General features: G+C 37.9%; 2 protein-coding genes and 2 pseudogenes across 2 annotated transcripts; all 4 read left to right on the top strand.

Annotated features, from left to right (window-relative positions):
- The first annotated feature begins 28,415 nt into the window (after window positions 1-28,415).
- On the top strand, window positions 28,416-38,125 carry LOC127104211 (UDP-glucose:glycoprotein glucosyltransferase-like; annotated as a pseudogene).
- Window positions 38,126-39,550: 1,425 nt separating this feature from the next.
- LOC127104210 (uncharacterized) lies at window positions 39,551-47,038 on the top strand. The gene is made up of 3 exons (XM_051041409.1): window positions 39,551-40,498; window positions 40,604-41,931; window positions 46,564-47,038. Exons 1-3 carry the CDS (start codon window positions 39,551-39,553, stop codon window positions 47,036-47,038), a joined length of 2,751 nt encoding a protein of 916 aa, XP_050897366.1.
- Window positions 47,039-53,557: 6,519 nt separating this feature from the next.
- LOC127104209 (uncharacterized) lies at window positions 53,558-54,013 on the top strand. The gene has a single exon (XM_051041408.1). The coding sequence runs from the start codon at window positions 53,558-53,560 to the stop codon at window positions 54,011-54,013; it is 456 nt and encodes a 151-aa protein (XP_050897365.1).
- Window positions 54,014-54,239: 226 nt separating this feature from the next.
- LOC127104208 (UDP-glucose:glycoprotein glucosyltransferase-like) lies at window positions 54,240-56,503 on the top strand (annotated as a pseudogene).
- The last annotated feature ends 15,586 nt before the right edge of the window (window positions 56,504-72,089 follow it).

Genomic DNA, 72,089 nt, shown 5'->3' with positions numbered 1-72,089 from the left:
TGATGAAATTGCATGAGGGATCTCAAGGTCAAAATTGGGGTCTTATAGAAGTGAAATAGATCAAGGAAAGGGATGGACTCTTGGAGTTTCAATCTAAAACAGATGGAGAATCGAAACTCGATTTTCTAAGAAAATACTCAAGTTTATCCTTCAATGGTGAGGGTTTGGGGTTGCAAGTTCAAAGCTTGGGCATGAGGTCCTTAATTCTAAGCAATGGAGGTCTTATTTATAGGACATGAGATTGATTTCCACACACTTTCAATTTTGGAAAAATTTGAAAAATCTCCTTGCATGCTTGCATGGGCGTGTGCTATGCCCATCAAGTGATGTGATCTGATCCAAAAATGAGTGTGTAGCATGATGAATTCATGTTCGAAGGCCATGCAATTATGTATGAAAAGTGTAAGTGGAAAACATCCAAATGGTCCTTCAACTTACACCCATGTACAAGTCCTTCATACTTTGACCAAATAAGGTTATTTTGGACTTTTTGGAAAGGTGAGAGCAAGGGGAACAACTTTCATGTTGAACTCTTTTTCATTTGAAGCTTTGATCATGATAAGTTTTGAGGTGGGAGTTTGGTAAATCAAACATATTTGAAAATTTTCTAAGTCCCAAGTCAAATGTTCACTTCTTCCACCTTGAATAACTTCTTCTATAGACTTCAAATTAGAAAAGTTCCTTCATCAAAGTTGTATCCCTTTCAAAACTCTTCAATTTGGTCACAAATTTTACCATATTTTGATTTGACATGAAGGAGGTATGGATTTCAGAAGTTGAGGAAAATCACTTGTTTAATGGTATTGGCCTAAAATGACCTATAATGTTTCCCTTTAGCACATGCATTTGCAAGTTGAATTGGAACTTCCTACAAACATAAAAGTTGAAGTAGACATCTTTAATTTGATCATGAAATTTTAATGGATTTCATCTCATAAATATTGATCAAGTTAATTGTCTTGGGAAGTTGACCTCCAAACTAGGGTTCACATAGAATGACCTATAATCTTTCACCATAAAAATGACTTTCCAAGAAACATTAGATCTTGAATTAAACATGAAAGTTGTTTGGAATGTCATTTCGAGTAATGCCTCTCTTGGAATCATTTTCGTATGACAAAAATTGTAGGAGATAGGGTCTAGGGAACCCCAGTTTTGACCAGTTCACTTTCTCTGGTCAACCACCACGAACTATCTTGCTAGCTTGACATTCTATTGACTTTTGGGAGTCATGTCGGATCATATATGAGTAGGATGATGAAATGTGAAGTATACCTTGAAATATTTGATCAGTTGTTGAAGAAACTTGTTGAAGAAGTCACACAAGTTACCTAAATGAATTAGGGTTTCCAAGGTAGACAAACTCCAAACTCTTGATGATTTCTTGATCAAAATAACATGTTAAGATCATGGGAAACGATATATGATGATTAGAACCAATGTAAACTATTTATTGATTTTGCTCCTTGTATTGAGGGTCTCAAACCCTAGAAATGAGCTTGATAGAGCATAGGTGAGCATGCAAACTACCTACAAAAGCAACAAACTATATATTTACATATTTTTGGTTTTTTGGTTAGTAAACAAATAAAATGAAGTATGATACAATCACATGTGCTTGGTGACCTCTCCCAATGAAAACCCAGTGAATGAGGGGTAAGGAGGATGCCAAGGTGTGATCCCAATGCTAATGCATATGATGAGATAGCATGAGGGATCTTAGGGTCAAAATTGGGGTCTTACAGCTGCCCCTATTTAAGGACATTATAGCTAAGGAGATGAAGGTTAAAATCTTCGTATCGACTCAGTAGAATGAGCTTAAATAACAACATAAAGAAATAAATTTTGGTCCCTAAGAGACCTCATGATGCATATGATATGAATGTTAAAACTACTCTCTATGGGAAAATATGGCCACAAAGGAAAAGAATCCGGGGAGACTGGAAGTCCGCAAGAGTATAATGCATTCCATAAGGAAAACTCACTGGGGAGATAGAGACCCTAGGGGATAAAAGGTTGTGCATAGGCCAGGCTACGACTTAAAACTGATCGGGGACGCGAGGGATTCCATGAAAATGAATCAATGGAAAGACTCAGCCGAGGATAAAACGAAACCTATAGGGGAAACAGGTGTATCAGAACAAAGTTGAAATGCCTGAACCAAGCAGGGGATGGAGACATCACTAGGGAAATACACACTCAAACTTAATTGGGGAAGAGAAGATCTTCGACACAGGAGTAACAAAAGTATATTATCTATTACCGGCTACTGGGGTAAGGAGATAACATAGTCTGTCAGAGAGGACATCGGTTACCGGTTAAGGTAAACATATCAAGGATGACTCACTGAGGGTATCATGAGGTGTATTCATTATCAGTTACTGGGTAAGAATAACCTGATGGGGAAAAGCCAAATAGGATTTACAACTAACGGTTACTGGGCAGAAGACCGAAAAGAGAGAATACCCGTCACTGGTTAAAGTGAACATATCAAGGATAAACTCAAAGGGAAGAATGTCCATCATTAGTTAAGATGAACATATCAAGGATAGACTGTTGGGGAAAAGTAGGAAATACTCCTATTAGTTACTGGATAGAATACCAAAAAGAGAGTATCCGTCATTGGTTAGGATGAACATATCAAGGATAGACTCGGAGGGGAGAAATAGGAATTATATCTATCAATTACTGGATAGAAAACCAAAAGAGAGAATACCCATCACCGGTTAAGATGAACATATCAAGGATAGACTCCACAGGGGGAAGCAGGATTTACAACCATCGGTTATTGGGCAGAAGACCGCAAAGAGGAGGAAACCCGTCACCGGTTAGGATGAACATATCAAGGATTAACCCTCTGGGGAATGAAATAGGGATTACAACTACCTTTTTACTGGGTAGAATACCACAACGAGAATATCCGTCACCGGTTAAGATGAACATATCAAGGATAGACTCAAAAGGAAAGAATATCCATCATCAGCTAAGATGAACATATCAAGGATAGACTACCTGAGGAAACGTAAAACGAATCCGCTAGAAAAAACAAGAGGAAGTAGATTATTGTTACCGGGTATTGGGCAAGAGTAAAGTACTCGCAAATCGGGAAGAATATTACCAGTTACTGGGTAACAGACTCTCGGGGGATCAAAGTATATATTTAGGCAAGATCTAGAAAGAAATGCTCAATCAAAGACTCAACCCAATGAGGATATAACTCAGGGGGAGTGGTTCCATCTAGATAATCAACTGGGGAGGAAGCTGGAATGACAATCATCCACGAGGAAATAACTCGGTGGGGAATGAGAAAGGTTAAATTCTTTTTGCTTAAGGAGCTGACGCTCTACAATTGAAGGAGGACAGACACACCAAATCTGCATGGGGGAAAGGATACCACCATAGTAGAGGATCAGAAAAATAATGAATCACAAAGTGCAATAATAATTCAATAAATAAATCTATCAATGTATATCTATATGTATATATGATGATTATGCTGACAAAACAATCACGAAGGATACAAATGTCAATGGTTTGAATCATTGTTACAACACTTGGTTAATCTCAATAGGATGGAGGCATCTACTGGAGAAAGAGATGTTAAGGATGAACATGAATCATCCATCTCAAAGGCTCGACCCTGGATGGGGAAAGAGGACAAATTTGCTGAGGATCTACATCATCAACTCTGCGGGGAGTTTTAGGTCAACACCATATCAAATGGGAGACAACCTTGCAGAGGACCAGAAATACTACTCGAGAATCAGTACTGGCAGGGATCAGAAATGAACTCCGCTGGCGACTTGAGGGGAGTAATAATCTGTTGAATCTGTGTAAACCACTGAGAAAAATGTGCAAAATGCGCCTACAACTCAAAAATAGGAAGACAATTACAAACTCAGTTGGGGAAACCAACAAAACTCGGCTGGAGATGTTAAGTTGCTATTCAGAAAAGATGACCAAACCAGCTGCTTGGGAAGACCATCAATGCTTCGCATTTTAGGACTTACCTGTTCTTAGACTGCTGTTGATATTCCTTAATGAAATTGATTGCTCTTAAAAAGTAATTGCTTTTATTATTTAAGAAAAACATGATTTTGGTTTTTTTTAATTCAATTTCAAAATGATCATCATGAAATTTAATTCTATTTGGCTGGAAAATAAATAAGAATAGGAACAATTGAATAAAAAGTTCAACTTTATTTAATAGAATGGTAGTTTGTAAATGACAAGACTCCATAGATCTTTACAAAAGTTGAAAAATGGTAATTTAAATGGAAAAGGGCTACATTGAATATAATGATCACTAATCCTTCTATCAACTTTGATATCCACTGTGCTCCTGGCTTCGGTTGAAGATGATGAATCAGAACCAAATGACGTGCTCAAGAATGTCTTCAAGACTGAAGATCAACAGGATGCAGTTACTTGCCATAATCCCTAATTTTTTCATAAATTGCCTCAAGGTGGGGTACTCAATTTATCTGGATAAATATTTCTGTTTTATGTCTTTAACTTTTGCCTTGATCGCCCTTTTAGGTTTTCAATCCATCGAGACACTCATTTTTGCTTAAGCCGCCCTTTCGGGTTTTCAACTTAGCGAGTTGTTCTTTTATTTTTTAGGCAAAGTATTTCTTGACTGCATCAACGTTCACAGGACGAGTGAACTCTTCACCATCCATAGTTGTAAGAATCAAAGCACCGCCTGAAAAGGCACTCTTGACAACATATGGGCCTTCATAATTAGGAGTCCATTTTCCCCTAGAATCTGGCTTGAAAGATAGAATCTTCTTGAGCACAAGGTCACCTTCTCGGAAACACGAGGTTTAACCTTCTTATCAAATGCTTTCTTCATTCTCTGCTGATATAACTGACCATGACACATGGAAGTCAACCTTTTCTCTTCAATCAAATTCAGCTAGTCGTACCTGGTCTGACACCATTCAGTTTCAGTCAACTTGGCTTCCATCAAGACACGCAATGATGGGATCTCAACCTCTACCGGGAGCATAACTTCCATTCCATAAATGAGTGAGAAAGGGGTTGCCCCTGTTGAAGTGATGATGGATGTATGGTACCCATGCAAAGAAAATGGGAGCATCTCATGCTAATCTTTGTAGGTCACAACCATCTTCTGAATGATCTTCTTGGTGTTTGCAGCTTCAACAACCCCATTCATCTTGGGTATGTAGGGAGAAGAGTTATGATGTGCAATCTTGATTTCTTTGCAAAGAGCTTCCACCATATTACTATTCAAGTTTGATCCATTATCAGTAATGATCTTACTTGGTGCCGTACCTAAAAAAAATAAGAATACGACCTAGCGAAGCGTAATCGCACGTTGGCAATTATGGACTGAATAAAGTCACCACCGAACTTTATTTATTCTTAAAAGGAAAGGGGAAATATCGATAAAACCCAAGAAAGAACGACAATGATTATGGTCGTCGCAACCAAATCAGGGTTCGTGAGTCGATTACGTAAGGGGAAGGTATTAGCACCCCTCACGTCCATTGTACTCAACGGGAACCGTTAGGTTAGTTGTGTGCGTTAGTGTTAGTTTAAAATGTTTAGGCTTCAAGTTATTAGGTGGGAAAGAAAGAATATAAAAGAGAAGAAAGTTTTTGTTTTTTTTTTATGAAGGGGATTAAACCTAAGTTTTTTATTAATGGGCCTGACAAGATTTATAAATCCTACTCCTACATATCTCAATAGAGAACTCAAGGCTTATGTAGTTCTGGATAGAAAATGTTTGTTTGTTGGTCAATTTTAGCGAAAGCTACTTTATGTCAATCATCGAAAACATTGTTGGAATACCAAAAACAAGTGGAGAAGAGGACGTTCACATCACGACCGAATGGATTTACAAATCAACATTCATGGGCAACGTCGCAAGCTTACTCACACGTTCAAGTGGATGGAACATTGCTTTGTATCATCTTGAAACAAAATACCTTTTGTTTGAGGAAGGGCTTAAGGGTCAATCAAACGGCGGCGAGAAAAAAGTTTGATTGGTTTGGATGTGTTTTGAGTAATGGCGAGAACTTGGATGGGCGAGATATCCATCTCGAATCCTAGTCTCAGGAGTGCATGGTTTCCACCATGTTCCATTTCCATATTATTTACAAAAATGTTTAATAAGAATTAAGTGTTTTTGAGTTTGATTGAGAAAGGGTTTGAAGAAACTGCAATGACAATTTTGGATGATGGCGAGAACTAAGATATGCGAGATATCCATCTCGAATCCTAGTCTCAGGAGTGTGTGGTATACACCACGTTCCATTTCCATCTTTATTGAAAAGTGTTAAATAGAAATTAAGTATTTTTTGAGCTTTATTGTGAAAATAGCTTGACGTTGGATCAAACACTTGATGAGCGATTGAAAAATATTTTAATGACAAGGTTTGAAAGAAAGGGAATGGATTGAAATGGATGGATTTGTTTATTGAGAAAATACTCGACGTTAGATCGATTCATTATTTTTGATCTTTTTGAAAAGAAATTGATTTTATTCTTGTGTTAGTAACTAGCTAAACAGTCAAATAAAGAAATAAAACAGTAAAATTATTACACATCATGGGAGTGGCGGTACATTTTGTCGAATGGGGATTCAAAATAATGAAACAAATAAATCGGGCTCAATCAAAAAACAAGCAATGCATGAGTGTAGGTGCAAGAGAACGGTCTCATTGTAAGAAGGCCCAAGATTAAGCCATGTGAAGAAAGCAACAAACACAAAGTTATATTTACAAGATAATCAAAAATTAAATCAAAAGGAGTAAAATCGAAACGTGCACGGATTAAAATCGGGATGCGAGGATGCGAGTCAAAGTCACATAATGCAAAGACCTGCAAGGCGAATGAAGATTCAGGAACAAACAAAATCTAGGTAATGTGCTCAAAGCCGGTTTGCACATATTGACAATAATTGAAATGTCATATGCGATTAATCAAAATGCGGCGAAATACTATCAATAAAAATAATCACGGATAAATAACACAGGAATTTCCCATATCCATAGATTAAAAATCAATGTTTAAATAATAAAATAAATTAAGGACAAACATTAAAATCAATAAGTGTCGGAGAAGTGAGAATAAAAATATAAAAAGAATTAAAAATAAAATAACATTAAAAAAATGAAATGGTAAAAATAATGAAATAAATAGAAAGTTAGTTGAAACTTAGAAAAAGAAGAAAATAAAACAAGCTAGAAAAATGGAAATGGCACACAGCAGGATCAAACTCAGGACCGTTGGAAGGCAAACCCTCAGTATTACCACTCGACCAGTCTCATTCGCTTGTTATATTATCGCGTCCAGTAGTATATGTCTTATAAAGTGACGCTGAGATAAAACAAAATAAATTTTACAGCAAACAGTAGAAGTAACAATATGTGATTTTTAATTTGAAGCCAATACACACCAGTCTAAGCCACATTCAAACAAATAGAATAAAAGGCAATACACACCAGTCTAAGCCACATTCAAACAAATAGAATAAAAGGCAATACACACCAGTCTAAGCCACATTCAAACAAATAGAATAAAATGCAAAGTTCATGAAAGAAACAAACAGTACTTAACCATGGAACCAAACTACACATAACATGAAAGAAATAACAACAAAGAGAAATATAAAAGATCAAGCAATGCAACACCAAACCGAACCAAACATTTCAGAAGTTACCAATGTCGTGTTGTGATGTCGCAAATGAATTGATATTGATAGGGCCACAATGGTATTGCCGGAGAAAGATGAAAGGCGACAATTGGATTTCAAAATTTGAGCGCCAGTTACAATTGGACTTAACAGATAAGGCCAATAACAATTGGACTTAAAACATATGCTGGTTACAACCAGACTTTAAAGGATACCAGTTACAACTGGATTTCAAAATTTGAGCGCTAGTTACAACTGGACTTAACAGATAAAGCCAATAACAATTGGACTTAAAACAAATGTTGGATACAATCAGACTTTAAAGGATACCAGTTACAACTGGATTTCAAAATTTGAGCGCCAATTACAACTGGACTTAACAGACAAAGCCAATAACATCTAGAGTTAAAACAAATGTTGGTTACAACTAGACTTTAAAGGGTACCAGTTACAACTGGATTTTGAAACCAAGATTCTAGTTACAACTGGACTTGAGAGGTAATGTTGGTGATAACTAGCCTTTTAAAAAGATACCAGTTACCACTGGGTTTTAGAAACAGGATGCCAGTTACAACTGGACTTGATAGAAAATGTTGGTGACGACCAAATTCAGGGAGATACTAGTTACAACTGGATTTTACCAAAGATGCTGGTGACAACAAGACTTAACAAGCGATGCCAGTAACAACTGGACTTAGAGGTTAAGGGATAAACTCAGGAACGAGACCTGATACTATTCAAATGAGCACGAAGTATACTTCGGGCTATGCATGATTTTGATTTTGCTTATATGCATGATATATGAATGATCATGATATGCAAACACAGACAACATGCAAACTAGAAATTTAGAGAAGGATATAATGGAGATACTGAATCCTCAACACCAATCAAATTAACCAAAGGAGTGATGATAAATGCATCAAAGGGAGCCCTATCAAGCCGAACAGCTACAACTGGCCTAGTAATCCTTTCAGATAAAGATGATTTGTGCTCTCTGGAGATATATGTTTATTATCCAAGAGAAATCTTGCAACTTGAGACTTGTGGGGAAAGACGAAAGATTTCCTTTTAATATTTCCACATGTCAAAGCAAAATTTGTGTTTCTCAATATGTTGAAAAAAAATCTTTTAAGTTCAAAATTCCATCATTAACGAAAAAATGGCATTTTGCATAATAAAGGAAATTAGAGAAAAACAGCAAATGGTAGAAATTGCTAGGAAAACTTGTATTTATTCAAGAATGGTAGCACACAAATGGTGTAGCTTCATGGAACGTTACAAATTATAAAATGGCAATGGGAAAAGGTTTGCATTGAATCACAATGACTACTACTATCCCTAATAACAATGACTCCACAAAACCTTGTTTCTGAAGGGAGGAGTTGGATTGATCTTCCACCTTTAGCTCTTATGTGTTGATCAGTGACAACTGATGCAGTCTATGCCTTTTGTCCCTAATTTTTTTCTAGATCTCCCTTTCGGATTTTCAATCCACCGAGATACTCTTTTTTGCCTAAGTCGCCCTTTCAGGTTTTCAACTTAGCGAGCTACCATTTTTAATTATCCCTAACTTTTGCCTGGACTGCCCTTTCGGGTTTTCAATCCACAGGATTTTGTTAGGCATAGTATCTTTTGAATGCATCAGAGTTCACAGGGTGAATGAGCTCTTCGCCGTCCATAGTTGTGAGAAATAGAGTACCTCCAAAGTATGCTCTTTTTACAACGTATGGGCCTTCATAGTTGGGAGTCCACTTCCCACGTGAATCTTTGTATACTGGCAAGATCTTCTTGAGCACGAGATCCCCTTCCTTGAACTCTCGAGGGCGGACCTTCTTGTCAAACGCTTTCTTGATTCATTGCTGGTACAATTGTCCATGGCACAGAGCAGTCATACACTTCTCATCAATGAGGTTAAGTTGATCATAGTTGTTCTGGATCCATTCAGCTTTGTCTAGCTTAGCCTCCATCAATATTCTCATTGAAGGTATATCTACTTCGACTGAGAGAACTACTTCCATCCCATAGACTAAGGAGAATGGGGTTGCCTCTGTTGAAGTGCGGATTGAGGTCTGGGATCCATGCAAAACAAAGGGTAGCATCTCGTGCCAATCCTTATAAGTTTTTACCATCTTTTGTAGGATCTTCTTGATATTTTTGTTGGCGGCTTCAACAACACCATTCATATTTGGACGACACGAAGAAGAATTATGGTGGTCAATCTTGAAACTCACACATAATTCTGTCATTGTCTTGTTGTTCAAGTTTGAACCGTTGTCGGTAATGATCTTGCTTGGGATTCCATAGCGGTAGATAATCTCCTTCTTGATAAATCGAGCAACCACATGTCTCGTCACATTGGTCTAGGAAGCATCCTCCACCCATTTAGTAAAGTAATCAATGGCAATCGGGATGAAGCGGTGACCATTGGAAGCTTTAGGCTCTATAGAGCCAATCATGGCGATGCCCCACATTGAGAAGGACCAAGGCGATGTCAAAACATTCAGCAGTCTTGGCGGTACATGCATTTTATCAGCATAAATTTGGCATTTATGACATTTTCTAGCATAGCTGAAACAATCGGACTCCATGGTCAACCAGTAATAACCAGCTCTTAAAATCTTCTTGGCCATGGCATGTCCATTATCATGGGTCCCAAAGGATCCCTCATGAATCTCCTTGATCAACATGTCTGCTTCGTGTCTATCCATGCATCTGAGCAGAACCATGTCATGGTTTCTCTTATAAAGCACATCATTGCTCAAAAAGAATTTGGACGATAATCTCCTCAGAGTTTTCTTATCCAACAATGTAGCATCTTCTGGATACTCTTGACTTATAAGATAACGCTTGATGTCATGAAACCATGGTTTACCATCTGTTTCTTCTTTAATCCATTAATAGTAGGCAAGCTCATCTCTTCGCTCGATTTGAATAAATGGAGCTTCATTACGGAATCTGACTTGGTACATTGATGCTAATGTTGCCAAAGAGTCAGCCACTTTATTCTCTACTCTTGGGATGTGATGGAAAGTGATATCATTAAAGTATTATATCATCTTTACAACATAAGCACGATACAGGATCAGCTTCGCATCACGAGTTTCCCATTCTCCTTTAACCTGATAGATCACCAAGGCTGAATCTCCATACACCTCAAGGATCTTGATTCGGAGATCAATTGCGGCTTCAAGACCAAGGATACAAGCTTCATATTATGCGACATTATTCGTACAATCAAAGCATAACCTTGCTGTGAAAGGGGTAAAGCCACCATTTGGATTCATCAAAACAGCTCCCACACCATGACCACTGTAATTGGAGGAATCATCGAATGAGAGCTTCCATTAAGATCCTGGTTCTGGTCCTTCATCTAGGCCTGGGATTTCACAATCCTTTATCACCATGATATCCTCATCCGGGAAATCAAACTTCAACGGCTGATAGTCTTCAACTGGTTGATGAGGAAGATGTTCTGCTAACACACTTCCCTTGATTTCCTTCTGGGTCACATACTGGATGTCGTACTCTGACAAAAGCATATGCCAACGGGCAAGTCTTCGAATCAAGGAAAGTTTCTCAAAGATATACTTTATTGGATCCATCTTCGGGATCAACAAAGTAGTATGGCAAATCATGTACTCCCTTAAACGATGAGCGGCCCATGCTAGCGCGCAATAAGTCTTCTCCAAAAGAGAATATCGACTTTCACAATCAGTAAAGTTTTTACTCAGATAGTAAATAGCATGTTCTTTCCGACCAGTTTCATCATGTTGCCCCATCACGCAACCCATTGACCCTTCAAGAACAGTCAGATACATGATTAATGGCTTTCCTGGGACATGTGGAATCAAAGTAGGAGGCTCTTGCAAGTATTGACGAATATTCTCAAAAGCAATTTGACAATCAGAATTCCATTCGATAGCTTGATCCTTTCGAAGAAATTTGAAGATAGGCTCACACATGGCCGTCATATGTGAGATAAACCTTGAGATGTAATTCAAACGTCCAAGGAAACCTCTAACTTCTCGCTCAGTGCGTGGAGCAGGCATTTCTTGTATAGCTCGGACTTTGTCGGGGTCCACCTCAATTCCTCGTTGACTAACGATGAAACCAAGCAACTTCCCTGAACGGACACCAAATGTGCATTTTGCAGGGTTTAATCGTAATCTAAACATTTTGAGGCGTTCAAACAGCTTCTTCAGATGGTTCATATGATCTTCTTCATTCTGAGTTTTAGCGATCATGTCGTCAACATATACCTCTATCTCCTTGTGCATCATATCATGGAAAAGAGTGACCATAGCTCTTTGGTAAGTTGCCCCGACATTTTTGAGACCGAAAGGCATTACCTTGTAGCAAAAAGTTCCCTAAGGGGTAATAAAAGTGGTCTTCTCCATGTCATCTGGTGCCATCTTAATTTGATTGTATCTAGAAAATCCATCCATAAAGGAGAATACAACAAAACTTGCAGTGCTGTCTACCAAAGTATCAATGTGCTGTAGAGGGAAATCATCCTTTGGGCTAGCTTTGTTCAGATTCCTATAATCGACACACATCCTCACCTTGCCATCCTTCTTAGGCACAGGTGCAATATTAGCTACCCATTGTGGGTACTTCGTCACTGTGAGGAAACCATCATCAAATTGTCGCTTGACTTCTTCACGAATCTTCAGATCCATATCTGGTCTTATTCTTCAGAGTTTCTGTTTTACTGGTGTGCAGTCTAGCTGAAGTGGCAACTTGTGTTCAACGATGTCGATGTCCAGGCCTGGCATATCCTGGTATGGCCATGCGAATACATCCACATATTCTTGTAGCAGCTTAACCAATCTCTCTTTGACGCTTGCCTCAAGTGTGGTTCCGACTTTAACTTCTTTCTTCTCTTCCTCTGTGCCAAGGTTGATTGTTTCCACCAGTTCTTCATGTGGCTGAAGGGCGTTGGACTCGTGCTCGAGCAACCTTGTCAATTCGTCAGGGATGTAACAATCTTCCTCACCCTCTTCTTCCGCTTGGTAGATAGGAGAGTCAAAGTTATGAGAGGGAGTAAAGTCATTGGATTCAACGGGGTTATCATTTATTATGCATGTTTGAATGATTGATTTTTTTTTAGAAAAGTAAAAATAAAAGATGCATAAATAAAAAGTTTTTTGTTTGAAAAGATTGCCATTTTCTTAAGAGAAAGCAAATAAATGAATAATAAGAATTTAACAAAATGTCTTTCATTCACTGATAGTGATTATTTGAAAATGAAAAGGGCCCCTACAACATGATCTATTAGCCTTGGGCAGAGCTAAGGATTTGAAAGGAAAAAAAACAATAATTATTACTTTGACAAAGGAAAAATTTCGGGGATCTCAACCGCCTTCCAGTTGTTTAAATCTATCTCACACCGGTAAACCAAACATGGCTCATCTTCGTCTTCGGTGTTGTCTTCAATTGCATTGACCTGATCTCCATGGATGAATCCTGTACTGAGGAATACTTCCGGGATGCTTCGGGTGTTTTCATTTGCAGGGACTCAAGCTCCTTTCACAGAGGAAGACACATATCCCAGACCAAAGCGATCATGCTTCTCACGAACATCAATAAGCTGACCCCAATCTTCAGGGTTTCCTCCTTCAATGCTAGGCTTTACGCTTTTCAGAGAAGCGAAAGATGAACAAGCTTTCCCAACGGGTCCTTCATCTCCACAAAAGTGGCATTGGCTATTTCAAGATCTTGGAAAGAAGTTTCCAAAGCGTCCTCATCAACCTCGATATATCTGAAGGATGAAAGATGACTAACCACAAAGTCCTCCTCTCCCGAAATGATGATCAATTGATTGTCCACCATAAACTTCATTTTTTGATGTAAAGTGGAGGTGACTGCCCCCACAACATGAATCCAAGGACGCTCCAATAAGCAGCTATACGCTGGATTAATATCCATGACTTGGAAATTAATTGGGAATACATGAGGGCCAATCAATATGGGCAGTTCAACATCTCCAATCACGGTTCTCCTAGAACCATTTAAAGCTTTCACTATCAAGGCAATAGGCTTCATAGCTGGTCCTTGATAAGATAACTTGGCGAGTGTTCTCTTTGGCACAACATTCAAAGAAGATCCGGTATCAACCAAAACTCTTGCTAAAGCATCATTTTGCATTTTACTGAGATATGGAGAGCACAATTATGATTTTGTCCATCTTCAGGTAATTCTTCTCCACTAAAGCTTAAAGTATTGCAAGTTGTAATGTTCTCAACCACCCCATCAAACTGGTATACTGTTATGCTTTATGTTACATGAGCTAGGGCAAGCACCTTCAACAAAGCCTCCCTATGGGCTTGGGAGTTCAATAGCAGAGAAAAAATAGAAATCTTTGATGGTGTCTTATGTAGCTGGTCCAAAACCTTATAATCAATTCTCTTGATCAACTTTAAGAATTCAACAGCATCTTCAGATTGGACCACTTTGGGTTCTTTAATGGGAGTTGCAATTGTGGATTCCTTGGTCGGAACTTGAGGAGTCACATTGAGTTAATGCGTATAGATTCAGCCACTACAGGTCATTCTGCTCATTCCTGCAATATTGGTGACGTCCTCACTCAAAGCTTCTGTCACTTCAACGTCTGCACTTCCTTCACCAACCTTGTCCACAACGTTAATCTCATATTTCCAAGGCACAACCTTGGTGCTCTCATATGGAAATGGCATAGGCATACACATCTAAACAGGTGACAAATGATTATTTGTAGGAACCACTCCACTACTGTAGTATGGGATTTCAACTGGTTTAGGTGAATTGAAGCATGGTTCAATTACCAACACATCTTCATTTTTTGTAACGCTGGAGATCTGAAGCACTCCTTTATTCATAATGTCTTGGATGTTATCTCGTAACACCTGACACCCCCTTGGGTATGTGGCACACTCTTCACAATTTTCATGGCTAAAAATAATCAGGCCAGCTTCCACCAACCGGGCATGGAACACTGCCAAATGAGTCTTGACATCATCCATCTTCTCAACCATAACACCAACAGAGGCATCTTCAATGGCGTTCACTGTAGGGTCTCCATGGGGAGGAAGAGGATTGTTCTTCACATTCGGTCCCATATCCTTAAAAGACAGGATCTTGTTGTCAATCAGCTCACGAACCCTATGCTTCAAAGCATAGCAACCCTCTAGGTCATGCCCGGGGGCACCTTCATGAAAAGGATAGTGTGCATTAGGGTTGTACCATGGAGGCAGACGATTAGGTGGTGGTCCCATAGGTCTGGGAACCACCAAACCCTTTTGCAACAGAGAGGGATAAAGCTCAGTGTACGACATTGGAATTGGATTGAAGGTCGCCCTATCCCCTTGCCTCATATTCTAGTTCTGAGCATTTTTCCTCAGAGCTTGAGATCTCGGCTGTTGATAGACAGGAGTTACTGGTGCTTGTTGATAAACTGGAAGACCAGGAACACGTTGTTGAACTGGAGCTGGTCGATAAACTGGAGGCGCTTGATAGGCCTGAGCAGGTTGTTGATTGAAAGTGAGAGTCACAGCGGCTACGTACGGTTGTGGGGCGTACTGAACGGGATACATAAGCTGCTGATATGGAAAGGGTTTTTGAACATACTGCTATTGTGAATATTTTTGTTGTCTCCTTCTTGGAGGGGCTCTTCCTTGGCCAATAGACACAACATTAGTTTCACTCTCCTTCTTTCTGGGAAACCCTCCAGAGAACTTCTTTGGATTAGCACTTGAAGTTCCAGCCACAACCGCAAGTTTGCCATTTCTTAATCCATATTCGACACGAGCCCCTATAGAAACAAGCTCGAAGAATCCCAAGGAAGCACTTCCAACCATATTCTCATAGAATTGGGGTTGGACAGTGTCGATGAACAGTTCGGCCAATTCCTTTTCAGCAAGAGGTGGTTCAACTTGAGAAGCCAGTTCCCTCCATCTCTGCGCATATTCCTTGAAGGACTCCTTGTCGTGCTGGTGTAAGACCCCAATTTTGACCCTAAGATCCCTCATGGCATCATATCATTGCTCATTGCATTTGCCTCAAGGATCATAGCATTTTGGCTCCTTAACCCTTGGGTTGGGACTTGTGTGAGTGGGTTTGAGACCACCAAGCATGCTTGAATTGTATATTATTTTTTTTCTTATTTTTTTTACTAACCAAAAGCACAAAAATATGTCACTAACTTGTTTTGTTTTGTAGCTTGAGGAATCATGTGATCCAAGGCTCTTAGGAGACCCCTATGCTCATTGAAATGGCCAGATGAAGTTGAAAGAAAACATGAAAATGGTTTACAAAGCTCTCAATCATCATATATGCCTCCCAAGTATCTCAATTTGTCAATTTGATCAAGATAAACCAAAGGGCTTGAGGATTGTTTCCCAAGGAAACCCTAATTCATTTGTGCATTGACTGTGCCTTGCTCATGAATCAACCTCAACCCATGATCAAATACAATCAAGGGAAATTATTTCATTAATCATTTGATGCATATTTGAGCTTATTTGAGTGTCCTCAACCATCAATTCATCATGATTTGAAGTTTGGACTTGAGAAGTTGATCAGTCAATTCATCTGACTATTTCGAAATCCACTGAGACCTAACTTTTGATGTGTTTGTCAAATGAAGATGACCCCAAGAGAAAACATGTTCTTAATAACCATATTAACAACTTTCATGTTCATAAAAAATACATTTGAAACTTTTCAGGTCATCATTCATTTCAAAACATTATAGGTCATTTTGACTGAAACCCTAATTTTGGGTCAACTTCCCAATGACCTAACTCCTTCAATTTTCATGATTTTGAGATGGGATCAAATGCATTGGAAATTTTAAGATGTCTAATTCAATTTTTATGTTGGACAAAATTTCATAATCCTAAAAGAAACACATGTGATAATACAAAACATTATAGGTCATTTTGGACCAAAGCCATTGAATCTTGAAAAAGTCCAACTTCAAGTTCCCATAACTTTATCATTAAAAATCCAAATGATGCAAACTTTAAGTTTAAATTGATCATCTTCAAAATATCTACAACTTGTATGTTAGAGGTTTTACCATTTGAGGCTTTCATCATTGAAACAGAAGGGCTTGAATTTGGTCCTTTTTGGCAAAATTTCCATACACATGTTTTGCACCTTGAACTTCATGGCCTGTTTTCATAAATTTACCAACACCAAATGGATTTTTGTTCAACATAACATTTGTTCCTCATGTCAAGACCTTTCCAACCATTACCCATATGGCTATGTTTCAATTTGGCAAAGGGCATTTTCGAAGAGGGGAAGATTTGTGTTCATTTATGCATAACATATCAAAACTCCATGCACAAGCCAATTCAATCAAAATTGCACGTCCAAACCTGATCCATGTGACCTCAGCTTGCATTTGCAATGGATTTTGGGCCTCACATGCGCCTGTACAGGCCCATGCATGGAGGCCCCTATTTCACATGCACACGGATTTCTCATTGCTTGCATCATGCTTGGCTATAAATAGAAGCTCCATTCTTCATTCAAAGGCAACCTCAAGGCGCCTGAATTGCTGCAGAAGTGAATCCCTACCCTTCACTCAAAGGAATTTTGCTTTTCTCTTTCAATTTTCAACTACATTGGTTGATCATTGAACTTCAATTCCTAGACCTTGCTTCATTTCCATCTCAAGACCAAGCTGCATCAAAGAATTGGAAGAGATCTTGCCATTGAAAGTTGCACTTCAAAGGTTGTTGTTCAAACTTTTTTGATTTGAAACTCCTTGGATCTTGCTCATTTCGTGTGTTTGTTGGTTCCTCTGAAGTCCTCATGTGAGAGGCAATTGATCTGTGCATTTAATTTTATGAATTGATCAAGTTCAGTTTTAACACCATGAATTTCTATCTCAGATTTCTCCTTCTATGAGAGTTTAGAGTAGAAACCAATGGCATATGGGTGATGTACATCACCTCAGCTTTCCCATGATATGAGGATCGTGCATTTTAGTGAGGTTTTGAAAACCTATAACTTTGGCCGGAAACTGACCTTCTCGCCGGAGAAGACGGTGGTGTACACCACCGTCCCCATATGGATGGGCTCTGGACCATAGGATTTCATTTCCAGATTTAATCCTAGCCTATGGATGTTATGACTTTATTAAATGCAACGTGTTTCCCTTTTGACTCTGGTCCATCATGCGCGCGCGTCTCTCCACCATCTAATGCGCCACGTCAACTAATGAGACCTTGATCAAGCGTTGTAGTTTTTTCTGATTTTTCTAATTTCCATTTCATTTTCTTTAATTCCATTTTATTTAAAAAATTCATAACTCTTTCATTTTAAATCCAAAAAATATGGGACCAATTGCATTATTTCCCTTTTTAATTCTAGTTTCTGAAAATGATTTTTAATATTTTTTATGAGTTCATTTAATATTTTTTATGAATTTTCTCTTTTCTGGTTATTTTTGGTTCATTTAAAATAGTTTCCAATATTCAAAAATGCCAAAAATATTTTCTTAATATCTTTGAATGATGATGAATCTATGAAAAATATTCTCATCAATTTCTTAATTGATTTGAGATTTATTTGAGATTTTAGTTCAATTATGTTATATTTTCTTCATTTTTAATTGTTTAAAATTAATTTCTGGTTTCCCAAAATGATGAAATTTGTTGTCAAACCTTGTTTGACCTTGTTGAACTTAGGATGATCCATTTGGACTTTTTCAAGTTGATTTGAAATGGATTTGAAGTTTGACTTTTATTTGTTTATTTTAATTCAAGTATTATTTTAATTCCAAAAAATACCAAACATATTTTATTTGTTTCTTGACTTCTAAGCTTCATCTCACTTCTGTTTACCATTGATTGACTTTGATTCTATTCATGTTTGGTCAATATGTGTTGCTTATGTCATTTGAATTCCACTTATGTACATTTCCATTTCTTCTTCTTCTTCTTCTTCTTTCTTTTTGATCAATGAGTTAAAGATTGGTGGTTAGCCTTGACATATGAGGGGCTTAACCTTCTTTGATTCAAATCAAATTCATTTTGATCAAAGATCAAATGGATTGCTTTGCATTAAGGATAGGTTGCTTCTTGGTCAAGCCAAAAAACCTAAATCAATACAAGATCATTCTTCTTTTCTTTTGGCATGACAAGTTGTAGGAGCTTGGCTTACTAGTCATGGTCTCTAACTTGTGTTTGTTGCCTATAGTTTTATAGACAGGCCTCAGATAGGTGTGACTACTACATTAGTCCACTTACGATTGCTTAACATAGCGCTAAATTGCATTATGGCACACTAACTCTAACTACTAATGACTAACTTTTAATTCAAGCATTTAATTCTTGCAATTTACTTTATGCAATTTAATATTCTTGTACATTACTTCATTTACTTTTTCCCTTTGCTCACTTAAGCTCATGTTTATGTTAATGTAATTTGCCTTTTGCTCACTTGAGCACATTATTGTGTATATACTATTGTGTTTGTTTTGTTTGTGTGAACTCAATGCAAATGGAGAAAGGACTTAGATTTCAGGACCTTACCTATGCTAATGGAGTTTGAAGAGCAACTAGGCCTCATGCCTTTAGAATGCTATAAAATGTCAAAGAGAAACTAGGCCTCATGCCTTTAGAATGCTTAATCTTGAAGAAGACATTGAAAGGACCTAATTCTAAACTCCCTCTTGTCCATTCTTTCTATTGCATTGTGGAACTTTTTGATTTGCGTGTTTTTGTGTGATAGGAATCCCAAACTTGCCAAGTAGAAGAACCATTGTCATGAGCATCCAAAGTGAGAGATACAAAAGCCAATTGGAAGATTCCTAGGAGCTTGATTGATATTTGCTTGATTGCTTATTTGCTTATTGCTTGCTAATTCCAAAGGATGAGAGCAACTTGGATCATCTATATGATCTCAAGAAGGGAACTCCAATGTGGTTTTATTTCTCTTCCCTCATCTTTGCATGTTTAGAACCTAGCCATTCTCTTCTTCTCTCCACTCTAACCCAAGCCAAACTTTTGTGCAAACATTAACATTGTTTTCAAAATTAGAAACCTAAGCATTATGCTTTTGATTTTTCAAACTCTTTTCATAACACTTATTTTGAATTGAATCCTAAGTCAACTTTGACCATATTTTGTGAATACTTTTCATTTTTAAATGCAACTCACTCAATTGTTTTGTGGTTCCAATGGCCACTCCTTGCCAAAGCTTTTCATAAACATTAGCTATTAGGTTGAGTTATCCTAGAGGTTGATATAATACTCACTTATATCCTTAGTGATGGACTATAAGTCTTCCATGTTTATTATAGGGTTAACCCCTCACTAGCATGTTGAAGCTCTCCTCACATGGTGGATTTGTGGTTTTAGGTTGAGTTTTCTTCCTTTGATAACAAAAGACCTTAACGCTTTTGACCAATAAATTCACCAATTTCTTTTTTTGAGATTTTTACCCCGAACTATGAGGTTTTGATCCTACATTTTTAAGATGGTACGTAGGCAATGGGTTTATCCATTCAAACACAAAATTATAAATAACTTGTATATTATTTTCTCATTTCCCCAATCATGTTTGCACAAATAATTTTCACAAATACCAACCTACCTTACAACATTTGTAAAAAAGGCTCCCTTAGAGTACTAAGGATGTTTTGGGTGCTTAAAACCTTCCCATTGCATAACCAACCCCCTTACCCAGATCTCTGACATTTTTATTAGTTTTTGATTTGATAAAACTTCTCGGTTTTTGTTCGCTTTCTAACCTTTCCTTTGGATAAATAGAAGTGCGATGGTGACTCAAATTGTATGATTTACTTTTGATTTAGTTCATAAATCTAAAGGTAACGAATACCCCGCTACAGCTGGAACATGCTTTGCAACTGTCTTCTGTCAGGTGCCATATCCATGTTGTATTTGTAGTGTTTTATGAACGCGTATGACAGGTCTTGGAAACATCTGATCCTACTTTAATCCAGACTCAAATACCACTTGGAAGGAGCCCCACTCAAGCTATCTTGAAAACAGTGGATCATCAGCCTGTCGTCTTCCGCGTGAGCAACCATTTTACGGTAATACATGATAAGATGGCTCTTTGGGCAGGTATGCCCCTTGTATTTGTCGAAATATGGAGTTTTGAATTTGGCCGGAATCACCAACCCAGATACAAGGCACATTTCTTTGGCAGCGGATCCAAAGATATGGTCTCCTTCCAATGCTCTGAACTTCTTCTCAAGAAGTTGCATGTTTTCCTTCACTTCTATGAAGTCTTAAAAATCTAACTTCATCACCACTAACGGTTGAGTCGACATTCTGATACATGTGATGTTGATCTCCAAAGTGTGGAACGTGCCTAACATAGGCAGTTGGTGGAGCAACGGTGTGGACGATTGGGCGTGCATCAGTGTAAACCCGTAATGGCATAACTTGTTGGACAGATTGCCCCATGTCATGCACTACTTCCGCTTGAGGGATGAAGTCGTAAGGTAGCCTATATCGAAGAAGGGTTGAAGGTAATGACCTCTGAAGCTGGACTTCAACTGTTGGGCCCGTGATCTCCGAAATCACGGTCGCTTGTGGAGCCTCAAATCTGAATTTTAAAGCTTGCAACATCTCTCTCATCTGGGACATGCCCCCCTTGATTTCATCTAATTCAGCTCTAACTCGGGCGCTCTCTTGCTCTTGTTCAGCCATCCTTTGTCTTGCTCGAGCGTGGGTATTGTACGGGTGTTGAAGATTCAGCGTGAAACTGGAGGGAGAAAGGACGGAGTGAGATTCTATTTGAAAATATATGAATGCATGTATGGATGCATCTTGTTTGCAAAACTCTTGGTTAGTTTCAATCATTCATTTCAGAAATGCCACAACATTTGTTCGCAAGTATTTAAAGCATTAAAGCAATAAAACACAATAAAATGAATCCCAAAAGAGATTTTCCATTAATTTAGAACAAAGTTCAAATACAAACAAAGTGCTTATGGCTTATGGGCTTTCTGAACCGTAGCAAGGTCGGTAGTCATCCCTTCCAACATCGCCTTACAAAATTTAATGAAATTAAAAACTTGATGCGGAGTGTTCTCTGGACACATGCACCAATCAGCTTCTTGCAATTTCTCAGGTAGCTCTTGCATGACGGAATTGGCGAATCTAGACAGCCTTAGAAATTTTCCCTTCCACTAAGTGTAAAGTCCTTAGAGGTCTTGAATGATGCGCAAGTCTTCAACCTTAGTCACCTATAGAGGTTTCTCCAATATCTGCACTCACTCAACAACATCAGATAGGTGACATCCTGATCCACACCTTCAAGTGCGTGGATCTTAGCATTGGCTTGTTCCAACTGATAGTTCAACCGTGTGCAAACTCTTTCTAACTCTTCAGTCCTTAGCTTCTCACGTTCCAAAGCATCCTTGTATTTCTGAATGGTATTCTCAAGTTCACGAGTATGAATCTCAGAAATCAGTCGTGCTTCCCTTTTCATTTCAAGAGTCAATTCGAGAGTCTTGTTGAGTTTTTGAATCCGGAGTAAAGCTCTATCCAACTCCTCCTCCTTCGTCTTGAACACATATTTAGTCTTGTAGAGCGCTTGTCCGAACTTTTCTCTCCTTGCCTCAGACTCCCTAGCCCTTTTGTTGGAAATTTTGAGCTCTTTGTCCTTTTTCTGTTGACCATCTTTCAAATTCCCATTCTCTACCGATACTCAGCCAAGCTTAATCCTCAAGTCAGCATTCTCTAACTCCAGCTCCTTAATACGGGCATTAAGCTTCTCCACATCTTCAGGTAATATGGGTTTTGGCTCAGGAACCAACGGATAGATAGAAGGATCAAATGGAAAAGGGAGTTTAACCATCTGAACCCTCTCTCTCACCAAACAAGTATAAGGCTCTCGAGCGATGACATTTATCTTACCCAATTCCTTACCCTTTCTGATAACTGCTTGCGATGACCTCTTGATCTTCTTCACCGTGGGGTGATCTTCCTCAGCACTGTGTAAGATGAAAGGCTCTAAAGCTTCAGCTTTTGGAGGGCCATTCATATGGTAACCATGCTGCCTCAACGATAACACGGGGTTGTAGTTGATGTAAGCCTTTGTTTATATCAAAGGTACATTGGGGAAGTCTCCAATGCTGACAATAACATCCTCGGTTTCCCAATCCCTTATATACCACTTAACATGATTGGAGGTGAGAAAAGCTAACTTCTGAGAGGGCTTGAGTTCCTTTGAGACAAAAGGGCCTTCCTTGGGCATAAGAGATCTAAACCAGGCATGCAACAACTATGCACAACATAAAATGGTTCCTCCCTTCCTCTCATGACGCTCATAGAGAGCATAGTGGAGGTCCACTAGGAGGAACGATATAGGGTTACCGGAGAGAAAGATCCTCACAGCCAAATGGTCCACAAAATGGTCAATATTTGGGAAGAGAACTATCCCATATACCAACATAGCTAACACGGCGTAGAAAGATTTCCAATTCCCCTCCTTTTCCATCTTCTTAGCTTGATCTTCCAAGAACTTCCTAGAAAAACCATTGAAAGCTCCTTTCACATCCCAATTGTCCACGACTTCAGAAACCTTCAAACCCAAAGCTAAAGCTATCCTCTTGGGAGGAATACCTTCATCAAACTTCGGAAATGGATTATGATCCTTCAAATTCCGGCCTACAATCCTCTCAAACTCTTCCAAGGTGGGAGCCAACTGGAAATCATAGAATGTGAAACAACGTAGGGATGGATCATAAAACTGAGCAATAGTCACCTCAGTCATCATGTCCATCTTCTCATTTAAGATGTCTAGAATTCTTCCATAGTCTTGCACAAACCTGTTGAGTTTGATTGGTGTTACTTTGGCACTTAACTTATGCAGGTTGGCAAGGTCCACATTCTTGTATTTGAACTGAAAAGGGTTTCTTCTCTCAGGATTCATTTTGCTGACAAGTCTTGGATTCCTGAAATAATGCGAAACAAACTAAGAGTTTTTCTTTTTAAGCGTATGCAATGAATGGATGGATGCAATGTTTTTTTGGGTACAGGTTCAAAGGTCCGAGGTATGGATAAATCTGATTGCTTTCCAAAACGGGGTTCTCACTGGGTATGATCTAGGGTTTTGTTACAAAGGATCCCCAGAGTCACTAATTCACAAGAATGTTTGACGCTTACGGAAAATGTTTTCCGGTCATCAACTCCATCAAGGGAATCTATTCTGGGTGAGGTTCTCGTACCGACTCTTACGAAGTATTCACCTCGGGAGTCCGCACTATGCAACCATCAACTTGGTTCTAGACAGGGTACTCAGAGTCATGGATTCAAAAGAATCTTTGATGTTTACGGAAAATACTTTCCGATCGTCAACTGCATCTAGAGAATCTATTCTGAGCGACGTTCTCGTACCGATTCTTACGAAGTATTCACTTCGGGAATCCATACTACGCAACCATCATTCCTAGTTGGCCAAAGGTTAAATGTTCTAAAAGGTCCTTAGAATCATGGACCCCTTTGAAATATTGAAGCTTACGAAGTATTCACCTCAGCCGACAATACTTGCAAAAGGATCTACTCTAAGTGAGGTTCTCATACCGACTCTTACGAAGTATTCACCTCGGGAGTCTGTACTACTCAACCATCGTCCTATCTTATATTTTTTCAATATAGACTCGGGGGTAGAGTCTTTCCCACATGGTTCACAATCAAAATATTCCAAATACCAACATCAGAATGGAACCAATATACAACAGATATATCAATATAACAATAAAGATAATAAAAGCAATAAAGAAAATCTACACAATTAAACAAACAAAGGCACACAAACGTCCTAACTAGGCTTGACTCACTTAGGGAACCATTCCCCAGCAGAGTCGCCATCTGTCGTACCTCGAAAAAAATGAGAATATGACCTAGCGAAGCGCAATCGCATGCTCGCAATGATGGACTGAACAGAGTCGCCACCGAAATTTATTTATTCCTAAAAGGAAGGGGGAAATATCGATAAAACCCAAGAAAGACCAACAATGATTATGGTCATCACAACCAAATCAGGGTTCGAGAGTCGATTACGCAAGGGGAAGGTATTAGCACCCCTCACGTCCGTTGTACTCAACGGGAACCGTTAGGTTAGTTGTGCGTGTTAGTGTTAGTTTAAAATGTTTAGGCTTCAAGTTATTAGGTGGGAAAGAAAGAATAGAAAAGAGAAGAAATTTTTTGGATTTTTTTTATGAAGGGGACTAAACCTAAGTTTTTCATTAATGGGCCTGACAAGATTTACAAATCCTGCTCCTACGTATCTCAATAGAGAACTCAAGGCTTACGTAGTTCTGGGTAGAAAATGTTTGTTTGTTGGTCGATTTTAGCGAAAGCTACTTTATCTCAATCGATGAAAACATTGTTGGACTACCTAAAACAAGTGTAGAAGAGGACGTTCGCTTCACGGCCGAATGGATTTACAAATCAACATTCATGGGCAACGTCGCAAGCTTACTCACACATTCAAGTGGACGAAACATTGCTTTGCATCGTCTTGAAACAAAATACCTTTTGTTTGAGGAAGGGTTTAAGGGTCAATCGCACAGCGGGGAGAAAAAAGTTTGATTGGTTTGGATGTGTTTTGAGTAATGGCGAGAACTTGGATGGCCGAGATATCCCTCTCGAATCCTAGTCTCAGGAGTGCGTGGTATCCACCACATTCCATTTCCATATTATTTGCAAAAATGTTTAATAAGAATTAAGTGTTTTTGAATTTGATTGAAAAAGGGTTTGAAGAAACCGCGTTGACAATTTTGGATGATGGCGAGAGCTAAGATATGCGAGATATCCATCTCGAATCCTAGTCTCAGGAGTGTGTGGTATACACCACGTTCCATTTCCATCTTTATTGAAAAGCGTTAAATAGAAATTAAGTTTTTTTTAGCTTTATTGTGAATATATCTTGACTTTGGATCAAGCACTTGATGAGCAATTGAAAAATATTTGAATGACAAGGTTTGAAAGAAAGGGAATGGATTGAAATGCATGGATAGAAATGGATGGATTGAAATGGATGGATTTGTTTATTGAGAAAATACTCGACGTTGGATCGAGTCATTATTTTTGATCTTTTTGAAAAGAAATTGATTTTATTCTTGTGTTAGTAACTAGCTAAACAGTCAAATAAAGAAATAAAACAGTAAAATTATTACACATCATGGAAGTGGGGGTACATTTTGTCGAATGGGGATTCAAAATAATGAAACAAATAAATCGGGCTCAATCAAGAAACAAGCAATGCATGAGTGTAGGTGCAAGAAGAAAATCTCATTGTAAGAAGGCCCAAGAGTAAGCCATGTGAAGAAAGCAACAAACACAAAGTTATTTTTACAAGATAATCAAAAATTAAATCAAAAGGAGTAAAATCGGAACATGCAGTGATTAAAATAGGGATGCGAGGATACGAATCAAAGTCACATAACGCAAAGACGTGCAAGGCGAATAAATATTGAGGAACAAACAAAATCTAGGTAATATGCTCAAAGTCGGTTTGCACATATTGACAACAATTGAAATGTCATATGCGATTAATCAAAACGTGGAGAAATACTATCAATATATCGATAAAAATAATCATGGATAAATAACACAAGAATTGCCCAAATCCATATATTAAAAATCAATGTTTAAACAATAAAATAAATTAAGGACAAGCATTAAAATCAACAAATGTCGGAGAAGTGAGAATAAAAATATAAAAAGAATTAAAAATAAAATAACATTAAAAAAATAAAATGGTAAAAATAATGAAATAAATAGAAAGTTAGTTGAAACTTAGAAAAAGAAGAAAATAAAACAAGCTAGAAAAATGGAAATGGCACACAACAGGATCAAAATCAGGACCGTTGGAAGGCAAACCCTCAGTATTACCACTCGACCAGTCTTACTCCCTTGTTATATTATCACGTCCAGTAGTATATGTATTATAAAGTGACGCTGAGATAAAACAAAATAAATTTTACAGCAAATAGTAGTAGTAACAATATGTGATTTTTAATCTGAAACCAATACACACCAGTTTAAGCCACATTCAAACAAATAAAATAAAAGGCAATACACACCAGTCTAAGCCACATTCAAACATATAGAATAAAAGGCAAAGTTCATGAAAGAAACAAACAGTACTTAATCATGGAACCAAACTACACATAGCATGAAAGAAACAACAAGAAGGAGAAATATAAAAGCTTATGCTCTAAACTCAATTTTTTTTAAAAAAAAGATCAAGCAATGCAACACCAAACCGAACCAAACGTTTCAGAAGTTACTGTCATACCCTGATTTTGGCCCTGAAAGTTTTTCCCATCAATCATTCATTTGCTTTTCTCCTCATGACCATTTCGCATGGTCATAAATCTATCCACCGACTTGTTTTGTTTAGACTAGTCATCATCTGCTATTCGATAAATCTTTGGGCCTTGCCATTTGTTTTGGTGTAAGGTAATTAGCTCCCTTAGTTAAGCAGGACTTGGAGCACATTATCCTTCGATAAGAATCAGGTGGAATCTCATGACTTTTATTCTCATGTCTAAAATTCAATCTATGTTTTGTCTCCCTCATAAGACACCATTCACCCCTTTGTTCAAGTTTGTCAATTATGTGGTCATTCACATTCCTTTGTCTTGTTCCTGATCATAGCTCACATGTAATGAATTCCTATGTCAAATACAAACATTATATTCATTCAATAATTCATATTCATTTTTCATTTATTCAAGATTCGAAAATTCCATCCATATTTCTCCATTCATACTCATTTTTCCATTTATTCAAGATTAAAAAATTCCATCCATATTTCTCCATTCATATTCATTTTTCCATTTATTCAAGATTAGAAAATTTCATCCTTATTTCTCCATTCACATTCATTTTTCCATTTATTTAAGATTCGAAAATTCCTTACATATTTCGTCTTCCATATTCATATTTGCTATTTCATATTTTTTTCGTTTTTCACATTCAATATTTGAATTTTCATATTTCTTCATTCGCATTGGAAAATTTTCCATTCATATTCTAAAAATTATACACACTCATTCATATTTCAACTACGTCATTCATTCATTTACATGCATGATCTTAAAGTATCTTACATGAAGGTTTGGAAGCTGAAACTCAAAGAACTTTTTAATAGTATTCCTACCTTGGACAAGCTTCATGCTTTGGGCGGAGAGGGTTATAGAATCGATATTATCCTAGTGGATTTAGAGAAAGATAAAAAGCTATCCATGTCGAAGCAACTGATTGTGGCATTAGTTAAAGGATTAAACTCAAATCCAGCTGCAATAATTAAGAAGATTACTAATTTTGGTGTTAGTGAAATTATGGAAAGTGCATCTGGTCAAGCAAATACTTTCATTAGCACGTACAACTATATGTCTCCAGAGAGAATCAATGGAGGCCAGGGTGGCTACAACTACAAAAGTGATATATGGAGTTTAGGACTAATATTGCTCGAGTGTGCTATGGGGAGGTTTCCATAAATGCCACCAGATCAAAGTGAAAGATGGGAAAGTATATTTGAGCTTATTGAAACTATTGTCGACAAGCCTCCTCCTAGTGCTCCATCTGGACAATTTTCTCCAGAATTTTGCTCAGTTATCTCTGCATGTCTACAGAAAGATCCGGGGAATAAACTGCCGACTCAGGAACCTTTGGAAATTCCTTTTATCAGCATGTATGATGACCAACATGTAGATCTCTCAGCTTACTTCTCCAAAGCAGGATATCCACTCGCAACCTTATAAGAAATGACTACCGTGTGCATGTGGGCAGCATTTGCGGATGAGTTGGATATGTTTCGTGTTGATTTTCGTTCTACTCATGTTCATTATCTAAACAACTTGGAAGAAGATGGCAAGTACAAATGGTGGAGGAACAATCTAAATGAGATCTTAGTGTTAGTCTTCCCTGGGAGGCTACGTCAAATCCGTAAAAATCTCTTTCATGCTGTTTTTGTTCTTGATCCAGCAACCACTTGTGGTCTTGAGTCTATTGATATGATCATATCAATGTATAAGAATAATTTTCCTGTGAGATTTGGTGTTCTACTATTTTTTTCAAAGTACATCACATATTTAGAGAATCATTCTACCAAAGAGGATGGAGATAAGTTTGAGGATGACATGTCTAATATGATTTTACGTCTCTTCAGCTATATCAAGGGGAACTATGGTATTGAAATGATTTCTAGTTTTTGAGCAATGTTAACAAATTACGCATTGAATCAGATGATGATGCAGATGATGCTCACCTTGAACTGCACCATGTTGAATCAACGTTTGTGGAAACAATATTACTAAAGGTAAAATCCCCTCCTCAATAGATAGTACTAAAGTTGAAGAAGGGGCCAGAGTTGAAGGAATTGTCACAAGAAAGCTCCAAGACTGTATTTAAGCTTGGTTTATCTAAGATTCAATGTTCTCTATTGATGAATGGACTTTTTATTGATCCCACTGAGGAAGCTCTACTAAATGCCTTGAATGATGAGACTCAGAGATTACAGGAACAAGTATATTTTTGACAAATAAAATCTCACATTGATGTATTGGAAAAGCTCCTATCAGAAGCTAGTATTCAACGCTATAATCCTCAAATTATTTCTGATAACAAACCAAGGTTCATATCTCTTGAGATGTTTACTTTTGGAGACGCATCTATACTAAACGGGATTAACTATTTGCATTCTCTTGGAATAATGGATGATTTGAAGCCCGTGACACATCTTTTTACCGTTGACATCACTTTAGCGAGTGGGATTAAGTTACTTCACCAAGGCTTCAATTATCTGATAGAATGGTCCAAAGATGCTCGTGTAGGTATTCTGTTTAGTGGCAATCATACTACAAATTTATTTAGCCTCCTTTTTGTGAAGGTTTTTGAAATTACTACATCCTCATATAGCCATAAAAAGAATGCATTAAACTTTTTGGATCAGTTGTCCTCAATTTATCAGCAGAAATACATCCTTACATATCTTTGTGTGTTAATGGGACCCAAGCATTTATTGATGAGATCTACAAGCTTGCCGAGTCTAACGAGTTACCATCTTAAGGCTTTAGATCTTCCCTCTCAGAATTTTCCGCTGATGAAGTGAGAAGCCATTTGAGTAAGGTAGATAAGTTTTTGTCTAGATCCCTTGGGTCTGAATCTGGTGTCAATGTTATCTTTACTAATGGAAGGGTTACTTGTCCTATTGACGAGGGCACATTTTTGAGTGCTGGTCTGCATCTTCTTGAATCGATAGAGCTTAAAAAGAGGACGAAGCATATTGTGGAAATTATTAAAGAGGTGAAATGGGAAGATGTTGACCCTGACATGCTGACAAGCAAATTCACTAGTGATATTGTCATGTCTGTATCATCTTCAATGTCTATGAGAGAGAGGAGTTCTGAAAGTGCTCATTTTGAGGTTTTGAGTGCTCAACATAGTGCCATTATTCTGAACAATGAAAATTCTAGCATTCATATTGATGCGTTTCTGGATCCTTTAAGTCCAACCAGCCAGAAGTTGTCTGGAATTCTTCGAGTTTTATGGAAATACATTCAGCCCAGCATGAGGATTGTGCTAAATCCAATGAGTTCCCTTGTTGATCTTCCTCTGAAGAACTATTACAGATATGTAGTTGTAGCGGGGTTTTTGTTACCTTTAGGTTTATTGACTAAACCAAAAGTCAACATACAATTCGAGTCGCCACCGCACTTTTATTTGTCCAAAGGAAAGGCTAAAAAGCGAATAAAAGCCAAGTAAGAAGTTTTTCGAATCAAAAACTAATAAAAATGTCATAGATCTAGGGAAGGGGGTTTGTTATGAAATGGGAAGGTTTTACGCACCCAAAACATCCTTAGTACTCTAAGGGAACCATTTTTGCAAACATGTGTTGTAGGTTGGTATTTGTGAGAAGATTTGTATAAAAGATTGAGGGGATGAGAAGAGAATAGATTATATTTACAAATTTTTTTGTTTGAATGGATGAACCCATTGCTTACGTAGCATCACAAAGGAGGATCAAAACCTCGTAGTTCGGGGTAAAAATCACAAAAAATGGTGAATTGATTTGATCAAAATCCTTAAGGTCTTTTGTTATCAAAGGGAGAAAACTCAACCTAAACCAACAATCCACCATGTGAGGAAGGCTTCAACATACTAGTGAGGGGTTAACCCTATAATAAGTATGGAAGACTTATAATCCAATCACTAAGGATGAGGTGAGATTTACATCAACCACTATGATAACTCAAACCTATGACTAATGTTTTTGAATTTTTTTAAAAAAGGTGGCCATTGGAACCACAAAACAACTTGAAGTGAGTTATATTTACAAGTTAGATGTATTCACAAAAATAAAGTCAAAGTAGGATTTAAGATTTATTCACAATGAGTATTTATTAAAAGATTTTGAAAAGTCAAAGGCATAAGGCCTATGTTTCTAGTTTGAAACAAAGTCAAAGTCCGCAAGAGAAGATTTTGGTTGGGTTAGAGTGGAGAGAAGAAGAGAAGGGCTAGTCCTAAAGCAAACAAAGATAAGGGAGAGAAGATAAACCCTTGGAGTTCCTTTTCTTGAAATCATAGAGATGATTCAAGATGCTCCTTTCCTTTGGACTTAGCACATAATCAAGCAAACAAACAATTTGGATTCAAGCTCCTAGGATCTCCATTTGACTTGTCTCTCTTAACTTGGCTACTCATGACAATGGTCCTCTTTTTTACTATCTCAAGATGGAATCCCTACCACACAAGAGCAAACATCAAAAAGTTCACAACAAAATAAGAGGAATGGACAAAGAAGGAGTTTAGATGAGAAGTCCTTTAAAAGTCAACTTTGAAATTTAGCATTCTAAAGGCATGAGGCCTAGTTGCAATTCAACACATTTAGCATTCTAAAGGCATGAGGCCTAGTTGCTCTTGAACTCCTTTATGCTTAGGTATGTCCTAATTCTAAGTCCTTTCTCCTTTTTGCATTTTGGTTCACACAAAACAAACACAAAACGAACACAAGACAACAAATATTTATATACAATAATGAGCTCAAATGAGAAAAAGAAAAATGACATAAACATAAAATATGTGCTCAAGTGAGCAAAACAAAAAGTAATATGAATAAATGAGCAAGAAATAAATAGCATTAAAAGTAAAGAGCAAGAAATTAAATGCTCAAATTAAAGTTAGTAATTAGTATGGTTATGTTAGTTTGTCATAAGACAATGTAGCGCTATATTAAGCAATCGTAAGTGGACTAATGCAGTAGTCACACCTATCTGAGGTCGGTCAATAAAACTATAGGCAAATAAACACAAGTTAGAGATCATGACTAGTAAGCCAAGCTCCACAAGCTTGCCATGCCAAAACAAAAGGGGAAGGGCCTTGTATGGACTTTAGGTTTTTTGTTTGACCAAGAAGCAACATATCTTGGACACAAAACAACTCACTTGATCTTGGATCAAGTTGAGTTTGGTTTGGATCAATGAAGGTTAAACCTCTCATTTGTTAAGACCAACCATAAGACATTAACTCATTGGCCAAATGATGAAAAGAATGGGATGAAGATGAAATGGAGGGAAAGAGAATTCAAGTATCAAACTCAATTGATCAAATGTGAACCAAGTCATCATCAATCAATGCTAAACAGAAAAGAAATGAAGATCACAAGTCAACCATAATTTTTTGGTATTTTTTGAATTAATATAAAATGCAAAATAAAATAATTAAAATATGGTCAAACCTCAAATTTAATTCAAATCAATTTCAACAAGCCCAATTAAATTCTCATAGGTCTAACATGGTCAAATGAACTTTGATTAATTTTCTCAACAATTTTGGAAATCAGAAACTATTTAAAAAAAATTAGAAACATTAAAAAAATAACACAATATGAATTAAAATCTCAAATAAATCTCAAATCAAATAAGAAATTGATGAGACTATTTTCCATTGACTTATCATGATCCATAGGTGTTAGGAAAATATTTTTGGATTTTTCAAATACCAGAAAGTATTTTAAAATGAATTAAAACTATTAAAAACCAAATAATTCACAAAAAATATTAAATCAAGTCACAAAAATAATTAAAACTCAAAATATGAAACTAGATTTTTCAAGAATTTTTTTGGCATTGGTCTCATATTTTTGTGACTTCAAATAATTTTTTTTATAAATTTTTGAAAATAAAAGGATTTAACTGAAATTAAAATAAAATAGAAATAATAGAAAAAAAACGCAGCCACTACATCAAACTCATTAATTGACGTGGCATAGATCAAAGGCTCAGAGGTGAGGACGCATGACGAACCTAAGTCAAACGCGCGGCATGATGATTTAAAATAAGTAAACGCAACCAACGCATGAGATTATAACGTGGCCAAGCAATCCAAGGGCTGGAAAGTGCACACGTGGTGATGGTGGTGGAAACCACCATCTTCTCCGATGAGATACCAGATTCCGGCCACCACTTGCAGAGAAAATATTTGCAATGAAAATGAAAAACAAGGACATCAAAATGAAGCTCAGATGATGTACATCACCACCGTGTCCATGGATCTTCCTCACTCTTCCTATTTTGAGAGAAACATGAGATGGAAAATCATGGTGTGTCAACTGGAAATGCACGAAATGAAAAATTGAGACCACCACTGGCCTGCCTCAAGTGTGAGGACTTCAGAAAACCACACAAACCAAAGAAAACTACATTGAATAGCAAGATCTAGATCCAAAAAGTTTGAAGCTCTACCTCTGAAATGGAGCTTCTAAGGCCACAAATTCTTCAAGATCTTGATATGCTTTTGCGTTAGAGATGTAACGGAGATGATAGGCTAAGGAATTGAGCTTTGAAAATCAACTAATGATGTTGAATTTCAAGCTTGAAAAAGAGAGAAAAATCTAAAAATTCCTTTGGTAATGGTTGGGATTTTAGTTCTGCAGCATTTCAGATCTCCACCAGGTTGCTAAATGAATGAGATTGAGCTCTTATTTATAGCTGAAGAGGGTTGAGATCATGGTTCCCTCGTGTGCATGGAAAATTTGAACTTTGGTGCATGGTCCTGTAGAGGCGCATGTGAGACCCAATGATGGGTGCTAATCCATGTTGAGATCAATTAAAATGGAAATGGACATGCAATTGAGATGGAAATAGCTTGCACATGAAGTTTCAACATGAAATGCAAAAATGAACATAAAGAAAGAGCTCTTCGAAACTCATCAATGGATAGTCAAAATAAGTAAGGTGAGTAATGGTTGGAAATCCCTTGAAATAAGGAGTCATGTTGGGCAAAAATTCATTTGGTATTTGGAAATTAATGAAAACTGGTTGTGAAAGTTTGGGTACAAAACATGTTTAAATCTCCTTTGAAAATTTTCACAAAAAGCAAGCCTATTCAAGCCCCTCTGTTTTCATGATGCAAGCTTCAAATGGAAAAACCTACAACATCAAAGTTGTATATCTTTTCAAGGTTATCAATTTAGGCTCAAAGTTTGCATCATTTGGATTTTCTATGAAAAGGTTATGGTCACTTGAAGTTGGGAACCTTTTCAAATTCAATGACTTAGGTCCAAAGTGACCTATAATATTTTGTATTATCTCATGTATTTATTTTAGGATTATGAAATTTTGTCCAACATAACATTTGAAGTAGACATATTAAGATTTCCAATTCATTTTGTCTCACCTCAAAATCATAAAAATTAAGGAAGTTAGATCCTTGGGAAGTTGACCCAAAATTAGGGTTTCAGTCAAAATGACTTATAATGTTTTGAAATGAATGGTGACCTTCCAAGTTTCAAATGGATTTTGGATGAACATGAAAGTTGTTAATATGGTTCTTACGAACAGATTTTATTTTGGGATCATATTCCTTTGACAAACACATCACAAGTTATATCTCAATGGACCTTAGTTTAGTCAGATGACTTGACTGGTCAACTTCTCAAGAACAAACTTCCAATCTTGATGAATGAATGATTGAGGATCCTCAAATAGGCTCATATATGCATAAAATAATGAATGAAAGAACTTCCCTTTATTAAATTTGATCATAGTTTGAGGTTGCTTCATGAGCAAGGCATAATCAAAGCACAGTTGAATTAGGGTTTCCTTGGGAAACAATCCTCAAGCCCTTTGGGTTATCTTGATAAAATTGGAAAATTGAGATACTTGGGAGACATGTATGATGATTAGGAGATTTGTGGACCATTTTCATGCTTTTTCTCATCTCCATCTAGCCATTGCATTGGGCTTAGGAGCCTCCTAGGAGCATTGTGGAGCACATGATCACTTGAGCTTCAAAACAAAAAGAGTTAGTGACATATTTTTGTGCTTTTGGTTAGTAATAAAATAAGAAAAGCAATAATATACAATACAAGCATGCTTGGTGGTCTCAACTCATTCAAACAAGTCCCAACCCTAAGGTTAAGGAGCCAATCATGCTATGGTCCTTGAGGCAATGCACTTGGGCAATGATATGATGCCATGAGGGATGTTAGGGTCAAAATTAGGGTCTTATAGATGCCCCTATTTAAGGTCATTATAGCCGGAGATATGAAGGTTAAAATCTTCGCCATCATCCAAATTTGTCAATGCGGTTTCTCCAAACCCTTTCTCAATCAAATTCAAAAACACTTAATTCTTATTAAATACTTTTGCAAATAAGATGGAAATGGATCGTGGTGGATACCACGCACTCCTGAGACTAGGATTTGAGATGGATATCTCGCCTATCCAAGTTCTCGCCATTACTCAAAACACATCAAACCAATCAAACCTTTTCTCGCCGCCATGCGATTGACCCTTCAAACCCTTTTCTCAAACGAAAGGTACTTTGTGTCAAAACAATACAAAGCAATGTTTTTTCCACTTGAACGTGTGAGTAAGTTTGCGATGTTTCTCGCGAATGTTGATTTGTAAATCCATTCGTCCGTGATGCGAACGTCCCCTTCTCCACTTGTTTTGGATAGTCCAACAATCTTTTCATCGATTGACACAAAGTAGCTTTTGCTAAAATCGACCAACAAAGAAACATTTTTCTACCCAAAACTACGTAAGCCTTGAGTTCTCTATTGAGATACGTAGGAGCAGGATTTGTAAATCTTGTCAGACCCACTAATAAAAAACTTAGGTTTAGTCCTTCGTTGAAAACACAAAATCATTCTCCTATCTTCTATTCTTTCTTTCCCACCTAATAACTTGAAAAGCCTAACATTTCAAACTAACACTAACATGCACAACTAACCTAACGGTTCCCATTGAGTACAACAGACGTGAGAGGTGCTAATACCTTCCCCTTATGTAATCGAATCCTGAACCCTGATTTGGTTGCGACGACCATAATTATTGTCGTCCTTTCTTGGGTTTTATCGATATTTTCCCTTTCCTTTTAGGAATAAATAAAGTTCGGTGGCGACTCTGTTCAGTCCATCATTGCAAGCGTGCAATTGCGCTTTGCTAGGTCGTGTTCTCATTTTCCGAGGTACGACAGATGACGACTCTACTGGGGAAGCCGTTCCCTAAGTGAGTCAAGCCTAGTTAGGACATTTGTGTGCCTTTGTTTGTTTAATTGTGTGGCTTTTCTTTATTGCTTTTATTATCTTCATTCTTATAGTAATATATTTGTTGTATATTCGTTCCATTGTGATGTTGGTATTTGGGTATTCTGATTGCAAACCATGTGGGAAAGACTCTACACCCGAGTCTAGAGTGAAAAACATAAGATAGGATGATGGTTGAGTAGTACAGACTCCCAAGCTGAATACTTCGTAAGAGTCGGTATGAGAACCTCACTTAGAGTATATCCTTTTGCAAATATTGTCTCCCAAGGTGAATACTTCGTAAGCTTCAATATTTCTAAGGGGTCCATGACTCTAAGAACCTTTTAGAACATTGAACCTTTGGCCAACTAGGAATGATGGTTGGGTAGTATGGATTCCCGAAGTGAATGCTTTGTAAGAACCGATACGAGAACCTCGGTCAGAATAGATACTCTAGATGGAGTTGACGATCGGGAAGTATTTTCCGTAAGCGTTAAACATTCTTTTGAATCCATGACTCTGAGTACCCTGTCTAGAACCAAAGTCGATGGTTGCATAGTACGGACTCCCGAGGTGAATACTTCGTAAGAGTCGGTACGAGAACCTCACCAAAAATAGATTCCCTTGATGGAGTTGATGACCGGAAAGCATTTTCCGTAAGCGTCAAACATTCTTATGAATAAATGACTCTGGGGATCCTTTGTAACAAAACCCTAGATCATACCCAGCGAGAACCCCGTTTTGGGAAAGCAATCATATTTATCCATACCTCGGACCTTTGAACCTGTACCAAAAAACATTGCATCCATCCATTCATTGCATATGCATAAAAAGAAAAACTCTTAGTTTGTTTCGCATTGTTTCAGGAATCCAAGACTTGTTAACAAAATGAATCATGAGAGAAGAAGCACTTTTTAGTTCAAATACAAGAACGTGAACCTTGCCAGCCTGCAGAAGTTGAGTGCCAAAGTAACACCAATCAAACTCAATAGCTTTGTGCAAGACTATGAAAGAATTTTGGACATCCTAAATGAGAAGATGGACATGATGACCATAGTGACTATTTCTCAATTCTATGATCCACCTCTACGTTGTTTCACGTTTTCTGTCTTCCAATTGGCTGCTACCTTGGAGGAGTTTGAGAGGATCATAGGCCAGAATTTGAAGGATCATAATCCATTTCCGAAGTTTGATGAAGGTTTTCCTCCCAAGAGGATAGCTTTAGCTTTGGGTCTGAAGGATTCTGAAGTCGTGGACAATTGGGATGTGAAGGGAGCTTTCAATGGTTTTTCTAGGAAGTTCTTGGAATATCAAGCTAAGAAGATCGAAAAGGAGGGGAATTGGGAAGCTTTCTATGCTGTGTTAGCCGTGTTGGTATATGGGATAGTTCTCTTCCCAAATATTGACCATTTTGTGGACCACCTGGCGGCGGGAATCTTCCCCTCTGGTAACCCTGTATCATTCCTCCTAGCGGACCTTCACTATGCTCTCCATGATCGGCATGAGAAGAAGGGAGGAACCATTTTATGTTATGCGTAGTTGTTGCATGTTTGGTTTATATCTCATATGCCCGAAGAAGGACCTTTTGTCTCAAAGGAACTCAAGCCCTCTCAGAAGTTAACTTCTCTCACCTCCAATCATGTTAAGTGGTATATCAGGGATTGGGAATTTGAGGATGCTATTGTCAGCATTGGAGACTTCCCCAATGTACCTTTAATAGGAACCAAGGGTTGTATGAACTACAACCCTGTGTTATCTTTGATGCAACATGGTTACCCTATGAATGGCCCTCAAAAAGCTGAAGCTTTAGAGCCTTTCATCTTACACAGCGCTGAAGCGGATCATCCTAGGGTGAAGAAGATCAAGAGGTCTTGGCAAGCAGTTATCAGAAAGGGTAAGAAGTTGGGTAAGAGAAATGTCATCGCTCGAGAGCCTTATACTTAGAGAGAGAGGGTTCAAATGGTTAAACTCCCTTTTCCATTTGATCCTTCTATCTATCTGACGGTTCTTGAGCCAGAACCCATATTACCTGAAGATGTGGAGAAGCTTAATGCCCATATTAAGGATCTGGAGTTGGAGAATGTTGACTTGAGAATTAAGCTCGGTCTAGTCTCGGTAGAGAATGGGAATTTGAAAGACTGTCAACAGAAGAAGGACAAAGAGCTCGAAATTTCCAACAAAAGGGCTAGGGAGTCTAAAGCAAGGAGAGAAAAGTTCGGACAAGCGCTTTACAATACTAAATCTTTATTCAAGACAAAGGAGGAGGAGTTGGATAGAGCTTTACTCAAGATTCAAAAACTCAACAAGACTCTGGAATTGACCCTTAAAATGAAAAGGGAAGCACGACTGATTTCTGAGATTCGTACTCGCGAACTTGAGAACACCATTCAGAAATACAAGGATGCTTTGGAACGTGAGAAGTTGAGGACTGAAGAGTCGGAAAGAGTTTGCACACGGCTGAACTATCAGTTGGAACAAGCCAATGCTAGAATCCAGGCACTTGAAGGTGTGGATCAGGATGCTGCCTGTCTGATGTTGCTGGGTGAGTGCAGATATTGGAGAAACCTCTATAGGGACATAGAGGTGACCAAGGCTGAAGACTTGTGCATCACTCAAGACCTCCAAGGGCTTTACACTGAGTGGAAGGGCAAATTTCTGAGGTTGTCCAGATTTTCAAATTCCGTCATGCAAGAGCTACCTGAGAAACTGCAAGAAGCTGATTGGTGCATGTGTCCAGAGAACACTTTGCATCAAGTTTTTAATTTCATTAAATTTTGTAAGGCGATGTTGGAAGGGCTTACTACCGACCTTGCTACGGTTTGGAAATCCCATAAGCCATAAGCACTTTGTTTGTATTTGAATTTTGTTCTAAATTAATGAAAAAATTGCTTTTGGGATTCATTTTATTGTGTTTTATTGCTTTATTGCTTTAAATATTTGCGAACAAATGTTGCGGCATTTCTGAAATGAATGACTGAAACTAACTAAGAGTTTTGCAAACAAGATGCATCCATACATGCATTCATACATTTTCAAAATAAAGTCTCACTCCGTCCTTTCTTCCTTTAGTTTCACGTTGAATCTTTAACACCCGTACAATACTCGCGCCTGAGCAAGACAAAGGATGGCTGAACAAGAGCAAGAGAGCGCCCGAGTTAGACCTGAATTAGACGAGATCAAGAGGGCATGTCCCAGATGAGGGAAATGCTATAAGCTTTGACTTTTAGATTTGAGGTTCTGCAAGCGACCGTGATTTCAGAGACCACGGGCCCATCAATTTAAGTCCAGCTCCAAAGGACGTTACCTTCAACCTTTCCGCCATATAGGCTACCTTACGACTTCGTCCCTCGACCGGAAGTAGTGCACGACATGGGGAAATTTGTCCAACAAGTTGTGCCATTACCGGTTTACACTGATGCACACCCAGTCATCCATATCGTTGCTCCACCAGCTGCATATGCTAGGCACATTCCGCACTTTGAAGATCAACATCACATGTATCAGACTGTCGACTCAACCGTTGTTGGCGACGAAGTAAGATTTGAAGATTTCAGAGAAGTAAAGGAGAACATGCAACTCCTTGAGAAGAAGTTCCGATATTTAGAAGGAGACCACGTCTTTGGATCTTCCGCCAAAGAAATGTGCCTTGTATCTGAGTTGGTGATTCCGGCCAAATTCAAAACTCCAGACTTTGACAAATACAAGAGGCATAGTTGTCCAAAGAGCCATCTCATCATGTATTACCTAAAAATGGTTGCACACGTGGAAGACGACAAGCTGATGATCCACTGTTTTCAAGATAGCTTGAGTGGGGATCCTTCCAAGTGGTATTTAAGTCTGGATCAGAATAGGATCAGATGTTTCCAAGACCTGTCAGACGCTTTCATAAAACACTACAAATACAACATGGACATGACACCTAACCGAAGACAGTTGCAAAGCATGTTCCACAATGACAAAGAGTCCTTCAAGGAATATGCTCAAAGATGGAGGGAACTGGCTTCTCAAGTTGAACTACCTCTGGCCGAGAAGGAATTGGCTGAATTATCCATCGACACTGTCCAACCCCAATTCTATGAGAAGATGGTTGGAAGTGCCTCCTTGGGATTCTCCGAGCTTGTTGCTATAGGGGCTCGTGTCGAATATGGTTTGAGAAATGGAAAACTTGCGGCTGTAGTTGGAACTTCAAATACTAATCCAAATAAGTTCTCTAGAGGGTTTCCCAGAAAGAAGGAAGGGGAAATAAATGTTGTGACTATTGGCCATGGAAGATACCCTCCAAGAAGGAGACAACAACAATATTCACCACATCAATATGTTTAACAACCCTTCCTCTATCAGCAACCCATGTATCTCATCCAGTACGCCTCGCAACCGTATGTAGTTGCTTTGACGCCCGTATTCAATTAACAACCTACCCAGGCTTATCCAGGGCTTCCAATTTATCGACCAACTCCAGTTCAACAACGTGTTGCGGTTCCTCCATCTTATCAACAAGCACCAGCATCTCCTGTCTATCAACAACCGAGAGCTCAAGCTCTAAGCCAAAATTCTCAGAACCATAATAGGAGGCAAGGGGATAGGATGACCTTCAATCCAATCCCAATGTCATACACTGAGCTTTATCCCTCCCTGTTACAAAAGGGGTTGGTGGTTCCCAGACCTATGGGACCTCCACCTAATCATCTACCTCCATGGTACAACCCTAATGCACACTGTCCTTTTCATGAAGGTGCCCCCGGGCACGACCTAGAGGGTTGCTATGCTTTGAAGCATAGGGTTCGTAAGCTGATTGACAGCAAGATCCTGTCTTTTAAGGATATGGGACCGAATGTGAAAAACAATCCGCTTCCTCCCTATGGAGACCCTACGGTGAATGCCATTGAATATGCCTCTGTTGGTGTTATGGTTGAAAAGGTGGACAATGTTAAGACTCCTTTGGCAGTATTCCACGCCCGATTGGTGGAAGCTGGCCTAATTGATGTTCGTCATAATAACTGTGAAGAGTATGTCGCACACCCAAAAGGATGTCAGTTGGTATGGGATAATATTCAAGACTTGATGAATAAAGGAGTGCTTCATATCTCTAGCGTTACAAAGAATGAAGATGTGTTGGTAATTGAACCTTGCTTCAATTTTCCTGAACAAGTCGAAATCCCATACTACAGTAGTGGAATGGTTCCTATGAATAGTCATCAGTCGCCTGTTGAGATATGTATGCCCACGCCTTTTCCATATGAGAGCACCAAGGCTACCGCTATGGACAAGGTTGTTGAAGGAAGTGCAGACGTTGAAGCGACAGAAGTTGTGAGTGAGGACGTCACCAATATTGTCGGAATGAGCAGAATGACCTGTAATGGTCGAATCTATATGCATGAATTCAATGTGACTCCTCAAGGGCCGACCAAGGAACCTACAGTTGCAGCTCCCACTAAAGAACCTGAAGTGGTCCAATCTGAAGATGTTGTTGAATTCCTGAAGTTGATCAAGAGAAGTGATTACAAGGTTGTGGACCAGCTGCATCAGACACCATCTAAAATTTCTATTTTGTCTCTGCTATTGAACTCCCAATCCCATAGGGAGGCTTTATTAAGGGTGCTTGCCCAAGCTCATGTAACACAAAGCATAACAGTAGACCAGTTTGATGCGGTGGTTGAAAACATCACAACTTGCAATACTTTAAGCTTCAGTGGAGAGGAATTACCTGAAGATGGACAAAATCACAATCGTGCTCTCCATATCTCCGTGAAGTGCAAAGATGACGCTTTGGCAAGTGTCTTGGTTGATACCGGTTCTTCTCTGAATGTTATGCTAAAGAGAACACTCGCCAAGTTATCTTATCAAGGACCAACTATGAAACCTAGTGCCTTGGTAGTGAAAGCTTTTGACGGTTCCAGGAGAACCGTGATTGGAGAGGTGGAACTGCCCATATTGATTGGCCCTCATGTATTCCCAATTAATTTCCAAGTCATGGATATTAATCCAGCGTATAGCTGCTTATTGGGGCGCCCCTGGACTCATGCCGCAGGGGCAGTTACCTCCACTTTACACCAGAAAAAGAAGTTTGTGGTGGACAATCAACTGATCATCATTTCTAGAGAGAAGGACTTTGTGGTTAGTCATCTCATCCTTCAGATATATCGAGGTTGATGAGGATGCTTTGTAAACTTCTTTCCAAGCTCTTGATATAGCCAATGCCACTTTTGTGAAGATGAAGAACCCGGTTGGGAAAGCTTGTTCATCTTTCGCTTTTATGAAAATCACAAAGTCTAGTATTGAAGGAGGAAACCATGAAGGTTAGGGTCAGCTTATTGATATTCGTGAGAAGCATGATCGATTTGGTCTGGTGTAAGACCCCAATTTTGACCCTAAGATCCCTCATGCAATTTCATCATAAGCATAAGCATTGGGATCATATTGTGGCATCCTCCTTACCCCCTTTTTCATTGGGTTTGTTTTGGGATAGATCACCAAGCACTTTGTGATTGTATCATACTTGTATTATATCATTTCACTAACCAAAATACCAAAAATATGTCTTTGTATTTGCCTAACTCTCTTGTAGGTAAGGCATGATCTCATTGATTCATTGATCACATCTAGGGTTTAAGACCCTCATGAACAAAGAGCACAACCATGAATTGATGAAAGAATGGTTATGAACGTCATATATGAGTCCCAATGATCTCTACATGTTATATTGATCAAGTTTTCTTCATGAGTTTGAAGGTGATTTGCCTTGGAAACCCTAGTTTGATTGGGTATCTTGAGTAACTTCTCCAACAAGCTATCTCACTAATTGATTAAATTTCTCAAGGGACACTTCAAAATTCATCATATTATGCATATATGATCTACCATGAGCCAATAAAGTCAAGAGAATTGGAAGTTAGCAAGTTGGTTGATGGTGGTTGGCCAGATGAATTCATCTGATCAAAATTGGGTCTCCCTAGACCCTATCTCCTACAATTTTCACCATATGAAAATGATTTCAAGAGCAAACATACTCTAAATGACATTTTAAACAACTTTCATGTTGAGACCTAAAGCTATTTTTTCTTGGAAAATCATTTTCTATGATGAAACATTATAGGTCATTTTGTTTAAACCCTAATTTGAAAGTCAACTTCCCAAGGCCATAACTTGCTCAATTTTTATGAGATGAAAGATTTCCAAGTTGTAAAATCAAATTCAATGTGACTAATTCAACTTTTATGTTTGGAGTGGGAGCTAATTAAACTTTTTTGAGCATTGATATGAAGCTACATTATAGATCACTTTTGACCTATACCATTGATCAAGTGATTTTTTCAAACTTCAAAAATGCATAACTCTATCATTTCAAATCCAAATGACATGAAACTGGTGACCATTTTGAAGGTCTTTGAGAGAGATACAACTTTGATGAAGACACCTTTCTCATTTTAAGCTCCTATAAAAAGTTAAGTAAGATGGAATATTGAGACATATGGCTTGACACTTACAAAAAATTTGATATGTCAAAATTTTCGAAACTTCCACCTCAAATTTCTCCAAGTTCCAAGCTCCAAATGAAAAAGTGTTTAACATCAAACTTGTTACTCTTGATCACACCTTTCCAAAGAGCTCAAATTCATTCATTTTGGACTTGAATTGCATAGGCTGCACATCGCTTAAACATGATGATATCATTTGGCATGGATCCAACTTCAAGCAACAATGCACATGTCCCTTGCAATCCAATCAATCCTCAAAGCATCTGAACTTCAAATTTGGACTTTCATCTATCATTCCATGGGCCTATGCGCGCCCATGCACCATTCCATCATCATTTTGCCAATTTTAGAAAGTGGAAGAGAGTGTGCAAATATCACATGATTTGACTATAAATACAACTCCATTTGCTCAGAAATAACACACACATTGCGCCAGCTTTGAATCTCCATTGAAAACCCTTTTCTCTCATAGGATAACCCTGATAAATTCATTTGAATTTGAGCTTGATTCTCCACTATTTTGGAATTCAAGTCTCCAGGAATCCATTGCTTCTAAACCTTTCCATTCCTCTCCTGCAAGTGATTGAAGTGAAGCCAAGCACAACTCAGATCAAGATCCATCGTGTTCAGACCTTCATTGAAGGTAATTTGCAGAAATTTTAAACTCTTCGGTTCTCTTAAATTGTTGCTCAATTCCATTGATTCTCTGGTTGTCTGAAGTCCTACCAATGTAGGCAAGAAGGTTGAGTTGCTTTTAGGCTCAATCGAAGCAACTCAGATCATGTGCCACATTTTTCAATTCCACATATCTCTTAATATATTTGGAATTGGAGGAATTGGAGGTCATATTCGAGCTCAGTGATGTTTTTTCTTTAAGATCATGTCCCTGTTTCTTTTTTTGGTGATGGTTCATGATGACCAGTCCGGTGAAGCTCACCGGAGAAGACAACCGGAGCTTTGGCTCCGGTGATGATGTGTCTTGTATCTGAACCACTTGATCCAAGTCTCATGTTCTAATCTGGATCGTTCCTTGTGACTACTCCATTTGCCACGCGGTTGACTCAGGTGTACATGGAACGCGTGTTTTGGATCATCAGATCTGCCACCTCAATTAATGAGGGAGATCTGATGCTCCACGTAATTTAGCATTTTCTGAATTTTATTTTTATTGCATTTTCTTCAATAATTCATATTAAATTTAATATTGATCCAAAAAATATGGGACTTTCACCAAAATATTCCAAATATTTTACTCTTTGATATTTTGAATTAAAATTATTTTTTGGATCATTATTAATATTTTTCATGAATTAATTGTTTTGCATTCATTTTTAATTATTTAAAAATACTTTTAAATGTCCAAAAATTATGGAAATTTTTCTCCAAGGTCCTTTGACCTTGTTTGACCTATGATAAATCTCATGGCCATTTCTTTGGTGTTTTGATGAGATTTTAGGAATTGGACAAAACATATTTGAATTTAATGCATTATTTTATTATTTTTAATTGAGTAAATGCCATTTTAATTGTGTTGACCATTTGTATTGATTTAATTGAGTTTAACTATTTGTTGTTGGGCCTTGGTCAAGGTTGATTTGACTTTGTCAAGTTAATATAATTGTGCATTTGTGTGTTGCTTGATTCTAAAAGTCCAAGGGAATTTTGGGTTTCTATTGACATAGTTGTCAATTGGATTGCTACCCATTTGGTCAGATCTTTTCAACTTTAAACTTTTAAATTTTGCGCATGGTGTAGTCTCTCCATCTTCACCCTATTTCTTTAATTTCAAAATCTCTCCCTCCATTTTCAAAACCTTCTTTGTATGAACTACTTTTGTTCTAAACTTTGACCACTTTCAAAAAGATAGAAACTTTGGCCTTATGCCATTGCATTTTCAAACCTATTTTCTTAAATCAAACTTGTGAATAAACTTAAATATACTTGACTTAAACTTTCAAAAAGACAAAAATAACTAACCCATTCAAATCATTTTAGGCCTTTATGTCTTTCAAACTTAAATTTTGTTAAAATCAATGCATCCATTTTGAAATTTATAGCACGAACTACGAGGTTTTGATCCCTCATTTTTATGTTGGTACGTAGGCACAAGACTGAAGGTCTTATCAAACACAAAAATATAATTAATGCATTCTTTTCTCATCCCCCCATTCTATTTGTTTGTAAACATCACTTTGTACAAAATACATATGCACACAAAAAGGGCTCCCTAGGAGTACCTAGGACACTTTGGGTGTGAACACCTTCCCTCTGTGTAACCAACCCCCTTACCTGTGATCTCTGGTTTTTATTAGTTTTTATTTGAAAACTTCTTACTATTTGGTTTTTGTTCGTACTTTTTCCCTTTTCTATTGGAAACAATAAAAGCGCGGTGGCGACTCTTGTTAATTGATCTCTAGCTTGTCAATAGCTTGATGATCATGAATTTCCCGCTACATCTGGGATATGTGCCTTCCACTGCGAAAGGAGCCCGAGTCCCTGCAAAGGGTAACACCCGAAGCATCCAGGAAGTATTCCTTAGCACAGGATTCATCCATGGAGATCAGGTCAATGCAATTGGAGATAGCACCGAAGATGAAGATGCGCCCTGTTTGGTTCACCGGTGTGAGACAACTTTGAACAACTGGAAGGCGATTGAGACCCCGAAATTTTTCCTTTGTCAAAGTTATAATTGTTGTTTTTTTCAAATCGTTAGCTCTGCCCAAGGCTAATGGATAATGTTGTATGGCCCTTTTTCGTTTTCAAATAATCATTATTTTGCTAAATTCCTATTATTCATTTATTTTGCTTTTTCTTAAGAAAATTGCAATCTTTTCAAACAAAAAACTTTTCATTTGTGCATTTTTTACTTTTACTTTTCTAAACAAAATCAATCATTCAAACATGCAGAATAAATGATAACCCTGTTGAATCCAATGACTCTCTTCCCTCTCATAACTTTGACTCCCCTATTTACCAAGTGGAAGAAGAGGGTGAGAAAGATTGTTACATCCCCGACGAGTTGGCAAGGCTGCTCGAGCACGAGTCTAAAGCCCTTCAGCCACATGAAGAACCGGTGAAAACAATAAACCTTGGAACAGAGGAAGAGAAGAAAGAAGTCAAAGTCGGGACCACACTTGAAGCAAGCGTCAAAGAGAGATTAGTCAAGCTTCTACAAGAATATGTGGATGTATTCGCATGGTCATACAAGGATATGTTGGGCCTGGACACCGACATTATTGAGAACAAGCTACCGCTTCAGCCAGACTGCCCGCCAGTAAAACAGAAACTCCGAAGAACAAGACCAGATATGGCTCTGAAGATTCGTGAAGAAGTCAAACGACAATTTGACGTTGGTTTCCTCGCAGTGGAAAAGTACCCATAATGGGTAGCTAATATTGTACCTATGCCTAAAAAGGATGGAAAGGTGAGGATGTGCGTTGACTATAGGGATCTGAACAAAGCTAGTCCAAAAGACGATTTCCCTCTACCACACATTGATACTCTGGTAGACAACACTGCAAGTTTTGAAGTATTCTCCTTTATGGATGGTTTTTCTGGATACAATCAAATCAAGATGGCTCCAGATGACATGGAGAAAACCACTTTTATTACCCCTTGGGGCACGTTTTGCTACAAGGTAATGCCTTTCGGTCTCAAAAATGCTGGGGCAACTTACCAAAGAGCTATGGTCACTCTTTTCCATGATATGATGCACAAGGAAATAGAGGTCTATGTTGACGACATGATCACTAAATCTCAGAATGAAGAAGATCATATGAGCCATCTGAAGAAGTTGTTTGAACGCCTAAGAAAGTTTAGATTACAATTAAACCCTACAAAACGCACATTCGGTGTCCATTCAGGGAAGTTGCTTGGTTTCATCGTTAGTCAACGAGGAATTGAGGTGGACCCCGATAAGGTCCGAGCTATACAAGAAATGCCTGCTCCACGCATCGAGCGAGAAGTTAGAGGTTTCCTTGGATGTTTGAATTACATCTCAAGGTTTATCTCACATATGACGGCCACGTGTGAGCCTATCTTCAAATTGCTTCGAAAAGATCAAGCTATTGAATGGAATTCTGATTGTCAAAGTGCTTTTGAGAAGATCCGTCAATACTTGCAAGAGCCTCATATTCTGATTCCACCTATCCCAAGAAAGCCATTAATCGTGTATCTGACTGTCCTTGAAGGGTCAATGGGATGCGTGTTGGGGCAACATGACGAAACTGGTCGGAAAGAACATGTTATTTACTATCTGAGTAAATTTTTTACTGATTGTGAAAGTCTATATTCTCTTTTGGAGAAAACTTGTTGCACGCTAGCATGGGCCACTCGTCATTTGAGGCAATACATGATTTGCCATACTACTTTGTTGATCTCGAAGATGGACCCGATAAAGTACATCTTTTTTAAAAACCTGCTTTTACTGGAAGACTTACCCGTTGGCAGATGCTCTTGTCAGAGTACGACATCTAGTACGTAACCCAGAAAGCAATCAAGGGAAGTGTTTTAGCAGAGTATCTTGCTCATCAACCAGTTGAAGACTATCAGCCGTTGAAGTTTGATTTCCTCGATGAGGATATCATGGTGATAAAGGACTGTGAAATCCCAGGCCAGGATGAAGGACCAGGATCTCGATGGAAGCTCGCATTCGATGGTTCCTCCAATTATAGTGGTCATGGTGTGGGAGCTGTTTTGATGAATCCAAATGGTGGCTTTACCCCTTTCTCAGCAAGGTTGTGCTTTGATTGTACGAATAATTTCGCAGAGTATGAAGCTTGTATCCTTGGTCTTGAAGTTGCAATTGATCTCCGAATCAAGATCCTTGAGGTATATGGAGATTAAGCCTTGGTGATCTATCAGGTCAAAGAAGAATGGGAAACTTGTGATGCGAAGTTGATCCCGTATCATGCTCATGTTGTAAAGATGATAAAATACTTTGACGATATCACTTTCCATCACATACGAAGAGTAGAAAATCAAGTGGCCGACGCTTTGGCAACATTAGCATCAATGTACCAAGTCATGTTCCGTAATGAAGCCCCACTTATTCGAATCGAGCGAAGAGATAAGCCTGCTTACTGTCAATTGATTGAAGAAGAAACTGATGGTAAACCTTGGTTTCATGATATCAAGCGATATATTCTAAGTCCAGAGTATTCAGAAGATGCTACATTGTTGGATAAGAAAACGCTGAGGAGGTTATCATCCAAATTCTTTTTGAGCAATGATGTGCTTTACAAGAGAAACCATGACATGGTTCTGCTCAGATGCGTGGATAGACACGAAGCAGACCTGTTGATCAAGGAGATTCATGAGGGATCCTTTGGGATCCATGCCAATGGACATGTCATGGCCAAGAAGATTTTGAGAGCTGGTTATTATTGGTTAACCATGGAGTCCGATTGCTTCAGCTATGCGAGAAAATGTCATAAATGTCAAATTTATGCTGACAAAGTGCATGTACCGCCAACACTGCTAAATGTTTTGACATCGCCTTGGCCATTCTCAATGTGGGGCATCAACATGATTGGTGCTATAGAGCCTAAGGCTTCCAATGGTCATCGCTTCATCCTAGTTGCCATTGATTACTTTACTAAATGGGTGGAGGTTGCTTCCTACACCAACGTGACGAGGCATATGGTTGCTCGCTTTATCAAGAAGGAGATTATCTGCCGCTATGGAATCCCAATCAAGATCATTACCGACAACGGTTCGAACTGGAACAATAAGATAATGACAGAATTATGTGAGAGTTTCAAGATTGACCACCATAATTCTTCTCCATATCGTCCAAAGATGAATGGTGTTGTTGAAGCTGCCAATAAAAATATCAAGAAGATCCTACAAAAGATGGTGAAAACTTATAAGGATTGGCACGAGATGCTACCCATTGCTTTGCATGGATACCGGACCTCAGTCTGCACTGCAACAGGGGCAACCCCATTCTCCTTGGTGTATGGGATGGAAGCAGTTCTCCTAGTCGAAGTAGAGATACCATCAATGAGAATATTGATGGAGGCCAAGCTAGATCAAGCTGAATGGATCCAGAACAATTATGATCAACTTAACATCATTGATGAGAAGCGTATGACCGCTTTGTGCCATAGACAATTGTACCAGCAATGAATCAAGAAAGCGTTTGACAAGAAGGTTCGCCTCGAGAGTTCAAGGAAGGGGATCTCGTGCTCAAGAAGATCTTGCCAGTACACAAAGATTCATGTGGGAAGTGGACTCCCAACTATGAAGGCCCATACATTGTAAAAAGAGCATACTTTGTAGGTGCTCTATTTCTTACAACTATTGATGGAGAAGAGCTCATTCACCCCGTGAACTCTGATGCAGTAAAAAGATACCATGCTTAACAAAAACCCGGTGGACTGAAAACCCGAAAGGGCGGTCCAGGTAAAAGTTAGGGATAACTAAAAAATGGTAGCTCGCTAAGTTGAAAACCTGAAAGGGCGACTTAGGCAAAAAAAAAAAAAAGAGCATCCCGGTGGATTGAAAACCCGAAAGGGCGATCCAGGAAAAAATTAGGGACAAAAGGCATAAACTACATCAATTGTCATTGATCAACACATAAGAGCTAAAGGTGGAAGATCAATCCAACTGCTCTCTTCAGAAACAAGGTTTTGTGGAGTCATTTTTATTAGGGATAGTAGTAGTCATTGCGATTCAATGTAAGCCTTTCCCTATTGCCATTTTCAAGTTTGTAACATTCCATGGAGCTACACCATTTGTGTGCTACCATTCTTGAATAAATACAAGTTTGCCTATCAAATTCTATCATTTGCTGTTTTTCTCTGATTTTCTTTGTTATGCGGAATGCCTTTTATTTGTTAGTAATGAAGTTTTGAACTTAAAAAGAATTTTTCAACATATTGAGAAACACAATTTTGCTTTAACATGTGGAAATATTAAGAGGAAAACTTTCGTCTTTCCCCGCAAGTTTCAAGTCGCAAGACCCTTCCTAGAATAATCTACATATATCTCTAGAGAGCACAAATTTGTCATTCTCTGAAAGGACTACTGGGCCAGTTGTAATTGTTCAGCTTGATAGATCCTCCTTTGATACATCTATCATCACTCCTTTGGTTGAGTTGTTGATGTTGAGGATTTAGTATCTCAATTAAAGCCTTCTCTAAATTTCCAGTCTACATATTGTCAGCATTTGCATATCATGATCATCCATATATCATGCATATAAGAAAAATCAAAATCATGCATAGCCCGAAGTCTGCTTTGTGCTCATTTGTATAATCGTATGTCTCATTGTTGATTTTTATCCCTTGACCTCTAAGACCAGTTGTTACTGGCGTCGTTTGTTAAGTCTGGTTGTCACCAGCATCTTTGATCAATCCAGTTGTAACGGGTATCTTTTTAAAGTCTGGTTGTAACTAGAATTTGTTTATATATCTAATTGTTATTGGCATGACCTATCAAGTCCAGTTGTACCTGGCGCTCTAATTTTGAAGTCTAGTTGTAACTGGTATCTTTGTGAAGTCTAGTTGTAACCAACATTTGTTTATAAGTCCAATTGTTATTGGCATTATCTGTTTAAGTCCAGTTGTACTTGGCGCTCTAATTTTGAAGTCCAGTTGTAACTAGTATCTTTGTAAAGTCTGGTTGTAACCAAGATTTGTTTATAAGTCCAATTGTTATTGGCATTACCTGTCAAGTCCAGTTGTACCTGGCGCTCTAATTTTGAAGTCCAGTTGTAACTGGTATCTTTGTGAAGTCTGGTTGTAACCAGTATTTGTTTATAAGTCCAATTGTTATTGGCATTACCTGTCAAGTCCAGTTGTTCCTGGTGCTCTGATTTTGAAGTCCAGTTGTAACTGGTATCTTTTTAAACTCTGGTTGTAACCAACATTTGTTTATAAGTCCAATTGTTATTGGCATTATCTGTTTAAGTCCAGTTGTAACTGGCGCATAAATTTTGAAATCCAGTTGTAATTAGTATCATTTTAAAGTCTGGTTATCACCAGCATCTGTCAAATCCAGTTGTAACTGGTATCCTTTTAAAGTCTGGTTGTCACCAGCATCTGTCAAATCCAGTGTAACTAGTATCCTTTTAAAATCTAGTTGTCACCATCATCTGTCAAATCCAATTGCAATTGGTATCCTTTTAAAGTCTGGTTATCACCAGCATCTGTCAAATCCAGTTGTAACTGGTATCCTTTTAAAGTCTGGTTGACACCAGCATCTATCAAATCTAGTGGTAAATGGTATCATTTCAAAGTCTGGTTGTCACCAGTATCTGTCAAATCCATATGTAAATGGTATCTTTAAGTCTGGTCGTCATCAACGCCCTTGAAGTCCAGGTGTGACTGGCACTAATCCGTTTGAAGTTGGTTGTCACCTATATTTATGGTATAAGTCCAATTGTTGTTGGAACCTACAGAGAGTTTTCAGTCCTTTTGGCCCTAACACTTCCTAGAAAGTTTTCATTTTGACTCTTTCATTGACCTTAATTTCCAGAATTCTTGATCGGGTGATTTTCTTGTGAGAAATCTCCGATTTTTTCAAGAATGTTCAAGTTGTCATCAGGTCATGTATGAACCTATTAATATACTCTCTTTTGGATTTTCTAATGTTTCCAAGTCATGTATGAACCTACTGACAGAATTTTTTTGATATTCCCCAGCATTGTCAAGTCATGTATGAACATGTTATTAAACTTTCCTTGGTATTCCATTGTTTCTAAGTCATGTGTGAACTTGCTGATGGAATCTCTTGTATTCTAAGGGTCATTTGTCGACTTTTACTTTGAGTACTCCTCGGTGTATGTCTGACTCTCCAGCAAGATTGTTATCCCCAACGAGTTGGTTTTACCCTATTTGTCTGTTTCCCTGTGGGCCATCAGTATTCCCCACAGATTGGTTTTTTTGGTATGACATCTCATGTTAAGGATTCACCGTGGCCCTAACAGATAAATGTGGAAGTAAAAAGTCCTTCACCCATGCATATCATATCATAACATTTGCATTTTTTAGGATCAAAATCTCGGTCTGCATGGTATTTAATCATCCCCCACTGCGGTCCAATGAAGAGGTGCCACTTCAGTTTTCTCTGGTTGAGGATGCTTAAATAGGGGCAACTATCATACCCTGATTTTGGTCCTGAAAGTTTTTCCCATCAATCATTCATTTGCTTTTCCCCTCGTGACCATTTCGTCTGGTCATAAATCTATCCACCGACTTGTTTTGTTTAGACTTGTCATGATCTGCTATTCGATAAATCTTTGGGCCTTGCCATTTTTTTTGGTGAAAGGTAATTAGCTCCCTTAGTCAAGCAGGACTTGGAGCACATTATCCTTCGATAAGAATCAGGTGAAATCTCATGACTTTTATTCTCATGTCTAAAATTCAATCCATGTTTTATCTCCCTCATAAGACACCATTCACCCCTTTGTTCAAGTTTGTCAATTATGTGGTCATTCACATTCCTTTGTCCTGTTCCTGATCATAGATCACTTCTAATGAATTCCTATGCCAAATACAAACATTACAGTCATTCAATCATTCATATTCATTTTTCATTTATTCAAGATTCGAAAATTCCATCCATATTTCTCCATTCATATTCATTTTTCCATTTATTCAAGATTCGAAAATTCCATCCATATTTCTCCATTCATATTCATTTTTCCATTTATTCAAGATTCGAAAATTTCATCCATATTTCTCCATTCACATTCATTTTTCCCTTTATTCAAGATTCGAAAATTCCTTACATATTCCATCTTCCATATTCATATTTGCTATTTCATATTTTTTCGTTTTTCACATTCAAAATTTGCATTTTCATATTTCTTCATTCGCATCGAAAAATTTTCCGTTCATATTCAAAAAATTATACACACTCATTCATATTTCAACTACTTCATTCATTCATTTACATGCATGATCCTAAAGTATCTTACATGAAGGTTTGGAAGCTAAAACTCAAAGAACTTTTTTATAGTATTCCTACCTTAGACGAGCGTCATGCGTTGGGCGGAGAGGGTTATAGAGCCGATATTGTCCTCGTGGATTTAGAGAAAGATAAAAAGCTATCCATGTTGAAGCAACTGATTGTGGTATTAGTTAAAGGATTAAACTCAAATCCAGCTGCAATAATTAAGAAGATTACTGATTTTGGTGTTAGTGAAATTATGGAAAGTGCATCTGGTCAAGCAAATACTTTCATTGGCACGTACAACTATATGTCTTCAGAGAGAATCAATGGAGGCCAGGGTGGCTACAACTACAAAAGTGATATATGGAGTTTGGGACTAATATTGCACGAGTGTGCTATGGGTCGGTTTTCAAAAAAGGCCACCAAATCAAAGTCAAATACGGGAAAGTATAATTGAGCTTATTGAAACTATTGTCGACAAGCCTCCTCCAAGTGTTCCATCTGAATAATTTTCTCCAGAATTTTGCTCATTTATCTCTGCATATCTACAGAAAGATCCGGGGAATAGACTGTCGGCTCAGGAACCTTTAGAACTTCCTTTTATCAGCATGTATGATGACCAGCATGTAGATCTCTCAGCTTACTTCTCCAAAGCAGGATCTCCACTCGCAACCTTATAAGAAATGACTACCGTGTGCATGTGGGAAGTATATGCGGGTGAGTCGGATATGTTTCGTGTTGATTTTCGTTCTACTCATGTTCATTATTTGAACAACTTGGAAGAAGATGGAAAGTACAAATGGTGGAGGAACAATCTAAATGAGATCTTGGTGCCAGTCTTCCCTGGGCAGCTACGTCAAATCCGTAAAAAACTCTTTCATGCTGTTTTTGTTCTTGATCCAGCAACCACTTTTGGTCTTGAGTCCATTGACATGATCATATCATTGTATAAGAATAGTTTTCCTGTGAGATTTGGTGCTCTACTGTTTTCTTCAAAGTACATCACATATTTAGAGAATCATTCTACCAAAGAGGATAGAGATAAGTTTAAGGACGACATGTCTGATATGATTATACGTCTCTTCAGCTATATCAAGGGGAACTATGGTATTGAAATGGCTTTCAAATTTTTGAGCAATGTTAACAAATTACACATTGAATCAGATGATGATGCAGACGATGCTCACCTTGAATTGCACAGGGTTGAATCAGCGTTTGTGGAAACAATATTACCAAAGGTAAAATCCCCTCCTCAAGAGATATTACTAAAGCTGAAGAAGGGGCCAGAGTTGAAGGAATTGTCACAAGAAAGCTCCAAGACTGTATTTAAGCTTGGTTTATCTAAGATTCAATGTTCTCTGTTGATGAATGGACTTTTTATTGATCCCGCCGAGGAAGCTCTACTAAATGCCTTGAATGATGAGACTCAGAGATTACAGGAACAAGTATATTTTGGACAAATAAAATCTCACACTGATGTTTTGGACAAGCTCCTATCAGAAGCCGGTATTCAACACTATAATCCTCAGATTATTTGTGATAACAAACCAAGGTTCATATCTCTTGCGATGTTTACTTTTGGAGAGGCATCTATACTAAACGGGATTAACTATTTGCATTCTCCTAGAATAATTGATGATTTGAAGCCCGTGACACATCTTTTTTCCGTTGACATCACTTTAGCGATTGGGATTAAGTTACTTCGCCAAGGCTTCAATTATCTGATAGAAGGGTCCAAAGATGCTCGTGTAGGTATTCTGTTTAGTGGCAATCATACTACAAATTTATTTAGCCTCATTTTTGTGAAGGTTTTTGAAATTACTACATCCTCATATAGCCATAAAAAGAATGCATTAAACTTTTTGGATCAGCTGTCCTCAGTTTATCAGCATAAATACATCCTTACATTTCCTGTGGATGTTGATGGGACCCAAGCATTTATTGATGAGATCTGCAAGCTTGCCGAGTCTAACGGGTTCCCATCTGAGAGCTTTAGATATTCCCTCTCATAATTTTCTAGTGATGAAGTGAGAAGCCATTTGAGTAAGGTAGAGAAGTTTTTGTGTACAACCCTTGGGTCTGAATCTGGTGTCAATGCTATCTTTACTAATGGAAGGGTTACTTGTCCTATTGACGAGGGAACATTTTTAGTGCTAATCTGCATCTTCTTGAATCAATAGAGCTTAAAAAGAGGACGAAGCATATTGTGGAAATTATTGAAGAGGTGAAATGGGAAGATGTTGACCCTGACATGCTGACAAGAAAATTCATTAGTGATATTGTCATGTATGTATCATCTTCAATGTCTATGATAGAGCGGAGTTCTGAAAGTGCTCGTTTTGAGGTTTTGAGTGCTCAACACAGTGCCATTATTTTGAACAATGAAAATTCTAGCATTCATATTGATGCTGTTCTGGATCCTTTATGTCCAACCAGCCAGAAGTTGTCGGGAATTCTTCGAGTTTTGTGGAAATACATTCAGCCCAACATGAGGATTATGCTGAATCCAATGAGTTCCCTTGTTGATCTTCCTCTAAAGAACTATTACAGATATGTAGTACCGTCAATGGATGATTTTAGAAACACTGATTCTTCGATAAATGGCCCAAAAGCATTTTTTGCCAACATGCCATTATCTAAGACTCTCACCATGAATCTTGATGTTCCAGAACCCTGGCTTGTTGAGCCCGTTCTCACTGTTCATGACTTGGATAACATTATGATTGAGAACCTCAGTGACACAAGAACACTGCAAGCAGCTTTTGAACTAGAAGCCCTTGTCCTCACAGGTCATTGCTCTGAGAAAGATCATGATCCTCCACGGGGTCTTCAGCTGATTCTTGGAACCAAAACTTCACCCCATTTAGTTGACACCCTTGTGATGGCCAATCTTGGTTATTGGAAAATGAAAGTTTGTTCCAGCTTAGGCTCCATTGTCCTGCAATAGCCCACCAGAATCGTGTCAAAACAGTTATGTGATATCGCGCCGACACCAATTTAATCCATAAACAAACCATATCGCTTGCAAGCATCATCCTAAATTCAGCACGGCGCCTTGTTCTCCCCTGCGAAAAAGGAACGGTTTACCCCAAATTAACAACAACGCAAAAATCAGTATAATTCCAAAAAAAACACACATACTCTATTTTCGTCTAAATGAGTTATAGCTGTTTTGTTTGTTACCGAAGGTAAAAGAGTAAATGAAGGAGTTGAGAGGAGGGACCACAAGCTGGGATGAGGACAAAAATCTTTGAACGTCTTCCGTACGGACGTGTTCCACCACTCTGAAGAAACAAAAAAAAAAGAACAAAACATTTTCACAAGAAAGAGCACAAGGTACAGGTTACCTTTTTTAGAACAAGACATCAAAACAGGGTAGACAACGGGTGGCACATGAGGCATTTCCAAGACCGATATCCCTTAGCTCTAGTGGGCCAATTCAAAGAAACCCCAGCGGGATGAATATAAAAGGAAGAACATTTTCATCATAGAGACGGAGCCACCACTATTCAAAAAAGGAAGAAGACGAACCCTAAGTGCACACACAATGAAATCAATCAGAGTGATTCTTGAGAGCCCAAGCAAAGTTGTAAAAGGCGTTGATTCCAAAGGAGAAAGCAGAGAGGGGGTCACGTACCTGTTCATTCACTTCCGAGACATCCCGATCCGGTTTGGGTCGCTGTTGACCCAACCGTTGACAACTCATGACCGGATGGAAATGGAGATAGTCATCTCCCTCTTAGTCCTAGGTTCGATACCCGTGTGTGGCATTTTTTTTTTTGGTTTTTCTTAGCATTTTAATTTTTGATGTTATTCTTTTTAATCCTCTCATATTTATGTTTTAATCTAATTTCTCCTATACTCATTATTTTTTTATGTTTACCCTTTTTATTTATTTTAATTGACAAAGCATCAATTTTAATTTATGGATTCAACTACTCTCATGTTTGTTTATCCACGATTATTTTATCGAGGTGATAATAGAATTTCATCGCGTTTCTATTGGTCGCACATGATCATTCAATGTTGACATGATGCATAAACTGGTTTTGAGCACAATACTTAGTTGTAATTCCTCATCTCCACAACCTTGTAAGCCGATTGCTTTTAAGCATCGCCGTCAACCTCACATAGCTTACTCTTGGGCTTTCTTACAATGAGACGTTTCTCTTACACCTACACTCATACATTGCATGGCTTGTTTGTTTGGGCCCGATTTAATTATTTCCTTACTTTGAATCCCCATTCGACAAAATATACCCCCATTCTCATGATGTGTTTTTTTGTTTTTATTTCTTTATTGCTTGATTGTTTAGCTAGTTACTAACACAAGAATAAAATCAATTTCTTTTCAAAAAGATCAAAAATAATGACTCGATCCAACGTCGAGTATTTTCTCAATAAACATACCAATCCATTTCTATCTATTCCATTTCTTTCGATCCATGTCACTCAAATCTTTCTCAATCGCTCAACAAATGCTTGATTCAACATCAAGCCATTTTCACAATAAAAAATCGAAAATACTTAATTCCTATTTAACAATTTCCATTAAAAATGGAAATGGAACGTGGTGGATACCACGCACTCCTGAGACTAGGATTCGAGATGGATATCTCGCCTATCTTAGCTCTCGCCATCATCCAAAATTGTCAATGCGGGTTCTCCAAACCCTTTCTCAATCAAATTCAAAAACACTTAATTCTTATTAAATACTTTTGCAAATAAGATGGAAATGGATCGTGGTGGATACCACACACTCCTGAGACTAGGATTCGAGATGGATATCTCGCCCATCCAAGTTCTCGCCATTACTCAAAACACATCAAACCAATCAAACCTTTTCTCGCCGCCATGCGAGTGACTCTTCAAACCCTTTCTCAAACGAAAGGTACTTTGTTTCAAAACAATGCAAAGCAATGTTTCATCCACTTGAACGTGTGAGTAAGCTTGCGACGTTGCCCGCGAATATTGATTTGTAAATCCATTCGTCCGTGATGCGAACGTCCCCTTCTCCACTTGTTTTGGGTAGTCCAACAATGTTTTTGTCGATTGACACAAACTAGCTTTCGCTAAAATCGACCAACAAAGAAACATTTTTCTATCCAGAACTACGTAAACCTTGAGTTCTCTATTAAGATACATAGGAGATGGATTTCTAAATCTTGTCAGGCCCACTAATAAAAAACTTAGGTTTAGTCCTTTGTTGAAAACCCAAAAATATTCTCCTATCTTCTATTCTTTCTTTCCCACCTAATAACTTGAAAAGCCTAACATTTGAAACTAACACTAACACGCATAACTAACCTAACGGTTCCCGCTGAGTACAATAGACGTGAGGGGTGCTAATACCTTCCCCTTGCGTAATCGACTCCCAAACCCTGATTTGGTTGTGACGACCATAATCATTGTCGTCCATTCTTGGGTTTTATCGATATTTCCCTTTTCCTTTTAGGAATAAATAAATTTCGGTGGCGACTCTGTTCAGTCCATCATTGCAAGCGTGCAGTTGTGCTTCGCTAGGTCGTGTTCTCATTTTCTGAGGTACGATAGTTACCAATGTCGTGTTGTGATGTCACAAATGAATCGATATTGATATCGCCACAATGGTATCGCCGGAGAAAGACGAAAGGCGACGGATCTGAACTCTACCTTGTTACTTGGAAGTCGTTTTGGTATAATACGTTTCACCTTTGAATCCCGTACTGGAGTCACCCATACATCCACTACCGATATGGTAAATAGATAACCTCTAGACCACCACGATACCTACAATGATGGTCGGAGCAAGTTCTTTCACCGGAAGAAAAGGAAAATAGGTGGAGATTAGAGCTCGGTGGTTCGTTGTCGGATATGTAGGTGGTTCACGGTTGTGAGTAAAGGTTTTATTAAGGATGAAGAGTGGGATAATTTTTTTTTGAAGAAGAAAGAAGAGAGAAAAAAATATGGTTCGGCACCCAGAAGAAAAGGAAATGAATCATTTTGCTATCCTCCTATTTCTTATTTTCAGAGGGTGGTCATTTTCTTCATTGTCAAAGGGTGGTCCTTTTTTCTAACTAAAACCCACACCTGTGTCCTTTTATAATAGCTAGCGAAAGATAGAAAATGGACCGCAGTAAGGTCCAAATAAAACGTCCTTGGTACTGAGCAAGTGTCTCCCTCTAAGGTGACATTCTCTCTCTTGAAATGAGTTGTCAAATATACCAACGGCAAAAGGAATCCTTTCTTATTAATTTTTTTTTAATACTTAGGAACAAAAATTAATAGAATAACAAAAAAGCATTATTATCCTCCAAAGTAAAATTAATTGACACATATAAATAAATACACCGGTTATATTGACCAAAAAATAAAATAAAAGGATGAAAACAGATAAAACTTGGGTACGAAAAAATGCTCGAAAAATTAAAATGATTGCACCAATATGACCAGTGCAAAATAAACTTATTGGAAAAATACAGCGTTTCTTTTAATTTTGAAATAAATTTTGACCGGTTAAAAGGCTCAGGCGGGTCAAAAGGTGGCCAAAACATTAGTCGAAAAATAATTCAAGCATACAAGATTAAACTACGTGAAACATAGATTAATAAAACTGATGTCTAAAAGCTTGATTTTAAAAATTTTCGTCTACTGATTTAACGCACATCTGGCGATTAATTCAACCGGTTCGCCTGCAATTCCAAAAAAATATTTCCACTGATATTTTAGGCACTATGCGGTATGGAATGCATGTTATGTTATGTAGAGATGCAATAGCTATGATGAATGTATTGAATTAGGGATTCAGGGTCAAACTCAGGGTGTGACCCTTGGCACACCATGCCGGCATATAATCTGATTCTTGATAAACCTCACAACAACTTGCTTGGTCATATTCGCATATGATGCCTCTTCAATCCATTTTGTGAAGTAATCAATAGCCACCAAAATGAAACGATGTCCGTTTAAAGCTTTAGGCTCAATCATTCCAATCATATCAATTTCCCACGTGGAGAAGGGCCATGGAGAGGAAATGACGTTCACAAGTGTCGGTGGAACATGAATCTTATCTGCATATATTTGACACGTATGGCATTTCTTCACAAACTTGCAACAGTCAGATTCCTTTGTCATCCAATAGTAACCTGCTCTCAACATCTTCTTAGCCATAACATGCCCATTGGAATGAGTACAAAAGGAAACTTCATGGACTTCAGTCATCAATAAGTCTGCTTCGTGTCCATCCACGCATCTGAGCAGAACCATATCAAAGTTTCTTTTGTACAACACATCACCATTCAGGTAGAAGTTGCCAGCTAATCTTCTCAAAGTCTTCTTATCTTTCAGAGATTCCCTAGGCAGGTAAATCTGACTTTGGAGAAAACACTTGATATCAAAATACCATGGCTTTTCATATTTAGCTTCTTCAACATCAAACACATGAGTTGGCCTATCAAGACGCATTACAGTCAAGTTGGGAACTTCATTCCAGAATTTCACTACAATCATAGAAGCCAACGTTGCAAGAGCATCTGTCATCCAGTTTTCATCTCGAGGGATATGATGAAATTCAACCTTTATAAAGAAAGTTGAAATCCTCCTCGTGTAATCTCTATACGGTATCAAACCGGGTTGATTCGTCTCTCATTCACATTTGATCTGATTCACAACCAAAGTCGAATCTCCATAAACGTCAGTATAATTGATTATGAGATCAATGGCCTCTTCAAGCCCTATAATGCAAGCTTCATACTCAGCCATATTATTCATACATTTGAAAGTCAATCTAGTTGTAAATGGAAAATGAGTGCCTTGAGGAGTAATAATCACTGCCCCAATGCCATTACCATATTAGTTAACAACTCCATCAAATACCATGTGTAAGACCCTAATTTTGACCCTAAGATCCCTCATGGCATCATATCATTGCACAAGTGCATTGCGTCAAGGACCATAGCATGTTTGGCTCCTTAACCCTAGGGTTGGGATTTGTGTGAGTAGTTTGAGACCACCAAGCATGCTTGTATTGTATATTATTTATTTTCTTACTTTGATTACTAACCAAAAGCACAAAAATATGTCACTAACTCTTTTTGTTTTGAAGCTCAAGTGATCATGTGCTCCCATGCTCCTAGGAGGCCCCTAAGCTCAATGAAGTGGCTAGATGAAGATAAGAACAAGCATGGTAATGGTACACAAAGATCCTAATCATCATATATGTCTCCCAAGTATCTCAATTTGCAAATTTGATCAAGATAACCCAAAGTACTTGAGGATTATTTCCCAAGGAAACCCTAATTCGACTATGCTTTGACTGTGCCTTGCTCATGAAGCAACCTCAACCTATGATCAAATTCAATCAAGGGAAGTTCTTTCATTCATTACTTTATGCATATTTTATCCTATGTGAGGCCCCTCAATCATTCATTCATCAAGATTGGAAGTTTGGCCTTGAAAAGTTGACCAGTCAAGTCATCTCACTAAACTGAAGATCACTGAGATACAACTTTTAATGTGTTTGTTAAATGAATATGACCCTAAGAGAAAAACTGTTTTTAAGAAACATATGAACAACTTTCATGTTCATTAAAAATCCATTTGAAACTTGGAAGGTCATCATTTATTTCAAAACATTATAGGTCATTTTGACCGAAACCCTAATTTTGGGTCAACTTCCCAAGGACCTAACTTCCTTATATTTTATGATTTTGAGGTGATACTAAATGCATTGGAAATATTACGATGTCTACTTAGAATGTTATGTTGGACAAAATTTTATAATCCTAAAATAAATAAATGTGATAATACAAAACATTATAGGTCACTTGGGACCTGTCATTGAATTTGAAAAATGCCCAACTTAAAGTGCCCATAACCTTCTCATGAAAAATCCAAATGATGCAAAATTTAAGTCTAAATTGATCTCCTTGAAAATATATACAACTTTGATGTTAGAGGTTTTTCCATTTTAGGCTTTCATTATTGAAACAGATGGGCTTGAAGATGCATGCTTTTGGTGAAAATTTTCAAAGGTAACTTAGACATGTTTTGTACCCAAACTTTCACAGCCATTTTTCATTAAGTTCCAAACTCAAAATGAATTTTTGCCCAACATTAATTTTGTTCCTTATTTCAAGGGCTTTCCAACCATTACTCACATTAATTTTTTGGCCTTTCCATGTGGGAGTTTCGAAGAGCTTTCTATTTAGGTCCATTTTTCCATTTCATGTTATAACTTCATGTGCAATCTAATGCCACTCCAATTGCACGTCCAGTTCACTTTCAGATGGTATCAACAAGGATTTGCACCCATCATTGGGCCTTACATGCGCATGTACAGGGCCATGCATGGAGATTTCAAATTCCATGCACACGAGGGAACCATGCTTCTCATCACATTTCAGCTATAAATAAGTGTGCATTCTCATTCAAATGGCAACCAAGTGGAGATCTGAATTGTTGCTGAATTGAAATCCAAAACCTCACTAAAGGAATTTTTAGTTTTCTATTTCTCTTTCAAGCTTGAATTTCAACATCATTAGTTGATCTTCAAAGCTCAATTCCTTAACCTAGCATCACCATCACACTTCCAGGGAAAAAGTAGATCAAGAGCTTGGGGAATTTGTGTTGTTTGAAGCTTCATTTCAGAGGTAGAACACCAAACTTTCTTGACCTAGATCTTGCAATTTAATGTGAATTCCTTTGGTTTATGCTGTTTTCTGAAGTCCTCATGCATGAGGCAGGCCAGTGGTGGTCTTAATTTTGCAAATCGTACCACTTCAGTTCATCCACCATGATCTTCAAGCTCATGTTTCTCTCTAAATAGAAACTATGAGGATGATCCATGGTTACAGGGGTGATGTACATCACCTAAGCTTCATTTTGATGCCTTTATTTTTCATTTTCATTGTCATTTAATTTCCTACGCATGGTGGCCGGATCTTGTTGGATCGCCGGAGAAGATGGTGGTTTCCACCACCATCCCCACGTGGTAGCCTCCCAGCCTTTGGATCATTCTGAACGTTTTAATATTGGCCTTTCTTTATGTTGACTCATTTAAATGCAAGGTGTAGCGTGCTTGACTCAAGTGTTTCGTGTATCCGCGCCTTAGAGCCACATGATCATTGCCACGTCAATTAATGAGATGATCTGATGGCGCTGGATTTTCCTATTTTTCTTATTTTCTTTTAATTTCAGTTAATTCCTTTTGTTTTCAAAAATTCATAAATATTTTATTTGAAGTCACAAAAATATGAGAGCAATGCCAAAAAAATTCTTGAAAAAATCTAGTTTCATATTTTGATTTTTAATTATTTTTTTGACTTCATTTAATATTTTTTGTGAATTATTAGGTTTTTAATAGCTTTAATTCATTTAAAAATACTTTTTGATATTTGAAAAATCCAAAAATATTTCCATAACACCTATGGATGATGATAAGTCAATGAAAAATAGTCTCATCAATTTCTTATTTGATTTGAGATTTATTTGAGATTTTAATTCATATTGTGTTATTTTTCATTGTTTTTAAATAGTTTCTGATTTAAAAAATTATTGAATTTTTTTGTCAAAGTTTGTTTGACCATGTTAGACCTATGAGAATTTAATTAGACTTGTTGAAGTTGATTTGAATTAAATTTGAGGTTTGACCATATTTTGTTTATTTTATTTTACATTTTTTTAATTCAAAAAATACCAAGAAAATATGTTTGACTTGTTGACTTGTAATCTTCATTTCTCTTCTGTTTAGCATTGATTGATGATGACTTGGTTCGTATTTGATCAATTGAGTTTGATACTTGATTTCTCTTTCCATCCATTTCATCTTCATCACATTCTTTGTATTTTGGCCAATGAGTTAATGTCTTATGGTTAGTCTTGACAAATGAGAGGTTTAACCTTCTTTGATCCAAACCAAACTCAACTTGATCCAAGATCAAGTGAGTTGTTTTGTGCCCAAGATAGGTTGCTTCTTGGTCAAGCAAAAAACCTAAAGTCCATAAAAGGCATTTCTCTTTTCTTTTGGCATGGTAAGTTTTTGGAGCTTGGCTTACTAGTCATGATCTCTAACATGTGTTTATTTGCCTATAGTTTTATTGACCGACCTCAGATAGGTGTGACTACTACATTAGTCCACTTACGATTGCTTAACATAGCGCTACATTGTCTTATGACAAACTAACATAACCTCACTAATTACTAACTTTAATTTGAGCATTTAATTTCTTGCCCTTTACTTTAATGCACTTTATTTCTTGCTCATTTATTCATATTGCTTTTCATTTTGCTCACTTGAGCACATATTTTATGTTTATATCATTTTTCTTTTGCTCATTTGAGCTCAATATTGTATATAAATATATTGTGGTCTTGTGTTTGTTTTTTCTTTGTTTTGTGTGAACCTAATGCAAAACGGAGAAAGGACTTAGAATTAGGACATACCTATGCTTAAAGGAGTTTAAGAGCAATTAGGCCTCATGCCTTTAGAATGCTAAATTTGTTGAAGAGCAACTAGGCCTCATGCCTTTAGAATACTAAATTGAAAAGTTGACATTAAAGGACCTCTCATCTAAACCTATTCTTTGTCCATTCCTCTTATTGTGTTATGAACTTTTTGATGTTTTCTCTTGTGTGATAGGGATTCCATCTTGAGATAATAATGAGGACCATTGTCATGAGTAGCCAAGTTAAGAGAGACAAGCCAAATGGAGATCCTAGGAGCTTGAATCTAAATATTTGATTGATTGCTTGTGTGTTTGCTAAGTCCAAAGGAAATGAGCATCTTGAATCATCTCTATGATTACAAGAAAAGGAACTCCAAGGGTTTTATCTTCTCTCTTATCTTTGTATGCTTTAGGACTAGACCTTCTCTTCTCCTCCTCACTCTAACCCAAGCCAAAAATATTTTATTTCAAACTTTGACATTGTTTCAAATTAGAAACCTAGGCCTTATGCCTTTGATTTTTCAAAATTCTTTTCATCAATACTCATTGTGAATAAATCTTAATCCAACTTTGACTTCATTTTGTAAATAAACCTAACTTGTAAATAGAACTCACTTCAAGTTGTTTTTGTAGTTCCAATGGCTACCTATTTAAAACCATTTCATAAACATTAGTCATAGGTTTAAGTTATCATAGTGGTTGATATAAATCTCACCTCATCCTTAGTGATTGGATTATAAGCCTTCCATACTTATTATAGGGTTAACCCCTCACTAGTATGTTGAAGCCTTCCTCACATGGTGGATTGTTGGTTTAGGTTGAGTTTTCTCGCTTTAATAACAAAAGACCTTAAGGCTTTTGGTCAAATCAATTCACCAATCTTTGTAATTTTTACCCCGAACTACGAGGTTTCGATCCTCCTTTGTGATGGTACGTAGGCAACGGGTTCATCCATTCAAACAAAAAAATTTGTAAATATAATCTATTCTCTTCTCATCCCTTCAATCCTTTTGCACTCATTTTCACAAATACCAACCTACAACACATGTTTGTCAAAAGAGGTTCCCTTAGAGTACTAAGGATGTTTTAGGTGTGTAAAACCTTCCCATTTCATAACCATCCCCCTTACCTAGATCTCTGACATTTTTAATAGTTTTTGATTTGATAAAACTTCTTACTTGGCTTTTGTTCGCTTTTTAGCCTTTCCTTTGGACAAATAAAAGTGCGGTGGCGACTCGAATTGTATGTTTACTTTTCGTTTAGTCAATAAACCTAAAGGTAACGAAAACCCACTACAAAAAAGTGGCGACTCTGCTGGGGACAAAAAAAATTCCTAGTGTGTTTAGCCTACTTTTTGCTTATGTGTGTTGTATGTTTATATTTGTTGGTGACATATTTTTGTGCAAATTTGGGATGACTATATTGTTTGTAATGTATGAATTGCTTGATATATATTAATTGCTTGTATGCTTGGTGGGTTCCTGTGAGATGAGTTCTATACCCGAGCTCGAGTACACTTATGATAGGAGAATGGCATAGTCTTGTTGACTTGTGTGGGGTTATTCCTTAGCAAGTTGACTTGCAAGCCCATTCACTTGGTGGAGGTCTTGTTGGGAACAATAATGTCACACGAGTAGTCGTGGTTAGGCATTACTCTTTCCAATATAAACCTTAGAAGCTAAGGACCTTAGATACCTAGCCCATCTTGGCCTATTCTAGGACGTAGTCCGAAGGTCGTTCAAGTGTAAGATTTGATACGATTGTTACACGATACTACACTCATAAGAGTCTCTCTTGAGAATATTTTTGGAAGACGAGTAGTCGTTTTATCCGATGATATCCGAAAGATGAGATGATGACTATGGGGGCCTTTTTAGAACATGATTGTCAGGTTTAACCATAGTACACTCCCTTTGGGTGGTTCTTAACTGAGACTCCATGCTCGTGACTTACAACAAACCCTTGATTCGCGGTTGATCCGTTCTCGCACATTCTCAATATCAATGGAACTTGGGTGTTGATAAGGTGTAAGCCATAATCCACCAAAATGGATGATTGATATTGACAATGACTTGAGTCATCCCGTGACCTTTGTGTGGTGTGACTTGCTTGATCCTTGAGTGCGATTGTTGCATCCATACATTCATTTGCATTCATATCATCAACAATAAAGAAGTTTTCAAAGAACTTAAGAGGTCTATTTGCAAATTTTCAGACATGGATAAGCAAAGAAGGAATATGAAGAAGTACAGTTTCAGACAACCATATTTGAAAGACTTAAGGAGTTTGGCATCTTATGTATTAGAACCCTTGGAGTTCAAAGCTCGCCATGTGAAGCTTCTGTCTATTCTTTCTACCAAGGTGGATGAAGGTCTGATGAGTGTGTTGGTGCTGTTCGACGATCCTTTGTATCGGTGCTTCACTTTTCCGGATTTCCAGCTTTGCCTAAACTTGAGGAGTATGCCTATCATGTGGGTATAACCATTCTTGATCAATTTCCGTTTAGTGGCTTGGAGAAGATTTCGTCTTCCCAAGAGATTGCGTACATGCTTCATGTGGATGTATCTGACAATGTTGCTAATATGACTACCAAAACTGGAATTCAAGGTCTCCCATCTGATTTTCTCATTGCTCAAGCTACTCTGTTTGGGAAGGCCATGAGTGAGAACACTTTTGAAGCCATATTTGTACTACTCATCTATGGGCTAGTGTTATTTCCCAACATTGACAACTTCATGGATGTGAACGCTATTAGGATTTTCTCTTCTCTTAATCCTGTTCTGACTCTGTTGGGTGACACTTATTTCTCTTTACATATGAGGAATGCAGAGGGTGGTGGTTTCATTGTGTGTTGTGTGCCTCTTATGTACAAGTGGTTTATTTCGCACTTGCCTCAGACGCTTGCCTTCAAGGAGAACAAGGGATGTCTACGGTGGTCTGCGAGACTTATGTATCTCACCAATGATGATATCTTTTGGTACAACCGTGTTTATGATGGCGTTCAGATTATTGACTCTTGTGGTGAGTTCTCCAATGTGCCTCTTCTTGGTACATGTGGTGGAATTAACTACAACCCTGTTTTGGCTCGCCTTCAGCTTGGGTTCCTCTTAAAGGATAAACCCAACAATGTTTTATTGGAAGGATTATTCTTTCAAGAGGGTAAAGATCCCCAGAACTTGAAGGGTAGAATGGTTCGCGCCTGGCGCAAAGTTCATAGGAAAGGAAGGAATGAGCTTGGTCCAAAGAATTGTATTGCTTTGGAACCTTACACTGCTTGGGTGAGGAAGAGAGCACTTCAGTACCGCATGCCGTACGATTATCTGAGACCTACCCTTATGGTTATGGTTGGGCCTTCAACCCTCCCTAATCAAGGAGTAGAGGAGTTGAGAGATGAAGACCAGTCGCGTACATGGGTTCGTGAGCGAGAGGAACTTCTTCAGCAGCTCAAAGATAAGGTTACAATGATAGAATTTCTGGAGCATCAGGTTATTGATGAGCCTGATCATGTGGTTACTTCTCATCTTCCTCGTTGTTAAGAGAGCCTTTTTAGGCGGTGCTTTGTTGCTCACAACTATGGATGGGGAAGATTTCACTCGTCATGTGAATTCAGAGGCAGTCAAGAAATACTTCCCCTAAATAAAAACAGAATAGCTCGCTAAGTTGAAAACCCGAAAGGGCAACTTAGGCAAAAATGAGCGTCTCGGTGGATTGAAAACCCGAAAGGGCGGTCCAGGCAAAAGTTAGAGACATAAATAAAAATGAATATATACATCCCGCTAGATTGAATACCTCACCCTGGGGCAATCTAGGCAAAAATGAGGGATTTGGCGAGTAACTGCTTCCTAACAAGACTCTGCTCTACAACAGTCAGCTGTCAAAGATTCTCTTTCAGTCATCATCAACTGAAGCTTCAAATACAGTGCATTCAGAGTTGGTGGAGAAACGGCCATTATGTTCAATGTAGCCCTTTTTCCAATATATATCACCAATTTCAAATTTGAAAAAGATCCATGGAGTCTCGCCATTTGCGGACTACCATTCTATTAAATAAATTTGAGCCTTTATCCAATCCTTGGCACTCTTATTTGTTTCTGTTTAACAAATCTTTGCATGTTTTAATTGATAAATATCATTGTTTTAAACAAATAAAGTTTTATAAAACTGTTTTTAAACAAAATGAACATTCACAATGACTGAAAGGATAGTCGAAACGTCTTCAGTGCTCTCCCAAGGATAGTACGATTTCCAAAAGGGAAGGACATTTGTTCATGTTCTGACATGTTTATATCCTCTTCATCAGCTTTCATGTTGTTTCCTCAGTAGGAAGTGGTTTAGAGAAATTGGTGAGAGGCTTGTTTCCCTTTTCATCCCCAGCCTGACTTGTGTTGACAGAGGATTCATTCCCGACTCCCTCAGCCAAGACATGTTTCCTATGAGGGTCGCCTACAGTTTATCCCCGACAGGATTGCCTGACCCAAGTTTGGTAATTTGGATTCCCTCCGTGGTTGAAGTTTTCTTCTAAGTGATGAGAGATGCTGAGGAAAATATGTTGCTTCCTTCCCCAGCGTAGTAATTTTTTTTGTCTCCCCTTGGCAGAGATGGCCTCTCCAGCAGTTAAAAGGGAATATTTTGATTGATGAGTATTTGTTTGGGCATTTTCTCTCCACAAAATTTCACATCATTCCTTGATAAGTTCCCTAGTAGAGTTTCTTCTACGGCAAATCTTATCGATCCTTAACCACTTGTGACCTTGCCTATCCCCGGAGATGTTGATCATCCCCACCAGAACTGATTCTCTTGTAGGTTGTGCCCTTCTTCTTTTGATGTTGTGCCGGATGTCCGTCCATTGATTCTCGGACCTGTTTGTGTTAGATATGACTGTCTGTCAGCATTAATCATACACAAATCATGCATATATATGCATAATCATAGAATCCAGATATTCATGTTGCATACTTTGCCATATATCTTTGCTTGTTATCTCCTGCTATTGGTGAAATGTTCTTCCCCAAGCAGATGTTTGTGTCTGATCTCCCCATATAGAGTCATCCCTGTGGGAAGAAAGTGTCTATCATTCCTTCTTTATTCCCCACCGAGTTAAGTCCTCGTGGATGATTATTGCTTCGGTTTCCTTCCCAGTTGTATATCGGGATGGAATTACTCCTCTGAGTTATATCCTCATAGGGTTGAGTCCTGTTTAATTGTGTCTCTCTAGTTTGTTCCTAGATTGATTCCTTTTTTGTTATCCCTTGCAGTTTCCATGTGGTTTAGTTGTTCAATTGCTCAATAATCAGTAATTGTTCATCTTTTTCCCCAGTGGATCTTGTGGCCTTCTACCCAGTAACCGGTAGTTGTAAGTCCTATTTCCGTGGTTTTCTACCCAATAACCGGTAGATGTAATCCCCTCTTTGTTGGTTATCTTTACCCAGTAAACAATATTGATTTTCCTTCGTTTTGAGTATACCACCCAGTAGCCGGTGATATATCTCTTGGATAATTGCTTTTATCAAGCAATTCATCCCCGCCGAGTCATCTTCCATTTACCCTTTTGTTTTGTAATGATTGTTTCTCCTTCTGATTGGTCATCATTTTATACCCAGTAACCGGTATCCCAATGTCCTTTCTTTTCGGTCGATTTATCCTTTATTAACCCAGTAACCGATTGTGGATAATCTTCCATGCAAGTATGTTATCTACGTTATGAAGGTAATAGGTAATATATCTCATGCGCTCTTCAGTCGAAGTTTTCTTCTTCCCTAGTCGAGTAAGATTTCTATTTTCTTGTGGAATCGAATGTCCATCCTGTAAGTCGAGTTTGCTTTTTCAACCCTCATTTTGGATGATGAGTGTTTTGAATGTGTTCCCAATTCACGCCTGGTTGGTCACCTATTATATGCCCAGTAACCGGTATCTCTGGTGTTCCTTCCTTCTGCTCCCTATTATGACTTTTTGTCCCATGTGGGGTCAGATTCTCTTGAGATAAGATGTGCCTTTTGGGCCCTCCTCAGAGGTTTTGGATGATTGATATCTCTCACCCTTATACCGGTCTTAGATACTCTTTCTCCCTACGTGTGTTGTTTTCTCACCCAGCAACCGGTGTTTTAATGACATGTCTCTCTTTGAGTTTATTACCCAGTAACCGGTAATATCTCATTTGTTTCTTTCTCAGCTGAGTCCTTTGTGGACATCTCCGCTTGAGTCCGGATTTTTATCCGATGTATCCTTTGTGGATAGTTTTGATGTATTGGCATATTCCCAAAGACATGCATCTTTGTGTCAACTCGAGTCTTTCCATCGATTTATTTTCGTGGAATCCCTTCGTGTCTCTTAGCAAGTTTTCAAGTTGTGACCTGCTCACACATTTTTACTTTATTTCCCCCGGAGTCTCTGTCTCCTTAGCCAGTGTGTTATTCCTATGGATCTTCAGTTTCTCCCAATTTATTTTCCTTTCATGGCAATTATTCACCATGAAGATTTTATTTTACATGCATACATTTTGCATCATGAGGTCTCTTAGGGACCAAAATTCGTCTCTTTGTTATTATTTAAGCTCATTCTATCTCGTCGAGACGAAGGTTTTAACCTTCATATCTCCGGCTAGAATGACCTTAAATAGGGGCTTCTGTAAGACGCTAATTTTGACCCTAAGATCCCTCATGGCATCATATCATTGCATAAGTGCATTGCCTCAGGGAATGATTGAAAAAATCTAGTTTCATATTTTGATTTTTAATTATTTTTTTGACTTCATTTAATATTTTTTGTGAATTATTTGGTTTTTAATAGCTTTAATTCATTTTAAAATACTTTTTGATATTTGAAAAATCCAAAAATATTTCCATAACACCTATGCATGATGATAAGTCAATGAAAAATAGTCCCATCAATTTCTTATTTGATTTGAGATTTATTTGAGATTTTAATTCATATTGTGTTATTTTTCATTGTTTTTAAATAGTTTCTGATTTCAAAAATTTTTGAAAAAATTTGTCAAAGTTTGTTTGACCATGTTAGACCTATGAGAATTTAATTGCATTTTTTGAAGCTTGGCTTACTAGTCATGATCTCTAACTTGTATTTATTTGCCTATAGTTTTATTGATCAGTCTCA

The sequence above is a fragment of the Lathyrus oleraceus genome, chromosome 7 (genome assembly GCF_024323335.1).
Source record: "Lathyrus oleraceus cultivar Zhongwan6 chromosome 7, CAAS_Psat_ZW6_1.0, whole genome shotgun sequence".
Lineage (NCBI taxonomy): Eukaryota > Viridiplantae > Streptophyta > Magnoliopsida > Fabales > Fabaceae > Lathyrus > Lathyrus oleraceus.
The sequence above is the reverse complement of the archived record's forward strand: the minus strand, read 5'-3'. Positions and strand labels throughout refer to the sequence as shown.

What these genes read in the sequence shown, in the direction of transcription:
- LOC127104210 (XM_051041409.1), top strand. Translation starts at nt 39,551, where the DNA reads ATGGGGAAATTTGTCCAACAAGTTGTGCCATTACCGGTTTACACTGAT. An exon ending in AATATTCACCACATCAATAT is followed by an intron (nt 40,499 to 40,603) that starts GTTTAACAACCC and finishes CAACCTACCCAG; the next exon opens with GCTTATCCAGGGCTTCCAAT. An exon ending in GCTCTCCATATCTCCGTGAA is followed by an intron (nt 41,932 to 46,563) that starts GTGCAAAGATGA and finishes TCAAACATGCAG; the next exon opens with AATAAATGATAACCCTGTTG.
- LOC127104209 (XM_051041408.1), top strand. Translation starts at nt 53,558, where the DNA reads ATGCATGATCCTAAAGTATCTTACATGAAGGTTTGGAAGCTAAAACTC.